The following is a 70,734-nucleotide window of genomic DNA, read 5'->3' on the forward strand; positions in this document are numbered from 1 at the left end:
TTAAGACCCTCAAATTCCATACTAATTTTGATTTAATCCGCAAAATCATCGCCCTACCATCTAACTTGATTTTTTCAAAAAAAAAAAAAAAGTAAAAGTTAATCATTATATCAATAGATTAAAATCAGATTAAATATAATTGTCCTCTCCGTAACAACGTTAACATGTAAAACACCATCCTGAAGGAGGGAAAAAGAACCCTAATTTTTAGAAAAATTGTCTCCCTACAAGCTTCGCTTGCACAATATGTGACCAGTAATTGATTTTTTACCTGAACAATGTTTGTTTTGCTCCCCGCTTATTAATATAAAAACATATATATTAAATTATCTTTTTCATTCACTTGTCAAAATGATCAATTTTTAGATACATATAAGGATAATTTTGTCCTAACAAAAAAATATCAGGCTAAAAATACTAGTGGCCAACTAACTTTTTTCTTTTTTAAAAGATGATTAAAATGATTTTTCAATTTTTTTCTAAAATTTATGGTCTTGACCTATCTTTAACAAGAACAAGGTATATATAAAAGACAACTAACTTCTTATTTAAAAGCTCAAGGGGGCATGCAAGTCGCTGTGTTTTTTTTTTAGAAATATTTTTGTCCATTTATCATTTTACAAGGAGGCAAAATGTTATTAATTTAACCCTATCAAATTTATTTCAAATTAACAAACATAGAGTCAAAATAAGTCATTATGTTTTCCAATGTAATTAATAATACTCCAACTTAACAAATAGAGCAAAAACGCCTTACTAGCAACACGGAACTTCCAAGCCAATGAGGCTTTGCTCTAGTGATAAAACTAAGACCTTATAATTAGTGCTCGAGTTTTACGAATATGAATATACAATTTAGTTCTATAGTAATTTCTTTATTTGGTTTTTCTATCATTTCTTTATATAATATTGATTGATTTAAAAATAGAATAAATTACAATAAGCTTTCCTAAAATTTGTCTTAATTATAAATACCTTTTTGTTGTTTGACAAATTCACCACTAAATCAGCCTGGGAAAGCATTAGGGATCACAGACCTATTTTTATATTGTTTAAAAAGATTTGGTCTCCTCTGATCATTCCCAAATTTTCTATCTTCCTCTGGAGAATGATCAATTCATGGATTTCGGTGGATACCAAACTCCAAAAGAAAGGGATTTCATTAACCTCTAAATGTGTCTGTTGCTCTCATGAAAAATCTCTGGAACATTTTTTTTTTTTTTTAACAATGAGCACTCACTTGAAGCTTGGTACAATTTTGCTACCAAGTTCAATGTCACAATTCTTCCGACCTCCAACATCATCCCTTTCATACAAGCATGAAAATTGAGGGAAACAAAACACCTCCATATCAGAGATCTCATCCCAATGCGGAACATTTGGACAATTAGAAATAACACTAATCACAGGGGTGCTCCTTTTAAAACTTCCTCCATCATTTTCAAGACAATGAATTACCTTCAAAACATAACCAAGAGTAAACTTCGGAGGCATGAGCACATGAGAGGTGACCTGTTTGCTACAGACAGACTCCACCTCCCACTATTTTAGAATCCTCAAAATCAAAAAACACTTGCAGTTTTTGGAGTAAGCAAGATCCTGACTGGTTTAAGCTGAACACTGATGAAGATTCCAAAGGCAATCCAGGGGCAGGAGGATTATTGAGAGATCATATAGGCCGCCTACTTTTTGATTTTTTTTGGAATCCCTGGGACACACAACTAACATTTTGGTTGAGCTTCAGGCACTCCACAGAGGGCTTCAACTCTGTCTGGAAAAAGGTTTCACTAAAATATGGATAGAGGTCGATGCAAATCACATAATCCACCTTATCTCAAAACACCTCCAAGGATCTTGGTTCTCGTGCACAACATCATAATTACTTTTGCCTAGCTTGAAATTAAAATCTTACACATACATAAAGAGCGTAATCAAGCAGCAGATCACCTTGCCAATCAAGCCTGTGACAGTGCATAATTTGCTCTCCTTTCTATCTGCATGGTAAGATTACAGGTATTATCCGACTTGACTCTCATGGTTTTCCTAATATTAGAATTGTGTAGAGTTGTATCAACAGTTCCAGATACCCTCCATATCTAAAAATAGTAAATACTACTCTTGGCTTCGATGTTGAAAATTTTACCTCTTTTGGCAGCTTTTCATTCATTACACTGCTTATATTACTGCTTTATTGTGTTGAGGAGATGCTCTCCATTTTGATTATACGATGCCCTCTAGTGTGTGCCGATTTTGAGAGTTGTACTTCTTTGTCTCCATTTGGGTTGTTTATTTAGGAAACTATTTTGTAAGGGAGCAGTTTCCTTATTTAGGCTTTATTGCTTATCTATTGTAAGGGAGTACTATACCTTATTTATGTTTTTTATGAATATCGTTGTAAGAGAATATTACTTTTTATTTATGATTTTCTAAACGATATTAAGGAATTATTACTATCCACTACAAAAATTTGGCCTTTTTTTGTAATGTAATAAAGAAGGGATGAGCACCTAAAAAATTTCTCCCCCTCCGAAAGTGGTTTAAAAAAAGAAAGAAAGAAAGAAAACAGGATGGAATGGAACTTCAATTTCACTCAAAGGTATTGGGGTTAAGTGAATATGGAATTTTGATGGGAAGTGTGTAGAAAGCGAAAGATGTGTGTGGGTTTGGTGTTTGTGATGAGAAATGGAAGCTTCAAAAAGCGATGTGGGAACATATCAGAAGGGGCCCACAAGAAGGCACGGGATGTGATGTGAAGAAGTGCTTGAAAAAAGCTGATATTTCGTGACTTCTTTTTTCCTTTATTTTATGACTATTATTATAATGGCTTTTGGCTACTAAAGCCCTTTCCCCACTTTTTCTTCCCTCACAAAAGGACAATGCCAAACACGCCTTACCTAATCATTCATCCTTATTTTTATCTTAAAATAAAACAATTCCAATAGATAACAATTCAGTCACTGCATTCAGATTTCAAAACTAATTCATTACTATGTTATGCTTTAATTATTTCATATATTTTTATGGGTAATTTTGAAAATGCAGAGAGTCTCATATAAAATTAAATAGCCTTTTGTGTTATTTGAAGTTATGAATTATTATTAATTGAAATAACTTAATTATAATTATTCTTATTAAATATCAGTGTCTAATAAATACAATTATAATAATCATACATTCATCAATATATCATACAGATGATTTAAACAATACCTACTGTTATATTAGACAACACCTATTATATATGCAGTAAACCAATATTCTTGCTCAAGTTTTTCCTATGAATGTCCGCAACTCCAAGTCGCGGTCGTATCCGCAACTTCCTTTTCTTTAAAAAGAAAATAAATTTGTTGCTATTTTTTATAAATATATATTTAAATAATTTATTAATTATAATCAATAATAAATTTTAAATTATATTAATAATAAATACAATCAATTATTATAAATATTACAATAATTACATAAAAATGTTAAAAGTGTTCGTCCATCCCACAACTACACCGATATTATTTGGCTTTGATCAGGACGAATAGAGACACGAAAAGTTAGGGGTGTTCAAAATTCGATATTCCGACCAAAAATCGATCAAACTGAATTTTCGGTTCGTACTGATAACCAAATCAAAAATTCATTTTGATATTTTTTTTTTTTCAAAAATTTGGTTATTTCGGTCGGTACGATTATCCATGTTCAATTAATTGAACTGAATTATTGAATTTCTTTTTTTAATTAATTATATTAAAAATATATGATATATTATTATATTACATATAACATAATATAATATATATTATATACAACCTCACTAATATTAATATAATATATATTACATATTATTAAAAAAATCAATTGTTTTTGGTTTAAAGTCAAAAAAAATCAAAATAGGTTCGGTTATAACCAAACCAATTCTTTTCGGTTTGGTTTCAGTATTAAATTTTGATTTATCGAACTGAACGTTCCTACAAAAAGTAGTATGTAAACCAATTTAAATTTAGGACATCCCAATAATACTTCAAATTCCAACAATTTTATTTCATATAGAAATAACAACAAAACTTAGCAATTACATAATTGTAATTTTGTATAACACTTGGTTATTTTTATAAAACTAAGCAATTATAATAAAACTCAACATTTGGTTATTTTTGCTATGTTATTTTTTCTAATGTTGAAGTTGTTAGAATTTGTAATATTCTTGTAATGTCCCAAAATTTAAGTTGGTTTATAATACTCTTTTTCATGTCTCTACTCATCCTGATTGAAGCCAAACAACATGAGGTATTCCAAAAAATAAAAATGGCAAGTCGTGGAGCCATCCACAACTTTCCACAAATTGTTAACAAAAAAAATATATATTTTTTATTATTCTTTTTTGTGGTTTATTAAAACAAATAAGTCATTTCAAGACAATCTAATGAGTCAGCGTGGAGTCGTAGACTATAAATAATATTTATAATAATTGATTGTATTCTTTTAGTTAATATATTTTTAAATTTATTACTAATTGTAATATTAGTAAAAGTATTTAAATGTATAAATTACTCAATAATTATAATATTAATAAACTTAAAAAGAACAAAAAAAAAAAAATTGGAGTCGTGGACCTCATCCACGCATTCCGGCAACTTATAAAAGAAAAACAAATTCTCAAATTGTGCACAAGGTCCACAGCTTGCTATAAGTGTTATAACTTTTTAAAATATTATATTTTTGTTAAAAAAAAATATAATGTTAAAATAAATAAGTCTCCTCATGCATATAACGGAGTTTGAACGTCATGAAGCTCAAATTTCACCAGTTGAGTTAGACTAAATAGTCTCATTAATAAGACCTGTTTGGTATTAATTTTGAATGATTTATACTATTGGAATCACTAAAAAAAAAGATTATTTACTACACTAGAAATGATTGGTGCTATCAACATTTTGAATAATGTAATTTTTAATTTTTCGTCGAAATCCTAACAGAAGGGTGTCAGGTGTAAATGAAGAATTTTTCAAAGAAAGTGTAAGTATAATTTTTAAAAAAATTTCGAGAAAAAATATATTCTCGTATTTGCAAATGAGGTTTAAGTATCATTAACCCTTATAGTGTTAGTATTTTTCGTCGAAACCCTAATAAAAGGGTGTCAGGTGTAAAGAAAGAATTTTCAGATAATATCTAAATATAATTTTAAAACTCTTTTTAAAAAAAATATATATATATATAATTTTGTATTCTCAGAGAAATTTCAAATATAATTAACCCTATTATTAATGTTAAGTGGGGGAGGTCTTAGTATAAAAAATAAATGTGTACAACATATGTGGGTTGTGGTACAGTTGCTAGATTACGATTTCATTAGGTGTTCAAATTGGAATCCATAGATTGATGATTGGAAAGTTATGGTCACTTTAATGATGAGTAATTAAAGTAAGGGTACGTGCTTTATGATGTTCAAAAAAATTAGTGCTCTTTTTCCTTCCCCCTCTCTACAACTACAAACTTTACAAGCTTTTTTTATTTATTAATTACAATTGACTCAATCACTCACACCCCAATTCCATACTTAAATTAATTAGAGTTTAAAATCTAATTTTGGGATTCAATACATTATTAATTACATATTGGTTAGATTTAGTTTATTTGATATTATTAATTAGAGTATGATTTTTGTTAGATATTAATATTCGACAAGGATCATTGTAATTGATTTGTTTCGATTAATATTTTTTTTCTTTTTTGCTCTTATTTCAAAAAAAAAAATTAGTCCTCATTAGTATTAATTTATTTCCTTCTTTCATAAGGGACAACGTGGATTGGCTCAATTAGTAGGAATAATTTTTTTTTTTCAATCGAATAATTGTGAATTTGTTCTTTATGCTAATGTGAGGATTGTATTGGTGAATAATATGTAAAATGTCTATTGTAGGGATATGTAATTTTCAGTTAACTGACCGAAAATCAATCAAACTAAAAAAAAAATCGGCATTAAGTTTTAATTTTTTGTGCCTATTAACTGAATCGAATAAAATACCAAACTTTATATATATATATTATAATAATATAAATAGAATAAACAATAATATATAACAATCTAAATTTACAGGATTAAATATAAATTATTTCATAATTACGTCATAATTTTTCATATGAAAAACCAAAGATTGAGCAGAGTAATATTTTTTTAATTATTTGATAATATGTTTGTTAATACATAATAAAATAAATAAAAGTAGCAGAAATTGGTTGACACAAACTACTTTTTAGATAATTTCTTTTAATTTTTTTATTTTTTCATGCACATGTAATTACTTTTATCTTTTCCCCAAGTCATAGCACTCTAGGTTAATACACTTTTCACTTTTTGAACTATGCATAAAATGTATTTATATTTTTTATAAAACGTAGTAAAATGATCCCTCAGGACATACACAAATATTTTTATGATGAAAATGCCCTTATTATTTACACCGTAAAATATCTCTATCACAATTATATATTCTCCTAAATATAATCTGAATTATCATAAAATTTTTTATTTAAAATAAGCACTATCCAGAATTTATAAATTTTATACTGAGTATAGAATCTGTATTAACATCATAAATTTACAATTCTTATATTTTTTACACAATTGGTAAAAAATTTACATAATTTTTCCCTATATTGTTATATATCTTGAATTTTTTAAAAAATAAATTATAAATATAAATTTATAATATTACATCGAACATATATATACTGTAACATATACAAATCTATAATATAATTAATATATAATATAATATATTTTTTTACTATACCTAAAAATTATGACAAATATTGATTAATAATCGTAAAAATTTAAGGTTTTTCATTAGTTTTGTTTAATCATGATTAATAGTATTAATTTATTATTATTTTTAAGTCATGGCTATTTATATTGTTGGAATTTTTTTTTTTTTTTTAGTGATTGAATATAGGCATAGCATCTCAAATATTCAATTTTGATTACAAGAACTGTCTTTGATGGGAACTCATCTATATTATTATTAGAAAAAAAAAACAGAACAAAATTATCGTACTAATTTTTGAGTATTCATATTTAATCTTTAATTAATTTATTGCATTCAAAAAGAGAAAAATATTGGTTACAATAGTAATTTTAATGATTTTTAATAATCTCAAAATATTATTTTTTTAACCTCTTAATCCACTATTTTTCTTTCTCCTCCCATCACATCATTTTTCTGTTTATCTCATATCATGATTCTTTTTTATATTCTTATAAAAACTTGCGTCCAGAAATAAATTAATACCAAATATACAACAATGAGATATAATCAAGGGATAATTACACTCCCATTATCTAAGATTTAGTATAATTATATGTAGACTCTCTTAGTTTAAAAAATTATATCTACCACTTCTAAAGTTTAACTCCATATAATAAATAAATCCCTCCATTAAGTAATATTCAACGAATTTACTGATATTAACAAAAAAAATTAGAAAAAAAAATCTATACCTATCTCCCGTTAACATATTACTGATTCATTGTAGGTCAAATAAATATTTTTATGATCAAATTACTCTCGTACGTCTTCACGCGTTAATGCATGAGAGGTTGTATATTTTCACCGTTGTACGGGCCATTTGATCCAAAAAATTATATTTGATATACAATACATTAGTAGTAAGTCAATGGTAAATATCAATATTCATTTCACTTTTTTATTAATACCAACAAATATGGTAAATTTTGACTAGGATGAACTTATTTGTTAGATTGAATCAAACTTCAAGTGTATTATATGTAATTTCACAAATCATAAAAAATTTTCGTATAATTACATCAAACGAGAAAAGCGTAATTATCCTTATAATTAATTAAGATAATGAAATGTGGGGGTGGGGGATTGAATGGGGAATGATTGACCAGTAAACTTTTGTATCCCGAGGTAGAGAGAGGAAGGAAACAGAGAGATTGGAGGGATTGACCGTCCCTAAACATCCACCCTCACGTGCGATACTCATTCATTTATATTTCAAATTTCATACAATTAACAATCCCCTCTACTCTGCTATGCACTTCAATACACCTCGACACCTGTGCCAACCCCTTAATTAATTTCATTAATCGCCTCTGTGCCAATTTTTATTATTCTTGAAAATTTAAATGCTTTTTTTTTTTTTACGTCGTTTCTGGGGATTTTTTGGAAATTTATGAAATTTGTACTACAGATGTTAAATTATATTTTAAAATAATTGAATTATATTTCATATTATTTTCCGACGAGTTAAATATTGTTGTATGTATAAAATTATGTTTTCGTAGTATGTAATATGATCAGAGTATCATGTGGTTGTGTTGTATACGTTTTAGTTTTTATAAATTTTGCATTTATTCTGAAAAGACGTCTTGTTAGAGAAAGGAGATTTTTGAGCTTATAAATCACTTAAACTCCTCATTCGTAATCAATATAAAACGCTTGCTCACTCGTCATAGTAATTTTATATTTGGTTTTGACAATAGGGAAAAAATAGAAGCAAATAAGGGTAAGGTTTACAGATCAACATTTTGATACAATTATGTAATTATATTCAAGAATTTTTCAATTTAATAAAAAATAATATAATGATTCTGCATTTCACAGAAATAATTGCATTAAAAAAGAAAATGGTTGACGGTAAAACTTCGGATACGTAACTGAAAGTGAAACTAACCTCGTCAAAAGTTAGTTAACAATCATTAAATGCTTAGTCCTTAAACTAATCAAACAATGATAAAGTAATAAACCTTAGTGACAATTATAATAATAATTATTATTATAATTGTAAAGAAAAAATTAATCCCAATCAATCAATGACAAAGATGTAATCCTATCTTAATTGATTCCCAAATCCCCACCATTCACCATTATAAAACTCCCCCCACTTCCATCCTCTCTTTTCCACCACCATCCCCCCCATACCACCCCACCCCCCAAACCTATACTTACAGCCACCTGTATCTATACATCTCAGCTCTGCAAACACTGCAAAGGGCTACTGTTTCTTTCCCTTTACCTTAGTCTCTCTTTGTTGACTCTTTCCTCTACCCTGCAAACTGCATATTTAGACGTACTTTGCTTTTCCATCACAATCAACTGTGAAAAGACAAAAAACAAGAAATGCTGGAAACTGTTAAGTACCTTATCGGCACCACCGGGCCGAGCGGGTTCAGCTCCAAGTCCACAGCCGAGGAGGTCACGGCCGGCCTCTGCCCTGATCTCCGCTGCATCACCGCCATCATTACGGGCGCGACGTCGGGGATAGGGGCTGAGACAGCCAGGGTGCTGGCGAAACGCGGCGCCCGGCTCGTGTTGCCTGCTCGCAGCCTGAAGGCGGCGGAGGACACCAAGGCTCGTATTTTGTCGGAGTTTCCGGCGTCGGAGATCATCGTCATGAGCCTTGATCTCAGCTCTCTTGACTCTGTACGCAGATTTGCGGCTGAGTTTCAGTCTCTTAATTTACCTCTCAACCTTCTCATGTAAACCCCCTAAGCGTTTTTTTAAAAAAAAAACATATATATATAATTACTCTTTGATTTAATACTAAATATTAATTTATTTTATTAACTAAATTATTAATTTTCTGCAGAAACAATGCTGGGAAATTCTCGTACGATCATGGTGTTTCTGAGGATGGAGTCGAGATGACCTTTGCTACTAATTATTTAGGTAAATTTCCTTTTTTCTTCTTCTAGAATTAAAATCATATATATATATATATATATTATTATATACTTGTTATGTAACTGTTCACTAATCACATGATAAATGTACGTATTGTACTGTTGAATAAATTGATTCAGATTTCGAGCTAGAAATTTTAGTATTTGTACGTACATGTAATAAATTAATTTTTAAATTTTCTTTTGCGAATATATATCAGGTCACTTTTTGTTGACGAAGCTGTTGTTAAAGAAGATGATTGAGACGGCGGCGAAGACGGGCGTGCAAGGAAGAATAGTGAACGTGTCGTCGAGCATCCACAGCTGGTTCTCCGGCGACATCATTCGTTATCTTGCCTTAATCACCAAGAATAAGAGGTCGGTTCTCTTCTTCCCACTCCATTTCAATTACATCATTCGTACCATCTTCTAATTATTAGATTGTTATATAATGTTTTCATTTTGATGATTACATGTAGGGATAGTACATCTAATTATAAATAATATTCCAGCGATAAGAGTACAGTAATTTGATGAGTATCACAATAATTTTTTATTTTAAATTTTATTGTATTTTTATTTTTATTGAATATATATATATTCTATGTATAAAGATTATATTATTTAATTTATTTTAAAAAAAGTATTTTAAACATAATATAAATTGGAAATAGAGTTTGAAAATTAAACATCCAACCTGATTTTCGGATTTGAAGTTTCTACTCTAAATTAGTTAAATGATTTTTTTATTTTAAAATTTTAAACTGTTAGATACGAGAAGCATTTTATTAATATCTTCAGTGAAATATTCTTTTTATAAATGGGTGATGAAGAAATTTAAATTCAAAATATTTTATTTGATTTGGATCTAATATCATGTTGAAATAGTTCCATAATCTAAAAATTTAAGTTGCTAGTGAGAAAAATCAGTTCATATTATTATCATTTTAACAAAATTTTATTAATTTTTTTTATTTCATTTAATATATACACTTGACGTATAGAAAATGATGAATATGGCGACATCTATTTTATTTCTTAAGAAACCTTACACAAAGCATCACATAATAAATAAATATAATACAATAAAAAATTTAAAATTCGATGAGGAGGCGAAAGCATATAGTTAATGAAGAACACAGAATCCAAGGGTCAAAGAAACATTGAATAACAAGGGGTAGTGTATTGTGTTGTGCATCTTCATTCATTTTACGGATAATTACGCTTTTTTTTTTAAAAAAAAGTTTGAGATAATTATATATAATTTAAAATATTATATATGATATTTTTAATATTTATTTTTGTTTAATAAATAATTGTCATTTAAATTTCGTTAAATTTGATGATACTAACAAAAAATAAACTAGATAAAAATTTATATTTACCTTCAATTGATTTATTATTAATTTATTGCAGTTTAAATAATTTTTATATGACCAAATTATTCTTATATACCTTCATAAATTAATGTATGTGAGGATAATTTAATTGGGTAAAAAATTATTTGTTTACAATAAATCAGTAATAAGTCAATTAAGGGTGAATATCAAGTTTTATTCAGTTTTTTTGTAATTATCAAGAAATTTAGTAAATTTTAACTAAATAAAAATAAACTTAAAAAATACTAAATAATTTTGTAAATTATAAAAAAATTACATATGATTATCCATAAAAGTAGGGAAAAAGCAAGTGAAATAAATGAGGAGGATGAGAAAGGGAAACAATAAATGAGGATGTAAGAGGTTTGACTTTATAATGATGTAATTCGTGTGGGTGGACTCAGACTTTTGTTTTTGTTGTTGACAGTGAATACGATGGGACACGTGCATATGCCCTCTCCAAGCTCGCCAACGTTTTGCATACCAACGAACTCTCCCGCAGGCTCACGGCAAGTCTCTCTCTCTTTATTTTTATTATTTATTTATTATTATATTTAATTCCTAAAAAGTGATTTTTGTTGCTTTCCTAACCAATTTTTGGCCTGCCCAGAAAATAATTTAAGAATAAAATTTTATCTGAATTATTAATTTTGGTAATTAATTAATGTTGGGGGAGCAGGAAATGGAGGCAAATGTGACAGTCAACTGTGTTCATCCTGGAATTGTAAGAACCAGGCTGACTAGAGACCGCGAAGGCCTTATTACTGGTGATTATACTTTTTTTTTTATTTGTTTATTTTTTTCTAATTAAAATGGTAAAAAATATTATTTCAGTTTTTTCAAATTTTAAAATTATTTAAAATTTGTATGTAGATCTGGTGTTCTTTTTGGCATCCAAGCTCTTGAAGACTATTCCTCAGGTAATTCATAACATTTTTTTCTTTCACTTAAGAATACAGTTTATTTTGTGGTTCACTACATTTTAAAAATTGATCAAGTACCTCAATAATTCCCGATTAAATACATCAAAATAATTAATTACAACAAGTTTCCAGTAACAAAATTGTAAAAAATCTTTGCAACAGCGGAAACTCTCTGAGGTACGTTACATTGACACAATGTACTTATAATTAGACATAATTTAAAGGGGGCAAATGTAATTTATCCAAAATTGTAATGCCAAACTGTAATATAATTATAATTAATAGTCTAAAGATGTGATTGGTATGCAGGCAGCGGCGACGACTTGCTATGTGGCCACAAACCCAAGACTGGGGAACGTGAGTGGGAAATACTATTCGGATTGCAACGAAGCATCGACGTCGAAATTGGGATCCAGCTTAGCAGAAGCTGCGAGGTTATGGGCAGCCTCCGAGGCGATGGTCTCCGCAGATTCCTACCGTCCATTTCCCCCTCAATACTAGCAAGCTACGCCTACGGATCAAAGAGAGTAGAGAGAAGAAATCATACGTATACCTCATGTCATCGTGACCACTGTATAAATACTTAAGAGTAGTTTTGCAGTAATACCGTATAGTATGTGTATAATTAGATATAAGAGTATGTTATAATTAGTTTGTGAGTCTTAGATTTCTTTTATTTTTGTAAAATAATGTTGTTGGGAGTAATGAAATGTGATGAACGGTACTGATGTGGTTAAGTTAAAAAGATTATGTTATGTTGGAAATAAGTTTTCGACTCACTGGAAAAAAAAAAAACAATGAATATTGGCTACAATTTTAATAGCGATGGACTAAAAATTGTGATAAATAATTTTTATTGATCACGATTAAATAAAAATCAATACAATAACATAGATTTATCATTAAAAAAAAAAACTATTTTGTCATGGCTTTTAGTCATGACAAATATTTTAGGCACTCTTGCAGATGCCACGATAACAACCATTGTATAGCCATGTACATTAACTATTTGCTACAGCTATTTTGTTTTTAACCATGACAATTAGCCATAATTAAAGTGAATCAGAATAAGTAATCTCATGTCAACTATTCATACTAGCAACCCAAACACATGTTATGAATGCACATAATTAGATTGTTGTCATATTGGTTTAATTGGATCAAGAAAAAGAATGATAAAGTTAACAAGTCATCAAAATTAATAACATAAATTAATTTTGAATGAAAAAGAAAAAATCATTAATTTAAATTAATTACCAAAAAAAACAAGGTTATTTATGGAATAAAAAAGTATAATTAAGGGCATTTCAGGCGATTCATAATTTTCCAACCGTAATTGTTATTACAAGGATCCGCGCTTCATAAATAGTATAGAATAAGTAGCCTGTAAAACACTATAAAATTATTATTTTACCCTTGAGGGGCTCCAAACTCCAATAATAAATAACTTGGATTCTTTTAAATAATATAACGAAACTCTTTTTTTTTTTTTTGATCAATATTTATATATGATACTTTGAAAAAGAAGTCCTCCATGCATTGGGACCTTTTCAAACATCTCTCAAAATAATTAATAAAATAACTAAAAAGAAATTAGAAAGCCCAGGTAGTAGTAATACAAAGAATAATGCAGCTATTACTATCATTCTTGCCCACAAGATTCTCTTACTATTAATTTTCAGAAGAAGAAGAAAAAAAAATATATATATTTTTAATAATTAATTAATTAGGGAATCAATAACATGGTCTTAGTTGACTAGCATGTGGGAGTTCCATTTCTTGAGAGTATCTTTGCCTCTTGATCTAAAATGGGCCCTACTAACATGCATTATTAGGTCTAGAGAAAGTTGAGTTTCAAGGAAAATTAGAGGCTTTTTCTTTAAAAGAAAATGAATTTTCTATCCCAATATTTTTATTTTTTTTGCTCTATTTAATATATATATACATCATATATTTATATAGTTTTTTGACGTAATATTTATGTGGCCGTTTTAGAATCAAGAGCCAGACCAAGAAATAATAATCCAGAAAAAACGCAGAGACTGTAAATGTATTTATTAATGATAATAGGAATTGAATAAAAGATATAACAAAATTTAAAATAGAAATTTAATTCGATTTTTCTACAATTCTCCCTAAATGTTACTAAATAATCCTAGAAAACTAACATATATAATTGATATTATTGGTTTTTCATGTGCAAACCTCTATTTAGTTCATAATTTTCCCTTAAGGGCTGCATTCTATATTACTCTCTTTATGGTAATAATCTTTCTAATAAAAATTTATTTTTCCGTTAATAATAAGTTTCATGATTTTGGTAATGATAAATATTTTGTACAATTTACTAACGGTTAGAAGCGATAAGCTCCTGAAATAATTTATAAAATGTTTGAGAGCTTATAAGTTGCTGCAAAGTATTTGATAATTTTTTTAGGGGCTGGAATGATATTTTTAAAAGATACGTCATGGTATTAAAATTATGAATCCAAAACCAAGGTACTATAATTGCAATTTTAGTGAACTACGGTATCACTTTTGCCATGTCTTCAATTGTGTGGTACTAATCCAGAATATTTTAAAAGGTACGGTACCTGAATCGCAAAATAGCCTATATTATGGTATCATTTTTGTATTTATCCCCCAGTGAATCAGCACTTTGTAGAATGTATTCAAATAGTACACAGCAATTGTGGACATGTTTTCAAACTACAAACATGTCGAGTAAAAGCTGACTTTGGAAGAAGATATGTATGATCATACATGTCCTTTTCATGGGATAAATGTTTTTAATTATTTTTATTTTCATCATTTTTATTCCAAATATGTTTTCTATATGTTGCCCGTCAAAAAGTGAGCTTTGTAGAGAAAGTTGAAAGTTGTAGCAAAATGAAAAACGTAAAAAGCAAATAAAAGCTAAATTGGGTAGTGTTTGGAGAAAAATACCTTCTAAAATAAACTTAATTGATGAAAGACTATTTTGTCCCTATGTGTTAAAAATATGTTGATCTTTTGCTTATTATTTCACTTGTTGTTTGTCACTACTAATTATTTTTTCACAAAAAATTATAAATTTTATTTCGATTAGTATTCATATTTATGTTTTAAAAAAATATGTTTAATTTGATAATGGACCCACTAAGTAATATAATTGTTGATTCATACATAATAATTAAACTTGCATGGTTGTAAAAAATAATTATTTTATTAGTTAATCAAATAATAATGTGTGGACGAAATAATATCATTAGTAATATAGCACATAAAATATAAAAAACTTAAAATATTAAATATATGAAAGTGTAAACTTATTTACTGTTAAAATTTAAATTATTCGAAAACTCTGATATCAACTTTAAATATACAATTCTAAAAATAAATTAAAAATAATAAAATTGAATTAAGATTATTATATTATACGGGTAAATTAGTCAAAAATAAAGTTGAATTTATTTTTAAAAAAATAAACAAAGCAACTAAAAGCACCCCGCAAGGTGGTTCTAACTTTTGGTTTAAAAACGTTTTCCTTAACTGCTTTACAAGCGAAAGTTGACATTCCAAACACTTCAAAAATATTTTTATAAAATTAAAAATTAAAAAATACTTTTTTAAGCGGACGCAAACACAGCCTAAATCATTTGAAAGAAATGGCCAAGACCTATAATTACATATTCAAGTTTATGTTGATTGTGGCAATTATGGCTTTGATTCTTCTTTGATTAAAGTGTTGTAGTCCAGTGCCAAAAGAGTCATCAAATACAGGCTTCCACAGTTTTCCGGCGACAAAATTCGCCGGAAATTACAACGTGTTGCCAATAAATATATAATTGAAGAGTGCAAAGTGTAATTTTCATAACATAAAATTCGTTACGCAAATCCATTATATAATTCTATGGTGCAAAATGCCAATTACCCTTTTAAAAAAACAGTAAAGAATTGCCAACATATTTATAAAATCTTAATAATTTTTTCTTCAAATTAAGGGTAAATTACAATGACCTTTCCTGAAGTTTGATATAATTATAAATATATCTCGTCGTTTAAAAAATTATCAATACCACCCTAATTTTAACAGTCGTCTAACAATTAGCCAAATTCGTTAAGTTTCAGTTCATTTTTTATGGTGAACTGACCAAAATGCCCTTATGGATTAAGAAGTATAATTTTGTTTATTTTTTATTTTTTATGGACTAAGTGGATTTTTTTTTTTATCATTTTAAAAAAAATTTCCATCCAATCCATCCGATTTTATGCAAACTTTTAATTTAAAAAAATTAAAAATACAGTAAGGGCAAAATTGATAATTTTATACCTCTATCCACGAATTATATAATTTCATCAAATATCAGGAGGTATTTGTAATTTTTGAAACAACGAAAAGGTATTTATAATTATGCCAAATTTCAGTGGAGGTAATTGTAATTTACCCTCAAATTAATTATAAATTTATCAGTACAAACGTCTTATAACATCTCATGAACTTATTTTTAAAATAAGATCTAACATCTTATAAGCTCTAACATATTTTATAAAATGCACGAGTCTATAAATTCTTTTAAATAAATTTAACTAAACACCCTTTATAATAATTAATAACGTAAATATAATGACGAACCGATGACATCATACAATTGTTATCATTATATCTCTATTGTGGTTGAGTTATCACTACAAATATATCATTAATTATTTTCAATAATTTTATACTTTTATTAATAATTATACTGTAATAAAATCAAAATTATTACCACTTAATTAGTAAATGCGCTTAATAACTTGCATTTGTTTGATTTTCTGTAAATGCTTTTCCAGATTTTCTAATCACGAGCTTTCACCTTTAAATTTTAATGGGTCAGGGAAATAAAATATAAAGTAGAAAAATATTTTTTCTGGCTGAAAAAATCCAATAATTGATGGATTCAATAAATTAATAACGTTGATATCTTCCATTCTTAGGGTTTATTGCAATTTCCCCCTTATGATATCCCCTGTGAAAAAAATATGAATTTATATTTCTGTATGTTTTAAAATAGAACATATTACCTCAACGTTTAAGGTGTTAAATTGTTTCATTTAAAAAATATAGGAAAGTATTTTGCTATTTTTTTTATAGGGGATAATTTATTAATTTGCAATATCACGAGAGGTTATATGCATTTGCCCACCATTCTAATTTAAAAAAAAGGAGATAATTACACTCTCTTTCCCTGTGATTTAGTGTAATTACACGTAGACCTCTTGTTGCTTAAAAATTACATCTAGCACCCCTGAGGTTCCGTCCAACAAATAAGTCGTTTCGTTAGTCAAAATTCACATAATTTGCTGATATTAACTAAAAAATTAAAAAAGAACTATGTTTACCTCTTATTGACTTATTATTGATTTATTGCATGCCAAATAAATATTTTTATAATCAAATTACCCTCATACATTTTCACGCATTAATGTAAGCGATGAGGTATATTTCACTGTTATAAGGGTGGCTTAGTAAAAAAATATATATATATATATATATATGTGTGTGTGTGTGCGATCCACAATAAGTCAGTAATAAGTCAATTAAGGGTAAATATCATTTTCATTCAGTTTTCCATTAATAAACAAATTTGGTGAATTTTGACTTACAAAGAGATATATTTATTAGATGGAAGCAAAATTCAAGGATGTTAAATATAATTTTTCAAATCATACGGAGTCTACGTGTAATTATACCAAACTTTATAAGAGTGGAGTGCAATTATCCTTAAAAAAATATAAGAAAAGGAAAAGAAAAAGAACACAAACCTTTTTTTTTTTTTTTTTCCAGCAAAGGAGGAATTAAACTAATTTCCTCAATTTATATACGGATGCTCAAACTCATGATCTATCTTTCACAGGAACAAACACATGCACCCACTGATGTTGGGGCCGGGCTTCTTTTGGGGAATGGGAGTTGAGGAAATGGTGGGGGGCAAAATAGGGTGTTTTGGGCCAAGAACACGACAGGGACCTATCCCTTTGCAGGAAAACAACAAAGTATTTGGACAACACAATGTGGCTCATGTTTACATCTATATTTCCTTCTCTCTCTATCTCTCTCTCTCTCTCTTTCTTTTTTTTTTTTTTTTTTTAATATGGTAATTCATATTCGACATGAAAAATTGCCTCGGGCACTTTGCCCCATATCGCAAAATACATCATTTGGGAGTCGGGGGTGGGATTGGTGCGCCCCAATTTGCTCCGTGTGCCCATTTAGTCTGACCGTGTGCAAACTTATTACGTAGTCTTGATATTTTTACAAAGAACCAATTAACATTTAATTCCCAAATCCTCTTGATTTCAACAATGTCGCAGATAGCAGTTCTATCAATTTCCAGTCACATCTATATTTAAATACTTCACTTTAGAGTTGTTCCCACCATCATCTGCTTCCCACCTTACATAACATGAATATCTCCTTCAGTCCCTCTACATCTTCATTTCATTTTTAAAGCAAACCCTATCAAATTATTTTATAGAAATATTATTGCTATAGATATGGGGTTGAGGATTTGAAATCAATAATAATAAATTCACTCAATTTGTTTGGATAATTTTGTGTTATCGGGATTTTTCGATTCTCACATGAGCTCTATTTAATAACATTTCAAATTCTCTTGATACGGTGTCATTTGAAATTCTTCCTCACTGGAAGAAATATAATTTTTTAAACTATGATTAATTATTTTGGTTACAAGTAAAAAATCATGGTCGATAGTAATTAACCACGGCTGTGCAATGGCTATTAGTTGTTGCTTTTGCAAGTGAGTCCGAAACATTTCCTACTGCTAAAAGTTATGATAAATATTTTGGCCATAGGAAAAACCATGAAGAATGCTGATTAACAATAGTTATAACTAAAGTTTTCGCATTGATTTTGTCTAGGCGTGGTAGATAATATTGATTTACTATGATTTTTAAGCTGTGGTGATTTATAGTGTATGGAATAAACATTTGTTTTGTAGTGTCTCCAAATTCTTTTTTCAAATCCAAAATCATTCATCCAAATACAACATTAGGTTATATTTGAATCGATGGATAATTCTAAGTTGAAAGGAGTTTAAATCCTTGAATTCTAACTTCAATTGTGTTTTTATTAAATAATGATAGAATTCAAATTCTTTTGATACGAAAAAAAATTATTTCTCTAAATTATTCCCTCGTATTCAAACCCATCAATCCAATTATCCAAATATAGATTGAACGGAGAGCTATTTGATTTTTTTTTTTCAAATCCTTCGTTCAGATTCAAACCTATCCATTCAAATTTTGCTTTAGGGAAAATAGTAGCAGAGTTTGGCTTCCAATTCTTCTCATTTGCCTGATGAAACAATGAATTTTGCAACTTCTAGATTTAATTCAAAGTTTATCAGTTACATGCTGAAAAAAAAGAAAATTACAGTAAAACTTTTATAAATTAATAACTTGGGACAATGAAATTTTATTAATTTAGAGATATTAATTTATTGATAAATTAACATTTTATTAATTAAAAAAGAGACTTTTTAAATTCAGCAAATTTAATACATATGTATTAAAAATAAATGAATTCATATATGTTTCATTGATTAAATTCATGCATCAATCAATTCTTTGTAACTAATTAAATATATTCATGTATAATATCAATTTATTGTATACAATTAACTATTATATTCACAGACGCATGTATCAATTTATTGGAATTACTTAAAATAATTCATAACACCCAATTATGTCTTCTCATCTAAAAGTTATCGCAAAATCATCAATGAATGATCAAATGCGTAAAACATTACAGACTTCATATTTTAATAAATTACCCATAATATTTATAATTATAATATTTATGAATTATTAATTTAGAGTTTTAATGGGACCTAATATTTATAAAGGATTTTTGAAAAATTATTATCTTATTATCTTATCGAATTTGATGTTTTTTTACAAAGGCCCAAGTCGGGACTGAAAGATTTTATTATTTTAGAGAGTTTATTAATTTATAGAGGTTTTACTGTAATTATCTCCAAAAATAAATCCAAACATACCTACTATCTATAATATATACTTATTTATTTTTATTTTTCTCTTTTTATCTCCACAAAATACAACAAAATACTCAAAAAATGAATCCAAATATTATGTTTGTTTTTTTTTTCCTCCCCAATTTCCAAATCAGAATCCTAAAAGGCTAAAACCCTAACCCCAAAGCAACGACTGCAAGCCCCAATCCATCTACCACCGGTAACGAGGAAGGCTATTGCTGTTGTGTGGGGCAATCAAGAAGCTCGAACAGGTTTGCCATTACATCCCATAGTCTTGGTCTCACCGTCCGCTTGTGTGTGTGGGCGGCGCCTATGAGGAGAAAATGGTTCTTTAATTTTTGTGTCGTTGTTCTAATCTTTTTATTCTTGTTAATATTTTTGTTCTACAATCAGCACTAATTCATATTATTGAATTCTCCAAAAATCTCCAATTGCATTTCGAGCTATTCTGGAAAACCCTTTTGGGTGTTCCCAAGAATAAAAATAAAATCTACAATCAGCAGTTTTTTTTTTGGGTTTGGACATATATTTAAAGTTTATCATTGTTAAATCTTTGTTATTGGAGATAAGTAATTCTTGAATGATAGAATATTATTCTTATACACCAATTTGAATTCTCTGTGTCGGTTTGGTGCTTCAAGAAATGAAAATGGATATGAACTGATTTGGTATGTGAAGGGGAGACTGTTGGGGTGTACGGTGGGCTCGAACTAAACAATTTGCTGAGCTCGAACTCGAGCTCCAGATTAGTATAGATATAGATATTAGTATACATGTAGACATAGATTATAGATACAGATATATAAGCATAACTTTTTTCTATTAACTTTTTTTAAAATTTAAATGTTATGTTATGCATTATATGTGAATTCTATATAATATACTCTCATAAAACCCTACCCCATTTTTTCCACCTAAAACCCCCAGAACTGGAGCTCTCAACCAAACAAAAATGTCTTCTGCAATCTCCGAAACCCTCCCAAAATTCACTGCTGAAGCCCTAAAGCTCGCTGCAAAACAATCTGAACGCTGCCACATCGTACCCGTTCGTCTCCGCCATGCCATCAAGAAGTACCTCCAAGGTAAAATTTAGAGATAACATATTGACAAATTTGTAGATGCCATACTTCATGCCAATGTGATTCTGATTTTTTATTGAATCCTTAAAATTTTCAGTCAGCTTATTTTGAAGGAAAATGAGAATGGCAATTTTGTGTAAATCTAATTATGAAATGTAGAGTTTTATATGTTTATTTTATGAAGCTTTATGGCGTTTCTTGTGATACAAAGCTACCTTCGCCAGTATTTAAAATTCAAATTCTGTATTCTAAAAGGAAAATATGATGGAATTTAGATTCACTGCTTTTCCATGTGTTGAATTCTAAACACGAATTGCTGACCCAAAATTATGTATTGTAGAGCAAGAAGCTACACATATGAGGAGGAAAGTGTTGAGCTTGTCGCAGTCATTCAATGGAATTAAGGAAGTGAACTTGCTGCTGCCAAGCTCAACCTCAAAAGAGCTTGTGGAAGATCCACTCAAGGCCATGGAATGCTCACAGAGGTGGAAAGTAAAGACTGCTTATGGCGATGTTGGTCTTACATACCAAGAAGATCAAACAGTCGCCTATGTGGCTGCTCGTATGCCTGCAGTCTACTCTGCCCTATACCGTGTCCTCAATGAGGTATAAAAGTGAGTGTGCACGTGAGCTTGGGCATGGCTATGATTTGTCGCTATTTTTATAATTAATTCTTTTACATTTTTGCATTACTGGTTTCGTTCTTTTTCTTGCCTGAGAGAATAATATGCATTTTTTCCCAGAAAAGGATTGTGCAAATTTGCTTTATTTTCTGAAAGTTGTAAAATGCATTTTATTGCTTGAAATGTATTAACATTTGGAGGATTGGTGTTTGTGATATTACGATTTTTAACCTTTTTAACTGCATATGCATAATGATATTCGCTCTGTCCTAGCTAAAATGCTGCTGCATTTTACATAGCTATTCTATGTGTCTAGGTGCTTAATGCTTTGGAAAAATGTTTTTTCAATAAATCCTTTATTCTAGGCGAAATGGTATTATTTGGTGAAATATGTTTCTCAGAGAAAATTAACGTGACTTTTGCTCCTTATCAAATATGAGGGGGTACCCTAATCTTGAATGGTTGGAATACTATTATTCATAATTAAGGTGTGGAGATGTGAAAATGATCTTTGTTAGTTAAAATGTATTATTAGGTGAGAAGAAGAGTTCCAGACTTTACTCCAGCTAAAGTACTTGATTTTGGGGCAGGAACTGGTTCAGCATTGTGGTGAGCCTGTTTGTTTATTTTCTGGTTATTAGATAATTATTTTACTAGCGTATTGTTTTTATTTTTATTTTTTCTATATTTAACTTTTATTCAATCTGTTAGGGCAATGATGGAGGTGTGGCCTGGGTCTTTGGAGCGGATTAATTTGGTGGAGCCATCACAATCAATGCAACGAGCAGGGCAGAGCCTAGTTAAGGGTAGAACCATATGCACGTGATAATCTTGTTTTTTCAATCGCATTTGCAATTTTTGTAAATGAGCTGTACATATCCTGTGTATGTTGGTAGTACAGGGCCTACAGGCAAGTTTGAGATTATGCATAATGTGCAAACAATGTCAAATAAATAGGAAGTGCACCGAAGCAAACAATAATCTCTGTGTGAGCATGGACATTCGTGTGTGTGAGAGAGTTGAGTAAAAAAGTGATTATTTAGCTCACTTTGCGAATTGAGTTTTAATCATAGTAGTTAATGGTGCACCGTGGCGTGCGCTATGGCGCGAGGCGCGAGAAGCGCAGCCCTCGGGCCATTCGCGGCCTATGGGCGCCATTTAGGTGTTGCCCAGTGGCGCGCGCCTTTATGAAGACGGGCCTGGGCAGCCTGGGCCCATAAAAAAAACCCTAATAAATAAGGGAATTTCAGCATAAATGAATATTCTGCATGCATGCATGAGTATCCTGTTCATTCCCGCCTCTTCTTTTTTCGGTTCTCTTCTTCCTCTGCGACTGCATCTTCTTCTTCAATTCTTCTCTTCCATAGCAGTCTGCCGCTGCTGTTCACTGTTGAGTTGAGCCGCTGCTGCGTGACTGGACCTCTGGTTTTTTTTCCTCTTTGTTCTAGTGTTTAGAACTTTAGTCTATTACTGTTTTGATTTAATTATGTAATTGTTTGTAAACTTGTAGTCTATGATTATGTTATTTACTTCTTTAATTAAGTAGAATCAGATGATTAGATTTAGGCTTATTTGTTTTTTGATAGACTATTTAGGATTTATTTGAATCTTTAGGACTTTTGCTATCCTTCAATGGTTCAACATTAGTCGTGTTAATTATATGAAGTTTTGTTATGTTGAATTTGTTGTTTTATATGTCTTATTTAATTCCTTATACATTAATCTGGTCAAAATAGTACTAATTAATAGATATATAGATTGTTTCTTATATTTTGAGCCATCTTTCGAAAAAGCGCCCGCGATAGGAGCCCTTGGCTTAACCGTGCGCCACTGATTACTATGGTTTTAATTATCAAATACAGTTGGAACTTAATTTACCAGAAAGTTATGAGTACAAATTTCATATCCCATATCCCGGCACATTGTAGGAGATGATTGTAAGATTTAATTGCTTAAAGGATTCAGATCCTTATCAATGTTACTGTTAAGCCAAATCTTCTAGTTTGAACTTGAACTTTTGCTCACACCATGCTTGTGGCATTTGCCACTTCTGTAAGTTGCACTTCTTTTTTGGTTTATTTGATTTTGTATGCTGTTTTGCGTCATGAAAGTGGTGCCAAATTCTGCTCATACGCGTACGTCAAGTTGTAATATGCTTAAAGAATTTTGATCCTTTTCAAACTACAGTTAAATCAAATCTTCTAGTAAGAATGTGAATTTTGTTTATACAGTACCTATGGACTAAATTGATCTCTTTCGTGATCTATACCAATTTAGGCCCTTCAAGTTGTATTTATATTTGCAACTTATTATTTTAACAACATTTCATTTAACATGTTTATTTTTGTCAATGCCTTCATTTCATATTTAGTGTTGACTACTTAAAGAATTAGTGGATGCTAAAGTGGTCAAATATGTTCAAACAAAGTTGATTTATCACTCTTTTGCATTCACATTGGTGTCTTATACATTCTTTTGGCATTCTACTCTTATTTGGATGCATAATGCATCTATCTATTTATATGTATGCATAATGCATATGTATTTTCCATAGAGGTGCTGATTTTATATATTTAAATTTAAACATATGTATTTTCCATAGAGGTGCTCATTTTATATATTTAAATTTAAACAAAATATGCTACTATATCATCGAAATAATTCTGATTTGTATCTTGGGTAACATTTGCAGATTTAAGAAAATTGCCTCTAATTCAAAGCTATGATAGCATCCAATCATTGACTAAGGATATTAATAAGTCTGGCAGACGACACGATCTGGTTATTGCTGTAAGTATCATTCAATATTACTCTTATACATCTTTGCTCTTTTTGGTTTTGAAATGCTGATGGAATTGAGTAAATATGTTTTGCAAGTTTGACAGGGTTCTTTTGGATTATCATACTAAATATTATATGTTTTCAATGGTTTGATGTTAATGCTTTGTGCTATTTTGTGAAGTCCTACGTGCTTGGAGAAATACCCTCATTAAAGGACAGAATTACTCTCGTGCGCCAGCTTTGGGATCTTACAGCAGACATCTTGGTAAAAGTTGAATTGAACCCAATGGTTTAATGTCTTGTGCACATGTAATCTGATAGAGTCAGAATGGTGTTACTTAAAGTTGGGATGAAATTAATCGTGTAATGTGGATATCCTTTACACTCTTCCTTTATTTTAGATTTAACTATGCATCTTTATGGAACATGCCTTCAAGTGTGTCTTTCTCCCTAGTTGAATGTTAATTTGTTTTTACTACAATGACAACACAAAATGACAGATATTAGTAGAAACTAGCATTTCTATAGGTTGTTTGATTGCAGCAGTAGGTCATGGATGTCTTAGAAGCATAAGGCTGAAGTTGTTGTGACTGTTGGAAATTCAGAAATCAATCTGATCATAAGATGTCAGCAAGAGTCACTTATTTGTATGCAAACGATGGAAAAACTTTTTGGTGGCATAAAGATGAAAATTTAGGTTCATAAAGGAAAATATTCGGTTTGCACCATTAATATCAGCTGCCCTGTAACCTTGAGGGTGATGTATTTAAATGGGTAGTAAACAGTGACTTTTGGGCTGATGAGGGTTGAAATCAAGAAATTTGGAAGATCTTTGAGATATCTTTATCAATGGTTTAAGTGGAACGTGAAGAGGCTCTACTAGGTTGAAGTTGAATAAATACCTAAGAAGGGTGGTGTGGTGTTTCAATTATGAAGGAGCTTTTAACAATGGGGCAGGGATATTATTCACAAAAGTTAAGTAGTCTTTTACGACCGTATTGGTTAATGTTTTGTGTTGTTGGAAAGAATTTCACCTTGGGTTCTTGAGGATTCTGATTTTAAGTTTAGGAGATAGTTTCACTAATTACAAACTGTGATGTTACATGGGTAACTTAGGGCATCATAGCCGGTATCAACAGAATTGTCCAACAGAAAGTGCAACTGGGAGTATGACTGTGTAGTTAGTAGTTCACAAATAAGTGGAAAAATTATTGTTGTTTGAAGTAAAAAAAAGTGAGAGTTAGCACACGTCCAACTTCCAGAATCCGAAACTTGACACTTTGCCATATTTATTGGTGAAAAAGATATACTTGGTTGGAGTGTGCATCATGTGCAATAATTTAATTGAATCAAGAAATTGGAATGGGAGTGAGCCAGTGAGGTGTTGCCTGTGGGGTCCTAATTATTTGCCTTCTTGTGTTCCAAAGTCACACCTATTGTCAACACTTGGTAGTTGATACGTAGGAAAGGATAGGGGATTCATCTTTATCATCTTGCATCGTTATTCATGCACTTGGTGCTTGTCTGTGATGTCTCTGTATCTGTTTTTAACTTTTTAAAAAGATCGAGTACCATATTTCCAATTTGTTTTGCATTTGGACTACATTTTTATTAAAAAAGATATACAACATTAATATATCTTTGTGCCTACCTATTTTGTATTGTAAGCAAGGTGGATCATATCAAATCTTGTGATTCAGATAGGGAACTCTATGATGTTGATCGGCACTATTTTTAACCAATACTTGCCACTTCTTCAGGTGTTGTACTGGCATTGTTATATTTCCATTTCTTGCTGACATGAGTATTGATGATTGCATCAAATGTATGAAGTTCAAACTTGATTTGTATAAATGCTAGTGCATATTCCTTACTCAGACTGACGTTTCCTATTTTTTTACCCCAAAGAGTGTTATACTTGATATGATATATCTGTGTTTGGACATACTTCCTTTTTATCTGGTAAATAATAAATTACTATGTTACATCATAGATTGAAAGGGTTTAGAACACTTCATGAGCCAAGAGAGGTTTTTGCTAAACTTGAACTAATTAAGATTAATTGGAAACATGTCTAAGAGGACTACTTTGAGGGTAGTTGAACTTTTACTGCAGGATAGAAAATTTGCTAAATTGGGAAAGGGAAATGTTTTTCATGAATATTAAAATAGAAAGCATTTCTTTAAAATGGATGCACTAATTTCTTAGGATTCATAGATACGATTGTGAATTATAGATCGATCATAGGATTTAGCTTAGCAGACTTGCTCTATTTTATTAAATCCACATGGGAAAAATAATTGAATTTTCTGTTGGATCTTTTGTATAATATGTAAATCTATACATGTAGTGTTACCCAATAAATAACTAATCCAGAGCACTATTAAACACTCCAAGGCTTGGTAGTGATGGGATCAGTATCTAAATGCCATGTAAACCCGCAAAAAAGAAAAGAAAGATGTCTCTAGTTCAGTGGAACTAGGCACCACCTTCCTACTGATTTGATAAGATTCACCAAGCAGAACATAACCTCTAACTTGAGGTCGAGGAATAAATGACTCATCGCTCTCTCCTTTTTATAATTGATCGACCCTATTAGAAAGGGCAAGATTTTAATTTTGAAAAATCTTTGGCATTTCTCGAGAAGATCTGTATGATCTAGCTGAATATTATATGTTTTAAGTAGTTGTACACCAAAAGTATTCTTTTGTGTATATAAAGAGTTAACCATGAGAAGTTAATGCCTTATATATACGAGGGGTATAATTGACATTTCAGGACAAATAATATTAGAGGTTCTAATGTCCAGGAATTGCTTCCTTTTTCTTTGGACTATAGGGAGTTCTTAGTTCGTGGAACCTAGTTGCTCGTCTGTTGTTATGCAACTTAGGGTTCTGGCATAAACTGATTTCTTGCCATACTTGTATATGATAGAAGTTCTCTGGGATGACTGTCATAATAGTTTAGCATGATAGTTCCTATGCACAGATGTGAAGTTGGAAAAATTTTCTTTCCACTCTTCAATTTGCGTTTTCCTACTGTGGATCAGGTCTTGGTTGAGCCTGGAACACCACAAGGATCAAATATCATATCTCAAATGCGATCGCACATCTTATGGATGGAGAAGAGGGTAACGTCATTGTTCTGTTTTCTGGAGCCCTCTTTGTGTTGTTTATCCCTAAACTGAATGTGGGTTTCTATAATTTTCAGAGAACCCGCAAATTGCAGCATGCAGCCAATAAAGCCTCTAAGGATTTGATGACACTTAAAACCGGTGCATTTATAGTTGCTCCAGTAAGTGACGGATTTACTCTTTTATAAGCTACATTTTTTATTTGTACTTGCTTGGGCAATTGACTTGTATTTTCCTGGAGCTCAAAAGATTGCAAGTTCATAAAACATCCATGGTTTATTGCAGTGTCCCCATGATGGACCTTGTCCGTTGCACAATACAGACAAATACTGTCATTTTGTTCAACGTTTGGAGAGGACATCATCCCAACGGTTGTACAAGGTTTCTCCAAGAGCCCCACTTTTCTGTAGTACATACATTTGTTCATGCTCCCTGTGTTATCCAGTTTTGCATGCATAGCTTAGAGTGTGTGATATTAATTAATCAATCATTGAACACTTTTCTCTGAGATGTGCACTTTGTTATCCATGCATTGAATCCTGGAGTTTGCCTAGTTTCATGAAAAGTAGAAGATTGTCTGTCTTTGCATATGCGTAAGGAACTATTGAGAGACACTTGATATGGGGGAACAAGCAGGTATAAAATTGTCCTTGCCAAGTCCCTTCCTGAATTATCATGGAAAAAGTAATTTCTGGAAGCACCCATTTCTAGGATAACTTTATTACATGAGCTCTCTTATTGCTCTGTCCATGTTTTTGGACCATTCCGATGAGCAAGGAGAAGGTCCATTTACCAAACATATGCATCAATAAACCCAAGTGAGAAAGTGTCTGCTATCCTCTTTTTCCTTTCCACTGACGAGTCTATTGTTGCTACCACGACTATCTACCACCATCATGAACACTTTCACATCTCTGCCGCCATATACCAGTCGCTTGTACCTCCTCACACCGTCTGCAGCTACATACACAAACCAGCCTTGCTATAAACAAATTCCTGCTTCCGGTTCTTCGTTCCATGATTTATAAAATAAGCGTGTCTCAACTCGGAAACGGAAATGGAACATAAAAGGTAGCTGCCCTTCCATTGACTGAACATAGGAACTCAGTTGAGCCAAAAAATTGCTGGAATGACTATAAAGGGGAAAGAAGTTGTGATGTCATGGCTGTTGGAACCAAATAGCGAAAACTATGAATGGCAACAATCCAGATTGTAAAGGTCATTTCCAAAAAGTAAAATATTCCAGGTAAGAAAAGAATTCACAGCTCAATGTAAATGAAGATTCACCATTTGAATTGGAAGCTGGTAAAACAAGAAATTTCTCTGTAAAATGTGTTGGTATGTGTGGCGACAACCTGTGAGGTAAATTTTTGCATAAAATCTTCTAGGGTGCAATGCATCTATAAGTTCCAACACTGAGCACTTGTCTGTGATGTAAGAATGGGATAGTGGCCTATGACAGCGCCTTCATCATACTTGTGAACTGTGCTTCTATCCTCTTTCCTGAACCCTCCTGCCTATGCCAATGCTACTTCAAGCCTTTCGTGACACTAATGCAATTAACCGACTTTAGTCTATCTGCAGGCACTAATAGTATTTGCGGATCGAAAATGATTCGTACAGATAAATCACTTGCACAAATATGCAACCAGTCATAGATAAACACACATGAAGACGTCTATTTAAGTCATTCTTCCTACACTGTTGCTTTTTGAAGTTCCACGACTTCTAAATCTTGTTCGAGGATCTATGATTTTCTGATGAAATGTGCTTTGGGTGGTGTTAGTTATTTGCAACTTTTGGATAATATATAGTCAATTTGATTTGGTTAAGGAAATTATGTCTTTTTCATTGATAAACTTGGTCTGATTTCAGAATTTGAGATTGATTAAATGTTGTTTTAAATTACCTGTAAGTACCCCTGTGATCATTTTGTATTCATTCCGTCCAACTTTAATACCACATATTAAACATGGGGAAAATTTTTTAAGTTCGGGAACTGGAATTTTGCTGGTTCCTTCATTGCATCACTGCAAACAATTGGTAGTTTATGCCAATTCATTTCTTTCTTCTTCAGTTCCATTCCTTAGTCAATCATTTACACCTAAGTGATTTCCTGCATGCAAGTGCCATTGCAAAGGGTTAGATGAATTTGAGTTTTATTCTGGCTCAATGCATCTATGGTCTATGAATTTTGATCACTAGTGCCGTGGAGTATCCCTTTTGTAATAAGCCCGAGTACTGCTGCTCTGTTCTTTGCTCTTTTCAATTCTTCTCTCTCTTTTCTCCATCCTGAGCCTTCTTGTTGAGGAGAATGTTGGCATTTTTTGTAGCTCTTTGCATTTTAGTTTTTGTGGAAGCAAGGTGATTTCTCGAGCGCATTTTTGTCTGACCACATATACACTTGGAATATTTTCTTCTTTCAACCATACCAGAAGACGTATTCTTGCCTCTTTCCTTGTTCGTTTTCTTTGTAGCATCTATTATTTCTGTTATGCAAGAAACATATTTGTTTATTATTTTATTTTGGAATTGTGTGTTGAGAAATTGTTATAATGTGTCGGGTGTATATTTTCTGTAGCGATCCAAGGGTCCTTTACGTGGCTTTGAAGATGAAAAATTTTGTTATGTTGCTTTCAGAAGAGGAACAAGACCAAGGTTAGTCTACCAAGTGTTCTTTTTCCCCAAATCATTTTATGGAAAGAAATAAAACTATAGACATGATTCATGCCTTAAACAGATCACTAATGCTTGCCTTTATCAGCACCGTAACTCATAAGTGGTATGCAAAGAATACACAGTGTGCTTACATATATCTGTCAAGGCCAGAGAAGTGCTGTGCTGCAGATGGACTTAGACTTAATGCTTTGCTTATGCCTCATATAACACGGAATTTTTGTTCCATGGGGAAATTCCACTGAAATAAATGACTGGAGGATAGTTTATTTCTCTGTGTGCAGCTAGAATTCTATTGGATATGTTGAACAATTATTGCTTGCATTACAACTTAGTTTCCAAATCATATGCATACATAGTCTTTTCAGAAGAAAGGACATAATGATCCAATTTTATGCCACAGTTCTGGGCTGGAGAGGTGTGGCATGCCTACTCAGATTATAGATGTTTAGTTTCTGGGCTATCAAATAGTTTCTCCAGTGGAGATTCTGGTGCTTAGTGGGTAGTGGCTTTTTAAAGCTTCAAACGCATTTCAAGCGTATTATTACAGGAACAATTCTTGGCTTCCAGTTATAAGATCATTTGAACGATGCATCCTACATACTACATAGTTTCGAGATCATAGCAAAATGAGATGATCTTGAAACTAACTATTGACCCTTGAATGCCTTTTTCAGGATTAGAAGTGAAACCATTTTTAGACCAATGGTTTTCCAAATTGGCTTATTGTTCAACCATGCTCCTAATCCTGCATCTAATGGTTAGACAAACTTGGGAATGTTTCAATAACTGAAGCGTAACTATTATCTGACAGGTTGTGTTGATAGATTAGGCAAATTAGGCCACTGTTCGGGGAGACCCCAATTTTGCAGTATGCATTTTTGTCTTCTTAAGGTTGTTCAGTATTCCGCTGAATGTGGAAACCAAATGAGAATATGCAGGAACAAATCAAGTTTGGTTATGTCTTATATTGGGTTAATTACTAGTTCTAGTGTTCCTGAATTTTCCTTTCTACTTTGGAGGAATTTGTTCCTTTTCTAGTTTGAGGATTTACCTGGACAGAGATCTCTAGCTGAAAAACTAGTACTGTCTTTGAGCAGAGAACCTTGGCCACTTGATGGTATGAAGTTTGAAACATTGAAGCAGATGCATGCTAAAAGAGTACCAGAAGATTTAGAGGTCGAAGTTGGTGAGTGTTTCCATTTTAATTTTGTCCTGCAGAAACTATAATTATCCTGTATTATACTATAGTAGTTTCCTCCGTTGGTGAATCCCTATATTGTTAAAATTTGAATGAAATTGAGTTAATATCAAATTTGTCAGAAAGCCAATTTGGCAGTGAAGCAGCTCAGAATGATGATTACGAAAAGGATGATGAGAATACAGTTTCATATGATTCAGACTACTCAGAGACAGATGCAGCAGCAGGTGAGAGTGATGAGGATGAAGAAGAGGATGTTCCTCGAGCTGATCTCGGGAGTGGCTGGGGAAGAATTGTTTATATGCCGATCAGGAGGGGCAAACGAGTTGAGTTGGATGTTTGCCGAGCTACCAATAGTGAGGGAACAGAGGGCTCCTTCGACCGTGTCGTCATCACACAAAGTAAGAATCCGACATTGCATCATCAAGCCCGCCGGTCACTTTGGGGGGACCTGTGGCCACTTAGGAGTGAAAAATTTTCCAAGTTTTATATGTAAATTATATCCAGAAATTCTGTTTCTGAAGTAATCATTAGCAAAGTGATAACTTATCCCAACCTACATATATCCCAGAATTCCAAATTCCGTCCATGCATGCTGAGGCTTAACCTTAGTCGTAAGAAATTCTAACAAACTCCGGCAGAGCTCATTCTTTAGTCCGTGCAGTTCTAGAAATCAATGCATGCTGGCTGACATCATGATCTATAGCTGACTAGTAATCTAAGAAATACGCAGGGTAGGAAGTCTATGTTGGGATGGCAATGGTTCCAGTTGGAATCGACCTGACTTGGCTTGGACGGGTTTTGAAGCCTTAAAAAGGGTCTTGGGGGTTTCGCGCCTTAGTGGATTGGATTTGAACCGATCTGATTATTTTAATCTTTTGTTGTTTTATATATATTTATGTAAAATATATTTGTACATATACAAAAAATATGTTTAATGTAATTATACATACATAAAGTACATAAATTCAATAATTCTATAAATTAAAATAAAGATATAGATAGTTTATAAAATGTTTTAATGTTTTCATAAATAATATTTCTCAAAATTCTTAATATTTCAATGTGTAAAAATGCATATATAAATTTACAAAAAAGAATATTAACCTTTTAATATATTATTATCTCAATACTTATAAATTTATGATGATAGTAGTTTATTTTTAAAAAAACTATTTTTATAATTTTGAAAGATATTAATTGGGTCATCGGGTTCAATCCGGTGGCTAGATCCAAAATCTATGTTATAGATCTTATTCATCGTTTAATATTTTTATTATCTTCTCAAGATACTGCATCATCAATTGATTTCCTTCTTTAGGGAACTTATACTTAATTCATTATTTCAATTTTTTCATTACATAAAAGATAAGAAATAGATAAGTTATGCACATCATTGCACTAAAGTTTGAGTTTCTGTACTTCGAAAAGGAAACAATAGATATAGAAAAATTATTTTCTTTCTAATAAGTATTACACAAATAAAATTAAAATCACATCAAAAATTAAATACGATAAAAAATAATTTTAGCAGCATATTTTGAAAATGGAATTAGACTATTAATTTATAGAGCATATATATATAGTTGAAGGAAATTAAAATTTTATGAGCTATCATATGTGAAATGTTTCTAATCATCTAAAGATAATTTTTTTAGCAAATTTAAATTCTAATAAATATGACCTAACAACATAACTTATAATTTTAGCAACCTATTATGATTAAGCTTCGTTTTTCATGATTTTCACATACAGGAATATTGTTAATATGGATAACAATTGATATTTTGGATATATAGATGGTAAATTGCTATTTTGTTATTGTTTAAGTGTTGAAATATATATCAACTAAAGCTTGGTGAAATTATGACAATATATGCAATAAAGTTGAATAATTATCATACTTTAATAAGTACGTATCTCTTGTTTTTCAAGAACAATGTCATATTTTTTTCAATATTATTTTTGCCTCTCTAATGTACTTATGCTAGGATATTTTTGTTTTATGATGTCTTATATTTTCTATCCTAATACATCTTGTATACTGCATAAGTAATATTAAGGGTACATGAATTTAAATATTTAATAATTAAACTTGACTATTAATAAACTGTTAACTTTAGTTTTTACTATAAAATCAATTAAAATTGACGGGTTGACACACTAAAGCCAGTTAACAAATTAGATTCTAAGTAGGAAGGTCCTTACAAGATAACTGGGTTCTTTGGATGTGGAGCTTATGAGCTATAAGACCCTGAAAGGACGACCCTTGTCTTGGTAATGGAATGTCTATAATCTCAAACGATTCTACCCCAAAATAAGCCTTGCCCTTTGGCAAGCATTTCCTTATAAATAAGCCTCGCCCTTCGACAAGTAACCCCTCAGAGATAAGCCTTGCCCTCTAACAACCATCCCTTTTGAAACAAGACTTGTTTTCTAACAAACATCTTATAATAATTATCAGTAGTTGGTTTCATAGTTTTCATTCAATGTGCAACCCAACTATCTCGGTCGTATAATCGGTCTGTGGGCTTTATTGTGATGTAAAGCAGTAAAGCAGATTACATGTGAAGCTAACACAAACAAACTATGCTTTGAATATAACTTTTATTCAATAATTCAATATTACATAATGAAAAAAATTACTTAGAACATATTAAATTTAATTGATTTTCTGGTCACCTATTCTAATAAAAACCTTTAATGCACAAGGAGAGATTTGAAATCCATAAACCTATTGCATAAGAAGCAACTACTGCTATTTGATAGCCGACACCATTCCGTAACACACAAACCACATCGCCGCCAATCTCTCGCGAAAGAGAAACTGACTTTAAAACCCCCAACACAGAAGGAGAGATAAGCACCAACCAAATTCAAATGCATGAACAGGCATCATAACAACCACCATATATGTTTTTATAGCACAACAATTGCACTGTTCCTTAAAATACAATAAAATGTACTGCACTGAAATGACCCCGACATAACAGACCAAACAATCAAAACGACTGCATTTCAAATCATGAGAGCATAGAACGGCATCGATGTATATATGTGCACATGGGGAAATAGTAGTAGGTGAATTAAAATAAACTTTAGCAGAGAGACATTGGTATAAGGCGCTAGAGCTACCAAAACGACCATACTTCAAAATGGCAAGACATAAAACGTCGTCATTTCACGGGCATGCATGAAAATAATAATAATTAGAATAAAAAATACTATAGCGAACAACAAGGACTTAAGCAACCAAAAACATCGCACTTCAAACCAGCGAAGCTCAAAACTTCATCGTTTCATTTGCACCCCAAGAAAAAAAATTAAATCCTAGTAGTAAGAATGATGCTGTAGTGGAGGGCTATCTCCACAAGAGCCGAAGCAACTAAACAGCCGTGCTTCAAAATAGTGAGGCTTAAACGTCGTCGTTTCATGCAAATGCAAAAATAAAAATAAATATAAAAAGCAAAGGCATTAGACTAAAATTGGTACGGTTTAAAATCCGCCTTGATATTTATAGTTAGTATACTAGAGATTAATTGATTAAGCTAAAAAAAGAATGTGTTCAAACAAGAAGCTTTAAAAAATTTCAAAGTAATTCTATTCAATTAACAACGACAATCATTTTTCAATAAAATTTAAGAAGAAATATACAAAAATAGATTTAATAATTTATAAAATAAATGCCTATATAACACACCAATATATAAAATTTCATAATTTATAAAATGAATAAATTAAAAATTCAACTGTGTTAAACATTAATAATCAACTCTATTAAAAATATAAAAATTAATAAACTAATAAAAATTAAAATTAAAACAAAGCCCAAGGGCCGAAGCTAAAGTTGAATAGTGACTTCCACAAGGCTCATAACAGAGCCCCACCACCTATGTTCATTTTTATTTTTTTCTTTTTTAATTTGAACTGCTTTTGATTGGATTTTGGACGGTTTTCACCGGTCCATTCTTGGTTTGAACATTTTAATTTTTATGCTTTTACATAGACCAACCATAGGTTTGATTTTCGATCGAATCGGCCAATTCGGTCCGATCTTGAGAACATTGGGGAAGAGATTACTTGTGCCATTGTGCATTAATGTCGTCTTGTCTCGTAAAGTATTTTCAATCAAAATACGTATTTGTTTATGCCAAATTCTTAAAATTAAAATATATCTTAAACATGCACTTCCATCTCACGTAAAAACACAAATAAAAAATTATTTCCACGGCATCTAGACTGTTTTGTTTCATTTTTCCTCATTTAAATGAGATAAAATCACAAACAATCATGACTTTAAATATTCACATCCGACATTTTTTATAAATTCAATAAATTATAAAATGTAAAATTTACCATATGAATCCGAGGTATGGTAAGAAGGTTTGAAAGGGGACGTGGATGGGTCCTCCTCGTCAACGGTTCACATGATTGCTGCAGTTGCTCCACAGCTCTGGGAGCCAAAAGACAGGCGATTATGAAAGGAAAGGACTGTCTGTAGTGTACCCATATTCCCTCTCCAAAATTACTACAACAAGTCACGTGCCACAGATTTGCTGTTGATTCTCCTGCACTAAGTGGCACGCACGTCGCATGTGGCCTCTGTCCTAACACCTAAATCGGAGAAATCACAGCCGCAGAGTGTGTCAGCGTGAATCATTGATGAAGCGTGATGGGTAATTGACGATTCAGAAAGTCGTCTTTCTTTATCAATTTTGGGGTGTTGGTACCCAACACAGTAATTCTCACTACTAACACAGATTCTTTTTTACAATTGGTGATATATAGCAGGAGAGTTTATATTATATATATTTATATATGTTAATTATATAAATTATAAAATTATACTTTTTTTCAAAAAAAATTAAAATTACATTACACTCTCTCCGACGATTTACTGTTTTTATACATGATTCTCTTTTGTAAGAATTTGGGTAAAAAAATACTAAAATTATCAATATAAATTACATAAATGTTACCCTCGTTTATTATTTTTATGCTATAATTTTGTACTTATAAATAAAAAGAAATATATTACATTAACCTCACTCCATATATATTATATTACATTCATCTTTTTATAAATATAAAAATATAATAATAGTAAGAATAATGATGATGATGATAATAATTAAACAAAAAAAGAAAACAATTTGTAGGGTATAAGATATAAGTTTTTCTTTCTTTGGTTTTGGGCGTGTACGTACAATCTTATGACGTACTGTTTAAAAATTCCACGTGAAAGCTTACAGCCTCAGGACGCTGCATTTTGTTCTCATTTGATGACAGCATTTTCACGTTTTGGAAAAAGAGAAAGAGAAATTATTTTTGCAAAAATCTTTATCATCATCATCATAAATCTTTTGAAAAAGCAGAGCAATAATTTTCCACTCTATTTTCATCTTCCCAAATTTTCAAATTTCAAAATTACTACCCAAAAAAAAAAAGAGAATTTATTTATTAAATTACAAACAATTATGACTAAAAATGATAGTAAATGAATATTATTTATCACTGTCAAATAAATTAGTGTGAACATTATAATTTTGACCACAATTAATCAATATTTTCTATTTCTTAAGTTGTGGTTAATATATTTGCACGAGTTTTAATTATGGTTAATGTTTCGACCCACCTGCAAAAAATTTGACTAATAGTTGTTGCCTAACAGTAATTATTTAAGTAGAGAAAAATACAATTTTGGTCATGTCAATATAAAGAATAGTACTTGTGTACCACCCCTTTTTTCCTACGTTTCTCATGTTAGGTCACAAAAGTGACTGAGAGTATTTAAAAAAAAAAATCCAAATTGACTCAATCACCCGGAAGGTATGCTATAACTTTTGAATAATTTGGCTTTTTTTTGACAAGATTTGAATTAAGTGTGCTATTTCTTTTAATCATAGTCTTCAATTGCAATTTTTAGATCGGGTAGGACTGAAAGTGCACCCCTTCATAATTATTGGACCAAATCTATATATTTTTTAATTAGTATTCATCATAATTTTTAATTTTCAATCATTTTAATCACTTATATTAAAATAATCATTAGCATTCTCAGAGCATCCACCACAAAACGTGTTTCAGTGTTATCCAGTCACATCATGCAGTACTTTCCCATCAATCTAAATTCAAATATTTTCTCAGTTTCATATATATCAACTAGTGCATATATATTAAGAATAATTGTACTTCCCTCCCACGAGATTTGGTATAACTATGTATAAATTTTTTTATGGTTTGAAAAATTACATCTAACACCTCTAAGGTTTACTTTCGTCTAACAAATAAGTCTATCCGTTAATGAAAATTCACTAACTTTATTGTTACCAACAAAAGAATTGAATAAAAATTGATATTATTATTTTTGTCCAATATGTCTTTCTTGATTGCTGGTCTTCCAAATAGGCAATTTCCATCCATTTTCCATCTCTAATTTGGACATTCTTTTTTACTGCTGGCTCATTTTTCTCCTTAGCAAGGCACATGGTAAGGACATGATGATATTCTCCGGCCGCCATGATCTCGCCAGAAATGACTCCAGGGCACAATGTGCTTCAATGATATAATACAAATTTTGAGGGGGGCATCTGCAAAATAACCAAAATTTAAAGATTTTAAATTCCCTTAAAATATATTTATTTTTTTGTCCATTTCCAACCCACCCTTAACTCCAAACCCTAATTCTTCAATATTTTAAAGAATCATTTCTATTACACCTAGCTTACATGCATTAATATATAATAAATATTAATTCTTATTTTTCTAAAATACAACCCATTGAAATTATTATTATTATTTCTTTAAACTTATGGTTTTCTTTTTTGTTTTTCTTAATTTTATTGGGGGAAAATGTACCAAATTAAACCACGCACACGACTGACTTGTCTGGAGATGAGGGCCCTCACAAATACTTGTTTTTTCTGACCCCCAAACCAGTGGGAAACAGTATTTAATATTTTTGTTGTTTGGCACGTACTATTTTCTATTGTACTTTTCAATTTTTACCACAATTATTTTTTCATTTATTCTTCTTTAAATTTGCACCGTTGGCTTATTTCGGAAGAGACAAAAACCCTTTCAATTCCGAGTTTGACGGAACCAGCTAACGTGTTGCATGCTTTTGTCTCCTATGTCTGAAGTCACATTTGTTGTCACCTTTTCTCTTCCCCTCAAATTTAGTCTTAATCGCATATAGACATGTTCCGACATATATACATATATTCGTTTTTGTATTTAAAAGGTATAAATAGTTCTTGCATTTTTAAAAAATACCAACAATAAGGTTCGTAACTGAAAAAAATATAATTTTTTTTATTATAATTAGAAGAAAAAATTATAATAATTTCTAATTAATTAACCACAACTGTGAAACGACTATTAGCTATTATTTTTATAGGAGTGACAATAACTAAAATCATAGAAAATATTGATTAATCAAAGTTAAAACTTATATTTTCGCATTAATTTTATTTATTTGTGATGAATAGTATCTACTTATCATAATTCTTAACCTGTAGTAACTTATAATAGGAGGAATAAATCTATTTCTTCTAGTGAACGAGCTTTTTTATTGGGTTCAGGTCAACCCAACCTACTCAAGTCAGTGGTAAAATCTCATGATGCCCGCTAGGGTTGTATAAATTGCCAAGATCTGTAAATACCAAGTCTTAAACAATACCATGCATGTATGCTTTTATACTAGATGCTTTATTATATTTGCTTTATTTTTGGACCATTGGATCATATCTCTAACTTGATTGTCCGCGTACTTTGCTGACCCAATCCTAATATTTCTGACATCTGTATTGATTTTAGATTTATTTTATGGACGATGGCTCGACCTGGACCATATTGTATTGATCATAAATTATTCAAATTTTTGAGTGATGGATTATGACATGAAGTAGGCACAAGACAAGTTTATTAGCATGCTTCAATAATGAAAGAGAAAGACATGAAAGATTGACATCGTCTAGAAAGGTGACCTCCATCATTTAGCTTAGTGGTGAATGACATCAACTCGATATTTTCAAATGATAAAAATCTCCAAGACATGGGGGACAAGAAAGTAACCGTTTCATTTATTTATTTAGTGTTTTTTTAAATGAATTGATTATAATGATAAATTAATTATTAAAATTAAATAATTATAATTGATTTAGGGTCCTCTAATGAACATCGTGCTAAGACTTTACATCCATCTCACTTTCAAACTGCAGTCGACTCTAAACCCTCGTCATCCATTTTGGATCGCCAAGATCCAACTCCAATACTTCCAAAATCTTAATACGAATAGACTTACCTTTACCATCCTATTGTTTTTATGTATATGGTTAACATGAAATCGCATGATTAGAAAAAAAATTAAATAGTTGTTTTTCATGCATCAGGTACAACTTTTGTTGCTGAAATATTTTATACGACCTTATACATTCTATTCATATGACCTATGTTACCAGGCGTTCCCGATGTGGTTCTAACACGGTTTTGTCTTGTGGGTTTTCTTGCAGGAAGGTTTGAGGTGTATCTTATGCATTACGGTAACAGTATCTGTAGTAGACATATTACTTCTCCTAAAAATAGTAACAATAATAACTAATTAATAACTATTATTAAAATAAATAAATTATTATTATTACCAAAGTTAACCAACACCACATATAAATAAAATTTAAATCTACACAAATCCGAATCATATATAGGATCTCAATTTCGTCAATTAAATTAGGTCCTATCCTTAATTTAGATGGTATTTGCGGCGAGCATATAAATTTTTTAAAACATCTTCTAAGATACATGGGTACTTATAAAATGTTGAAAAAATATTAGGTAATTTATTTAAAAAATGAGCTTTAAGATCTAAAAATAAAATATGTAATTAGGAGGATGTAAGCTCCTTTAAAAAGAAGTGAGAAATTTTTAACTAATTTCTGAAATCTCACAAATTTTTTCAATTTTAATCATATTAATTACAAAATTATCATTACTAATATCTTAGAAGCTTCGTATTTCTTCAACGGCTTATATTTTTATAATAAAATCCAACATCTTATCAACTCTAAAAATATATTACATAAAACATTAGAACTTCCAAAGTAATTTAAATAAATTTAGCCAAAGGCTCTCGTAACGCAAGAAAGCTATTTTTCTCTTCACAATAATCTATTTTAATGTTTTTATTCCTATAATTCAAGAAAACCATTTTTTCTTAGTAAAACAAATAAGTGGGAGCATCAGTACCCAAACTTAGAATATTCTGTAACCAAAAAAATCCAAACACAAGAGTTCGTAATCTTCAGTTCATTATGAAAAGTATTGCTATATATATAAAAAATATTATATTTCTATTTAGGAATATTACATTGACACTTAATATTACGTCAATACACACACATTTTTTATCTTTTATAAAATTATAATTCTACCCGTAAAAGGTATAAGTGTAATATTTTTTAAAAGATATTTATCTAAGCTTCGTTTTTAGATAGAGAATGTAAATATCATTACAACTATAATTTTACGGAGTGTTGCTGTAATCTTACAAAAGACAACTTTTTTATTTTATTTTAACCTAATTTCAAAGATATTAATATAAATAAAGCTTATTACCTCGAACAAGCCTAAGAGAGAATAAAAAGTGAAGAATATGCATTGATTTATACCATAAATATTTTTATTATGTTTGAGGAAAGAGACGAATAAAAGGAGGGTTTGTTTTCAAGAAAAAGCGGAATGATGGAGAAAGAATGTCGTCATCCAATAAAGAAAACAAACTAAATTAAATCCCCGAAGCCACCCCATAATATGCCCACTGTCGTGTCTGCGTTCATATCCCCACATAACCCTCTAATTTAATATAGATTTTTAAATTTAAACAATATATCAATTCAATTAATATAATTAAAAATAATAATATAAATTATAATTTATATAAAACAAAATAATACTCACACATTTCATATTTAAATTTATTCACAAGACTTCAGTCATTTAATATTTTCCTAACAATAGAAAAAAGGGTAAAATTTTATATGAGTTCTTGGTTTAATAATTTAGATTGAAATTTAGGAGAATTTAGTATTAGTAGACAACAAACAAATTAATATTATAATTTAAGATTTTCACCATAGAAAATGGCACAAGAATTGGTATAACAATTGAATAATCTACTTGACGACCGTAACAACCTTATAAATAGGAATGACAATAACTATAATAATCCTTTTAAGAAGATTAATCATAATATATATGTCTTAGGAAGAACAATTATAATTTATTTTTAGGAAGAATAATTAACGTTTTTTAGGAAAAACAATTATAATATATTTCTCCCTATAAAAGTAGGTTTGTCAATGAGCAATAGTACTCAAACTCACACCCACTATAATGGTTATATTATCTATTGAAATAAATCTTTTGGGTATAGACAGTAATATGATAAATTGAGTAATTTATCAACAAATTATATGTTTCCTAAACATTTTTGCTATAAAATGATTGAGTGTGATATGGATAAATTATATGATTAGATTATATTCGCTATTATTAAACAATTTACTAGAAAAGAGTCTCGATTGAAAAGGACTATGCAACACGATCCGCACCTAGGAGTGACAATTAGATCCACACCCGATAGAACTCGCCTCGAACCTGCCCCATCTTTGGCAACACGATCCACACCTAGGAGTGGCAATTAGATCCATACCCGACAGAACTCGCCCCGAACTTGCCTCTAATGGGGCAAGTTCGGGTCCAAAATATATTAGCTGGGGTTGGTAACGGGTCTGGGGCGGGTCTCGAGTTCATAGAGACCCGCCTCGGATCCGACCAAATAATATATAATATATATTTTACTTTGGATTGATATGTTCTTGCCGTTGGTTGTGGAATGAGATAAATGGTAAGTAAATTTTAATTATATCTTTTATTTTACTTCATTTTGGTGGAATAAATATTAATAAAATATTATATTTTTTGTTGTTTATTGTTAGATACTTGTTCAACAGTTGGAAAAATTAAAAATTTGTCCCACAATTCTTGATGAGGAAGAAGATAAATGATGATGTTGTATTTGTTTTGATTTGTGAATTTATTTTGGACTTGAATATTTGAGGAACAAATTTATTTGTAACTGATATATTGAGTTTTTTTTTTTTTATATTTGTACAACAAATAAAAAATAAAAATATTTTCGGGTCCACCGAGTTAGATCCGTCCCGACGGGTTTTGTACTGGGATGGGGCGGGGTGCGGTGTAAAAAAAATCGGGTGGAGGCAGGTCCAAAGCCATCCTGAAGTTCGTGGGGTGGGTCTAATGCCGCCAAAATCCGCGCTGGACCCACCCTGTTGCCACCCCTATCCACGCCCTCCATCAATGCAACAATAAATGATCATTCTTTTAAACAATATGAAAACTCACTTAAGGAGAAAATGAAAGAGAATAAGAGAATGCTAAAAACGAAAATAACATTTTTTAACAGGATAAAAAAAAAAGATTTTACCCAATTTTAATCAAACACTATAAAAAAAATTGTGTTGTAATTAATTAGGTTTTACTAGATTTAACTCCTCATATTATTTATGTGGGCATATTGTATTTTGGCACTTTGCAGGCAAAATCATTAACAAAAATGATGTTTCCGCCAAGCTTCATCTCACCATTTTATTTTAGTTGCACATAACAAGAAATAGCAAACACAAAGTAGGATTGGGTGAGCTCCCTGTTCTTCTTTTCTTTTCTTTTTTCTTTACTTCCATCCAATATTTACCATGATTTATAGGAACCTCTACACTCTTGTCCCTTAAAATCATGTGCAAATCACAACTCTCAACCAATTTGTACAACTTATTAATAAAATTATAAATATTAAATTATCACATGTCCCATAATAACTTCACTTTTCTTCCACTTTTCACTTTTATTTTCAAATACTTCTAATTTTTACTACAATTAAACTTATATTTTATTACAACCTATTTCCATCACAAATATAAAAATCAACAAACACTCCAAAAACGTACCCTATACTTATCATAATTAACCAACATTTACAAGTCGTAAGTTTCTCAAAATTATATTATTATTAATTTGCTCCAAGAAAGGGATATTCCCCAAGGAAAAAAAGTTTTTGAGATGATTTAATTAATGTTCTGCCAATAATTACATTATTTTAAAATATTCAAAGCTAAAAATAATGTAATTATTGTGAAGTGATGGGGCAATTGGTATTTTCAAAATGCCCATCTTTCTTTATGAACTTGGGGTTGGTAGCTCACCACCTTTACATCCTCAGCAACATTAATTTATCAAGACAGACTTTTATTATTTCAATTTCATTTTACTAAAATTTCAATCAAATATCTTTCTTTGCTTTCCAGCTAGCTTTGAACATGTGAATGCCCAAAACATTTAATAGTTGCCCAATGAGGACTGTGTCTCGAGGCTGAGGTCCCAAAACTTATCCTTTATAACAGGGTTTGGATTTAAATTCTGACTCTCACAAACGTGACCATTTGTCTATATATTTAAATAAATGTCATAGTAAAAGAATTTGCACATTCATGGAAAATGTTAGATCAATCGGTGGTTGAAATTTAAATTGTTTATATTGATTTTGTTTGATAGTGGTAGATGTGTCTATAATTATGATTTTTCAGTCGTAGTAATTTATAATTAGGATCATTATATTGTTATTTTTCATATTTAGTGTAAGTATATGTAAACCTCCTATGTCGTTTGAAAACTTACACCTAGTATAATAGCCATTTGTTTCTGTCCGACAAAAAGTACACCTACTAGTAAAATTCACAAAATTTGTTAATATCGATAAAAAATACAATAAAACATTTACCCCTAATTGACGTACGATCTTATTGCTAGTCAAACAAGTTTTTTCTCTCTAAACTACTCTTACAAGAGTGAAGACGGTACCTACTTACATTCATTAGCATGTGAAGATACATAAAGGTAATTTGGTTAGAATAGATTTATTTGACATGCAATATATTAGTAATATGTCAATTGGGGATATATATGAAATTCCATTCAATTTTTTTTTGTTTTTTTTTTTTTGCTTATATCAGCAAATATTGTGAACTTGGCTAATGAATGTAGCTCACTACAAAAAAAAGCGACTCAATAGCTACAAAAAAATTTGATGCTGAAATCATTGTCGAGCTAATGAATAAGCAAAATTTTCGTTGCTAATCTACATTGTTTAATATATATCTTAGACAATTCGTTGCTAAACTCGTTAGCAAGTAAATTCTCCTTGCTAAATTCATTAGCAAGTAAATTTCTTGTATTAAATTATATGAATTAACAACGAGAATTCTACTCACTAATTAGCCTGAAGCTAATTTTTTCCGTTGCTACTAAGCCATCTTTTTTATAGTGTTTATTTATGGGACAGAAACAAACATCAAGATATTAGATATAATTTTTCAAACTTAAAAAAAAATATATAATTATTCCTTTACAATATAAAAAATACTTCAATTTCACACAATAAATGCAATAAAAATAATAAATTACAAAGTAGCATATGAATAAATAAATAAAAATCAGGTACATGATATCCGAATCCAAAAGCGAATCTTGACATAAAAGAGCAAAATTTCAATTTGTCCATGTCTGGGGGACCGCCTCATCACCAACACTGCTTTTATCCCAAACATGTGGGAGTCTGTACCATTAATTGGCACATGCAACCACAGAACTAGTATTTGTTGTTTGGTGGCTGCTGTTATTTTTGTACTATACTTCCTTTTTTTTTTTTAGTTACTTTCCACCGTTCAATTATTTAGAAGAGCCAAAAGATTTTGTGGAGAGAAAAAGCCTTTCAAATAATTTAAATATGGGTAGAATATATATAGAGAGATAAAATACGGGTAGGAAAATATTATCAAAAAATGAAATTTAAAAAAATACTGAATACAAGTAGAGAAGTAGTTTATACGTTTTAAATACATTGAACAAGGACAGAGGGGAGATTGTTCGTAATTTATTTTCAAAATTATACATAAATTTTTAATTCTTTCATGTATTCTCTTTTTTTTTTCTTTCAAAAAAGGGCGATGATGCCCTAGACGTTTATTATTATTTATATTGTAGCTAGAAAAGAAAAATAATTTCTCTTGTGTCTGCCTTAATTATAAAGGGCTTAATTAATGCAATTTACCCATATAATATTGTAAATGAACAGATTATCCTCTTATGATAAGAAAAATAAAAGTGTACCTCTCTGTATAAATGAAGCAATTTACCTCCCTATCTAAGGAGGTAAACTGCTATTTCTTTTTTCAAATGGGATAATTTGCTCAATTTAAAATATCAGAGTGGAATTGCTTGCTTTTTTTTTTTTTTTCTAGTTACAAGTTATTCTAAAAAGAAAGTATTTTTTTATATATTATGGGCTCTTAAATCAATGGAGACGATAAATATAATAATCGACTACATATTATAATTTATTTATTTTTACATTAATATAATATATAATTTTATTTTATAATTGCTTAAAAATAATCATATTCCTCACTGAAATCTTGTTGCATCGAGAATCACTTTGATTATATTTGATTGAACCAATCCCACGTTTTCCATGCTATTGGTCCTTTGATTGAGGGGCTGATTTTATCAATAATAAAAATCAATAAAAACTAAGAAAGATACTCAAATATTCAAATGTTAGCACAACAAAAAAAATAAAAAATTATATCGATACCTTCCTAAGATTAGACCTAATTATATAATATTTTATATTCTTTATAAAATTATAGGTATACTTTTGAGGGATGTTAGTGCAGTGTACTAGGGGGATGTTTGTGTAAATTTTTACTATTGGATAGGAGGTGTACTTATAATTATAATTACAATCTTAAGGGATATACTTATAATTTGCAAAATATATTGGGTCTTTGTGTAATAAAATCTAATTCATGGGGTATCAGCATAATTTACCCTAAAATAAGATACTTGCAACAACTTCCTTTGTTTATTCAAAAAAAAAATTAATTAACTATTTTTTTCCAAATTTCTTAAAAGAAAAAGTGGAGTAGAAAATAGAAACTTCAGGTACTCTTTGATCCAACGTCAAAGTATTAATCTATACTAATATGAAAGAGAAAGACCCTCTATTCTTACAAATGGTAGTAATTATACCGCCACATCAGTTTTTAAGTATGATAATTATAATTTTAATTAATTAAATAGTTTTAAAAGTAATAGGAATTATATTTTATTTTATTTTTACTAAAATGACTCTACGTCATTTTAACACCAGTATACTAATTCTTTTGTTGTATTGACAATGGCTTAAGTCGGTCTACTTTTCTTTCCTTCTTTTTTTTTTTTATTTGAAATATGATTTGCTGATTTATATATTTTAGTCATCTTTATAATATATTTTAAAATATAAAATATTATTTAAATGCACAAAGAGCTGGTGCGTCATGACTGCTAGTACAGTAAAATAGTGAGCATTAATTAATCTTCTTTAAATGAATATTTATTATATAAAAAAACATATTTAGCTAAATTGTTATATTCCTCTTATTTAACATATTTAACACTTAAATTGTTACGTATTTAACACTTAAAATCCAGCTCAAGCTCGAGCTTGATAGGAGCTCAAGGTCGAGGCGGCTCGACTCATCTGCCACCCCTAATTGATAGCAATTACACATCGATAGCTACTTTTTCATCTTCCTCTTCGTCAAACAATGTGCAACAAATTTTCAATCTATTAATTATTGAATAAGTACCTAATAACAAACAGATAAAATAATATTTTGTCAGTATTTATAGAGAAAAACAAAATAATTATATATTAAATTATTCTACTAGGACGAGTTCTCCTGGACGAATCCATTGCTAGCTCCGATTTTCATTCTTTGAACCCAAACCCGTCTTATTAGGGATGGGTCCGGAGAGATTCTGAATAAGGTGGGTCCGGAGTGAGTTTTCGTGGGCCAGATCCAATTAGCACCCGTAAGTGTAGTACAGATATAAGATCAATTTTTGTTTCTCACTTCAATCTATTTTTGGGAAATAATTAGTGATCCAATCAGTGAACAGTGATGGAGAGCTAACATACATCACTCCACACTCCACTCCCAGCTGATATTTGGTGCAGCCGTCGTCGATTTCCGGACACAGACACTAATAATGGAAAGTGTGAAGTCATAACCACTTTCCAATTATATAATACCACAATTGCAATAAAGTTCTGACTTCTCATCCAACTGACCTATTTAATAACCCGTTTCCATCTTTTCCTCCACCCCACCAATATTTCAATTTGCGTGTTTATCTTGTGCGTCATCACTTTGATTTTATTTCATCTTGTAAAAATAAATAAATATTTATTATAATTTTTTAAATAAAAAAGTATAAATACATTAATATTAACATACTAATTAAGTCGTTAGTTGGATATAATTATCAAACATTATTTTTCTTATTTTCTAGTAATGTGGAGATATTTCATACATCCCACTAGAGACCTTCATAATACAAAGGAAGACTTTGTGAGAGGATAAGATTGACAGAAGCCTAGAAAGGTACCTTGAAACAAAAAACGGTCCTGTGAAAAGATAAAGCTCATTTGACGGTCACTAGAGACCTCGAAGCATGAAAAATATAATGTCAGAAAAGTACTGCTAAGCCGTGGCACTTTTCATTCTGCATAATTTTGGTCCTCTGGACCACTTTCTGTCCTTATCAGCTAGATATGTGCGACCCATTGCTCTCCGTTGGATCAAAATCAAATCCTCTACCAACATATATAAATATGGCTCTCCACCTCCAGACATAAGTTTGGTCACTCTATCTCTCTTATATTCTAAAACACCATTTGAGATTCCTACTGACTTGATCGTTGGAGAACCATTGTTGGAGTCCCCTCTGGCCTGGCTCTAATGTATTTTTCTCTTGTAGATTGCCCTTTATTTTTTAGAGTATCGCCACACATCAGCTCCAGAGACCTTCGTTCTTCCCTGACGTATTAGCAGATACCTTGGATATTTGTGTGGTACAACACCTATAAATGAGTAAATTAATAAGAATCTCATGTCGTGCACTATAAAAAAAAGTAGAAGATTAGTGACCAAAAAAAATAATAATCAAGTGACAGTTTTAATACTAAGCACTAATTATATATATCTAGTGACACAAATATTTATTTTTCCATAGTAATAAATTTTATATTATTTGGTGAAAATAATTAGGAAGAAGTAGTGAAAAAATTGTATACAAAGTTGTCACTAAATGCAATTAATGACACATATATAGTGACGATCTAGTGACAACAAATAATAGTTGTCATTAAATTTGTATTGTCTAGAGAGTGACAATTTTATACATAATTTTTATAATTAATAATTATATAGTGATAAATATCAAAATCGTTGTCACTTAATATATATTTACTAGTGATAATTTTAAAATTGCCTTTTGATATTTTTGCACTTACTTTCTTGTAGCGGCGATTCTCTAATTAATTTAAATATCTAATCTATTATATATATATATATATATATATATATAATAGAAACTTAGGTGAGAGCTGAATCTGCGTCACATCTATTTAAGATTTGCCAGTTAAGAAGTATGGACTGTCTGCTGTCTTTGGTATATACACAGCAGAAACCATCGAAATTGAATTCCCAAAATTGCTTTAAATATAGTCAACTTGAGTATTTGCTATGCACTTTACTTGTTCCACCACCCCACCACTTCCTATCAATTAACAATTATTGAAATTTTATTATATTGTTATTATTAATTTTAAAGTACCATTTGTTATATTATTCGATATATTCAGGAATAATTAAATAATAGCTATATAAATATTAAATAAATTGGAATGCAATCAAGAAACAAATAAATTAGGGCAAATTATAGAGATAAATACATTTTTCTCCCTTTAGGTTTGATATGATTACATATAGACCCCCTATAGTTTGAAAAAAATATATCAGCATTCCTGAAATTTGCTTTTGTTAACAAATAAGTCCCTCTATTAGTTAAAATTTACTGAATTTGTTGATATTAATAAAAAAAATTGAAAAAAACAATCTATATTTACGCCCAATTGACTTATTATTAATTTATAGCAAATCAAATAATTTTTTTTTATGATCAAGTTATTCTCATACGTCTTTATACGTTAATGTATGTGAGGAGGTATATTTTCATCGTTATAAGTGTAGTTTAGTTCGAAAAAAATTATTTGACTTGCAATAAATCAATTTTAAATCAATCAAGGATAAATTATTCAGTTTTTTTTTTAATATCAACAAATTCAATGAATTTTGACTAATGGGGGGCTTATTTGTTAGACAAAAGTAAATTTTAAGGGTACTAAATGTAATATCTCAAACTACGGGGGGTCTACGTGTAATTAAATAAAATCTTAGGGGAGGAGAGTGTAATTATTTCTAAATTATATTAATACCCTCTAAAATTAAACATAATTACACAAACACCCCATGCCCTTTACAAAATTATAAGAACGTCTTTTAAAATTATAGTTGTAATTAAAAGTAAACCTCCCTGTTCAGCATTGGAATTTTACACAAACACCTTGGGTGAGTATATATAATTTTACAAAGAATATGATGTGTTTATGTAGTTAAATTAATTTTGTGGGTATCAGATATAATTTATTTAATAAATTATTATAAAAAAATTAGATAAATACCTATATTTTCGAAACTCAAACACAAAATCTCTTAATTACGAAGCATCAACTTTATCGTTTGAGCAAAACCAAGTGGGCCGAAGAGGAGAAGGACATGCGAAAAAGGGCAATTGACCCTTATATATGTAACCGTATATATTTTCTAGTATTTTGAACCTACATATGTCATATTAGGAGTCGAAGGCACGAAAAAATCGTGCTTTTCTAATTTAATCAACCACAAAACGTTACGTTTACACCACTATGAATATTTTCACATTTAAATAATAGTTAGTTGCTTTCCCATTCATTAACACTTCTCTAGGAGATATTTGCGACTTTGTCACTAATCTTTCTTTACGTGATTAAATGAGAGTTTTTAAAATTTGACCTCAAGTTTTTAGGTCTAACTAATTTAGAGTCGTTTATTATATTTTAATTAGTCTTTAATATTTTATTATATATATATATAAATATATAAATCTTGTAATAAATAAATTAATTAAAGAACACAAGGTGATAATATCGAGATCATCGCTGATTTATATATGTAATCGTATAATAAAAATTTTCATAAATCCAATGCATAAAGTTGGCAATATTGAAAATTAAGGGGGAATGAATTTTTATTTCAAATTCTGTAACATTTTTAATTGCAGTTAACATGTTCGTTATGTATGATTTTTTTTTTAAAAAATAACATTATTTTTGTACACTACTTTATCTCGTTAGCACTTGTAATCTTGTAACTTATTCCATTTACACATTTACTTTTTTTTATTTTTTTGACAAATTTAGTTCTAAACATCTCACACTTAATCATTTTTTGATAAATTTAATCTTATATTGGTAAATTTGGCCCCTTTCACACTGTAACAGATATTATTTTTGGTCCTATGATTGTAGGTCTTTAGGATCAAAATTACCAACACAAGACTACATTTGTCAAAAACTGACCAAATGTGAGATATTTAGGACTAAATTCGTTAAAAAATGACTAAATATAAAAATTGAGTAAGTTACAAGATAAAAAGTGTTAACAGCCTAAAAATATAGGACCCAGTATGTAATTTTGCCTGTATATATATATTCGAAATGTATTTGAATTCAACTTCTAATTCTATTATTTGGCTGGAGTAAATTTTTTAGGAATAATTATATTTACACCTCTTGATTTATTGCATGTTTACATAAATTATTTTTTTCTTTTTAAAATTACACATACACCCACCAAAATAGCATTATCACTTACACAAACCATTCCTTTTTAAAAAAATTACGCACACACAGACACACCCTAAAAATGTTAGCATCATTATACAAATTATTCCTATTTTTTTTGACTGTTTGGAGTAATTTTTATAATTATGCAAAAATTAAAAATAATTTATGTAAATAGACCATAGATAAGGGAGCGTAAATATAATTATCCCAAATTTTTTTATTATGAAATTATTTAATTTTCATTAGCTTGAGGAAGGAAGTCTATTTATTACTTTAGTCGTGGGAAAGGATTTCGATGGGACTTGAAAAGGTCTTAAATTAAGTACACACTTCAGTGCTATTAATGTATCATCACACCACATACTGTATATATTTAATAATTAAGACTTTTCTTAAAAATAAAATAAATATATGACATGGCGATTTCTCAACCATTACTCAATCACATAAATTATATATATATATATATATATATTTGTAGATAAATAAATATTCATGCTGAAATAATTAAATCTTTTTTAATAAAAAGAGTAATAAATTCGAGGCATCTGTATCCTAGAAAGAAGAGAAATAAAAAATAAATAAGAAATCTTATTGAAGTTCACAATTAGGATCGAATCTCTTAAATACATATAATTCATAATAAATTATTATTATTATGATTTCAACTGGATTTAGTTTCTAATTTGAAATTATAGATATTTTTTAATTAATCTTTTTATATTTAAATGTACTGAATCATATTTCATTAAAAAAGAAAAAAAAAAGGAACGAAATTACATCTCTACCCTTATAATTTGTTCATGATTGGCACTTGTGGGGATGAATATTACCATAAACCCTAATTTCTTCTTTTGGAATACAAAGAGGTTTAGTGTAAAAACTTGGACAGTGAAATCCCAATCTATTCCTTTTATAATTTTGAGTGAATGTGAAAATGAGTGAGGGACAGTGCAAAATTTGGAGGGACAAAGTGATTGTGACCCATTTCTTGATGGGTTTTCGTTACTTTTTTTTAATTATTATTTTAAATTTTTAAAAAATTTATTTATTATATTCAAGCAAGAATGCTAATAATTAATAAAAATAATTAAAAAATAAAATATGTAGAACAGAAAATTAATAAGTAGTTAGCACATTAACACAATAGAAGTACTCACAACGTTTTTTTATTTATTTATATTTTTCCATTTCTTACTTTTTTTTCATTTTGGAGGTCTAGAGAAGCTGCAGATACTCATCGTACACTTTCTCCAACATATTTACATCACTGGATATCGAGTCCGATTGGTGGAGCACCGGCAGAATATACCCGCCACCCAGAAAATCATCCTCCTCTCCGCCGCCGCACACCCCGTAGTTCGTGTCCTCCAGCTCAAACAGCGGCGGCCACTCAACCGGCACGTACGACACCACCTCAACCGCCTTCTCCGCCGCTTCTCCGCCGTCGCTGCTCGACGTTCCACTGGCCAGGCTGTCGTAGCTGCTGGTCCTTGAGAATACTGAGGAAACTCTTATGGGTTTCGGCAAATAGACTTTAGTCTTGGGAGGATTATTGACTTGTTCCTCGGAGCTCTTACTCGCCGGCGGCTCCTCCCCGCCACCACCACCACCCAACTTGCTTCCGTCTTGGTTGCTGATCTTCTCATTGTCGGCGGCCACAACAGCCTTCTTCTGCTTCCTCTGCTTCTTCCCGGCGGCGCCTCCTTCCGATTTCTTGACCTTGGGTGGCTTCGGCAAATCTTTGTGAGGTTTGGGGTTGATTCCGGCGCTCTTGAGTTTCTTGAGAAGGTGTGTGTTCCAGTAGTTCTTGATCTCATTGTCCGTTCGACCTGGCAATCTGCCCGCAATCAAGGACCAGCGATTCCCAAGAAGCCCGTGCAGCCGTACGATCAAATCCTCCTCATCCTCACTGATGTTCCCTCTCTTAATCCCCGGCCTGAGATAATTCATCCACCTCAGTCTGCAACTCTTCCCACATCTCAGCAGCCCTGTTTTCGCAAATAACCATTAGTTGAGGGACCAAAATTGCAATTACCAAAAAATAAACACACTCAAAAGACAGTTACTACAACTTACCAGCTTTCTTTGGGAGAGATCTCCATTGGCCTTCACCATGTTGCTGAATGTAATTGCTGAGCAAGGTGTCTTCTTTGGTCGACCAAGGCCCCCTCCTCAACCCCACCTTTGAGCAACAAGGCGATCTTCCCATTCTTAAAGATCCTTGCTTTCTCTCCCACACACCACACACACTACCACCCAAGAAACAGAGAGAGACAGAGAGAGAGAGAGAGATGGCACAGCAGCCACAGGGTTGGAGGTGCGTGGGTGGTGCTTTATAGGGCACGAGTACGATCACATTGAGGGGTAAAATAATGATGAAAAGACAAAAGAAAGTGTCATTATCAAATGCGACTGTGTTAAGAACGCAAAAAATATGGCAATTTGTGTGGGTATTTTTTAATACATTTTCCTATTTCATAAGCTTCCAAATTCGTGCCGGCTATTTTTCCAACGGACTACATCTCATTCTAAATTATCACTCAAAAAAAAAAAAAAAAGAAAAGAAAAGAAAAGAGAGAGAGAGAGATGATGATGTAATCCTAGTCTTCAACTATTTGCTGGATCGGATCTGGACCTTGAGCAGTCAAGGGTCAACGCTCACACTTCTGATGCTTTTTTTCTTTCTTTTTTTTCTTTTCCTCAATCATTTTATTTATTTAGTTTGACAAACGTTTCGGCGTTTGGCTAAGCTCATGGATGGTTTTAAAACTTATAAGATATAAAATGCCTGTTAGATGTTAGTAATAATAATTTTGTAATTTATAGGATAAATCATTATGTATTTTTATGAAACTTGTCATAATTATAAATATTTTTTTGTTATTTGAAAATAATTATGTTTGTAAATTATTAGTGAACGTTATCACGTACTGTAAAAAAAATTCACCATGATTTGTGTTGATTAAAGTATATGACTCTTCTAATTTTGAGTTAATGTTGTATGCGAGATTTGAGGATTCTACAATCGGAGGACACATAAAGTTTAAGTGTGTGGAAGAGCACAAGAATCCTAAGAGAATTCAATCAAGTTCCTGATAAACAAAAATTTCTGAAAGAGCAAATATTTTTAAGGGGAGAGTGAACGTTCTTGAATATTTTATATTTATCAGTATAGTAGTAATAGGAATTATGATTCAAATTAATTCTCATCACCATACAATACTCCTATATACGTATTTCAAGAATCGGTAAGAATTAAGATAATAGACGGAATGATTATTAACAAAGAAAGACCATAAAATAATGATAAAAAACATGTTAGATAATTAAGCAATATCATTTCCTTGTTGGCCAAAGGGATATTTATTTGCTTAAATCTTTGTACAAACGATTACGCTTAAAGGTTTAAAATACTTTTGTTATTTAGTTTGTAGCAAAAATTGTAGCATCACCTCAATTCAATTACTAGCTTGATGCCTATTGAGCTTTTTCTCATGCCTGATGAAAACCAAAGATGCAGAGTGATTGAGCAGCATTTGCAGTTCAAGCTAACAATCGGGCCCAACTTTCTTATAGCAAGTTGGGGAGCCCAAGCCAAGGCCATTTTTCGAGGCGCATAATTGAAATCCCTCAAAGCTAAAAAATTTAAGTTTTCTTAAGGCGCATACTACACCCTGGTGTCAAAAGTCAAACTTTTTTGAGGCGCATAATAGCCCTTGAAGTCAAAACTCAAAGCTCTCTTGAGGTGCATAATACAATCCAAAGTCAAAAGTCAAGCTTTCTTGAGGTGCATAATATGTCCGAAACGAAAATCAAAGCTTTCTTGAGGCGCATAGTATGCCCTGAAGTCAAAACTCAAAACCCCCTTGAAGTGTGTTCAAAATCAAAGCTCTTTTGAGGTGCACAACACTATCTGTGATCCAAAAATCAAGCTTTCTTGATACGCATAATACCTCTGAAGTCAAAATCAAAGCTTTCTTGAGGCGCATTATACGCCTTGGAGCCAAAAGTCAAAGCTCCCTTGAGGAACATAAAAAATCAAAGATTCCTTGAGTTGTATAATACCGCCCTGAAGCCAAAAATCAATGCTTCCTTGAGACCCATAATACATCTTGAAGCCAAAATCCAAAACTCCCTTGAGGTGCATCAAAAATCAAAACTTCCTTGAGGTACATAATATGCCTTGAAGCCGAAGATCAAAGTTTTCGTAAGGCCCATGAAACGCCCCAAAATTATAAATCGAGTTTTCTTAAGGCATATAATAGAATATCCTAAAATAAGGAATAAATAGAGCATACATCAATGAACATTAGAGTTCAAAGCTCAAAAAATAAAGTTAATACTGAAGCAACAAAAAAGTTCTTAATCATATAACGTTAAGTAACACTATCTTGATCCTCTATGGGTGGAGCTAAGCCTCATAACCAAATTAACATTAGATCTAGTCAACGATTGGGCTAACTCACTCCGAAATTGTTCTCATACTTAACTCCAAATTTTATCATCGACACTATAAGATAGAAAAGGACTGCAAAAGAACTCATGATCAAAGAATTCCAAAATATCCTAAGGATGTTCAGGAATTGGGGGGCTGTTGATGGAGGAAAAAACCAAATGAAAAATGGAAAGGTCGTCATTTTCGAAAGGAATATACTAGAGAAGGAAGAAAATCAATGGAAAAGGGAAAGGTTGACATTTTGAAAAAGGAGGGTGCTGAAAAAGGAAAGAAATCAATAAAAAGGGAAAGATTGATATTCCAAGAAAGGAAGATATTGAATAAAGCAAGAAACTAAAAAAAGAAGGAATGACTTACCAAATTAGTGTATTGTTGTATTAGTATACAATACCCCATTCATCATTGAGATGAAGGGAGAAGGAGAAAAAAAAACTTGTATAGAACTCTATTGTAATGATGTTGAATTGCACCCCAATCAATTACATTTAGATGATCTTATTTTTTGAAGCATCGATATACATATTGATTTTTCTTATGAGGTGTTTCCAAATTCACTAAGCTCGAGAATTTTCACCTTTAGTTAGTGACTGTTGAGGCCTGAGGAAATTTTGCATATAATTGGGATTCGAATATCGAAGTTTTCATTAAATAGATTGACTCCACATATGTGATACAATGAGGCCTTATAGTATTACGCCTATCATTCTGATTATGTTTATGAAAATATATATGTTTCTAAATAATTAATTTTATGTATGACATGTATATAATTTCACATAAAAAAATAATAATTTTGAATTTATTTCTTTGGAGGGGTTTATTTATGTTTTTATTTTGAACTTTCAGTAGAAAATACGAGGTTTTAATTTTATATAGATCTATAAAAAAATAATAATATATTTAGATTAGTTAATTAGATTGCATTTTATATAATACGAAAAAGAAGAGATTGTTTTTTTTATTATGGAGTATGGTATTAAATTAAATATATTTTCAATGAGAATATGTATACATAAATATATTTTTATTTTAATTATTATTTCAAAAATTAAAATTAAAAATAAAAACAAAAACAAGCAATTTTTTTTTTTAAAAAAATGTTTTCTTTTTGGTAAGAAGTTTTTTTTTTTTTAAATGTTTGTAGCCACGATTTTTAAGAGGCAAATTTTGTGTTTCTGGAGAAAGGGCCCACTCTGCTGTGCCATTCTTGTCAATAAGCGTCACTTTATAACACGTGACTTATCAATCATACCTCCATTTCCTGTCCCAGTTCAGACCACCTCCTCTCTCCTCCGTCCAAATCATTTAATTTTTTTTTTCTTTTTATTGACTTCTGTATCATCTCTACAATTTAATTTTGGGGATTAATTGCAATTCTTTTTGAGATTTAATTTAATTACATGTAGATCCTTTAAATTAAATTATATTTCAGTACAACAAAAAATAGTCGTGTCGCACACATCATTGTTTAAGTTTATTTGAATTATTATCAACATTCAAAATTGAGTTTGAAATTAGTTTGAGTATTGATCAAATCAAGTCCAAACAAATTTTAATTGAACCAAATATGAGTCGAGCTTGAATAATTTAATAATTTTTGTTAAATATATTTTATTATTTTACACTAAATGAATCAAACTCTGACGAGCTGGACAGTTTACCAAACAAAATTTACATATTGGATTCAAACAAGTTTTTACCATTTACCAATAGTTTGATTTACTTTTTAATCCTGTTTGAAAATGCCATTGAGTAGGTCAAATATGTGTTTGGAATGCCAAAATATTTTTTTGTACCATTTGGCTCATTGTTCAGTACTCTCTTTGGATTTTAGATTTTATCAAAATCATGTTTTGATAATAGCTAGAATTTGTAGCTTCTAAATCCATAGTAATTATATCTAATTTAATTTTTTATTATGTCCATTAAATATTTTTTAATTCTTTTATTAACCTAAAAAATGAGGTTAGTTTTGGAATTTAACGTGCATGGTCATTTTGGACCTAAATTAAAATATATTCTCCGCAATTTCAAGAATTTGTGCAAAAATTGTCAGTTTTGATATGCATAAGTTGTTTTATGATGAGTGCACTAAAAAATAATTATTACAAACCTGATTAAACGATTATGGTTAAATTTATTTTGACCCCCTGTGATATATAAAAAAATCAATAACTCCCTTATAAAATTTTTAATATAAAAAACCACCCTCATGTTACGAATAAAATAATCACACCGCCCCCTGGTCAATTTGAGCCTAATTTTTTAGAAACAATGACTAAAATACCCCTTCTAGTCAACTGGTCAAACTTTGCTTATTAATATATAATTATTTTAATTTATATTAAGTATAATTTAATACTATTAAAATACATTTATAATATATAATTATAATTTATAAAAACTATAAAATAAAAATTATAAACCCCACCCCCACCCGTCTTCTTCCCCCCGCCTGCAACCCCCCCCCCCACCCCTATCCCATCGCCTGCAACCCCATCGCCCTTCTGGGTGACGCTGGTCGCCCAAAAATGGAGGACGATGCGGTCGCCCTCCAGCGAGAGCGACCGCGTCACCGTCGAAAATATAGGGGACGGTCGTCGCTCTTGCTGCATTGGGTGATGGCCGTCGCCCAACGGTTAGGAGGGCCAGCGCCCTCCTCTTCAGCAGCGGCAGCGGCGAAGCCGCCGCAGTTGCAAATTTTTTTATATAACTTAATTTAAATAATATTATATAAATAATTAATAATTATTATACAAAATAATATTTTATTATTAATAAAAAGATATAATATTTAATTACATAATTATTCTAAAAACAATATTTTAAATAATCATTATAAAAATAATATTTATTATTAATAAATATATATAATATAATATATTAACTGTGAGAGAAGGGCAAAAATATAAAAAAAAAGGCATTTTCATAGAAAAATCGCAGTCAAAGTGCGTGTAACCCAAATTGTGTACGGAGGGGTTTTTTTAAACTTTATTTTATATTATGGGGGGTATTTGATACTTTAATTTTCATAGAGGGCTTTTTAAACATTTCTATTATCACGGGGGGTCTCTGGATTTTTTCCTAAACGATTATATCTATCGTACTAAATAGTATGAAATTCCTGAATTAGTTAGACTAAATCTGACAGGGATCAAATAGTAAAAGCACCGAAAGAACCAAATCATCCTCAATCAGTATGAAATTTCACAATAGAACAGGGATATGTGTCTTCTGTAAGCTCCTTCGATGACCCCCATTGTCAGCGGTGGATCCTTGATGCATCCAACGGTTACCCGATCAGCAAGTGTATTATATAGAGTATGACGCATGGATTTTTATAAATACGGTGCGGGCTCCATCAAAACAGAAAGGCAAGATGGATTAGAGAGTAGGGCAGGCATTATTGGAGTTATTATTCATCAATATTTTGATAGTTGATTTATAGAATTGGGACCGCAGAGAAAGTAGGAAATGAATATTAGCAGAAAATGAGTGAATCGTGGAAGAGGGGAACACACCAAAAACTACATTCCAAATACATCATATGCCTTAATTATTCACAACCTTTTCTACTGCACATCTAAATCTAATAATCCATATTAATTATTCAATCTTCTTCTCATTAAATTATTGGGATGCACCTCACTCTTCATTCATTGCCTCTACCTACAACAATCCCTCAGCCCCACCCATTTATTCATGCATACTCACATATTATTACATTTCATTTCATTTTTTTATTATATTTATTTAATAAATAGAAAAATTCAAAGTCGATATCAATTTTTATGATTTGAATATAATATAAAATTTGCAAATACGTCTAGTATTCGGTAAGTTTATTTAATATTATATATAAGTATTTATCGTAGTCATGATAAATAGCTTTTTCTTGGTGGAAAATTATATTTCTGCATCGATTTTATATAACTGTGGCCAATAAAAATTATTTTTCATGGTTTTTAGTCCATAGCTATTGAAAATTTTATTCAATAATTATTTTTTCTAGTATACGGTTATTTTATTTTTAAGCATAGCAATTAGCTATGGTTAAATATTGTATTTTTTTGTAGTGTGACCTATGTATATAATAATTAAATATATCAGTGCCACCTATAATAAGATTGATTTTTTGCTATATTATAAATTACCATGAGCTAAAATCATGCTAATTTAATGCTATTAATCACGATGAAATAAAATCAATGTGAAAATTTAAATTTTTATCACGATTAATCAATATTTATTTTGATTTTTGGCTATAATGAAAATATTTACAATGATTTTAGCTAATGACTTATTAATATTTTGGTCTTAATTACAAAAATAATAAAATTGATAGTAGTAGTTGCGGAAATCGTAATTAATTTGTACCTGTCCTATATATATATATGTATGTATCGTACGTAGTACTTAACTGTAGAGAAATATTGTATTCCTTCTTGTGTGTATTTATGTATAATGTGAGTATCAGCATTGTCATGTGATGGATAAATTAAGAAAAAACATTAAAAGGCGAACTGGTTTTCTGCAATCAAGAGAGATCGGAAGAAAGCCACATATAACTATCTTGCAAATTACTCAATTGCCCATGACCAAAAAGACAACAACCACGTACCAACAATTAATTGGAGGACGTAGCCGACTTCCTGTATCAACAATCACAAACGTTAAGATATTAATAAAAGGTTAAAATGCGAGCAATTTACCTCCTCATATAAGGATGTACATTGCTTTATTTTAAAAATACAGGGAGGAGGGGCGTAACTTGTTACTAATTTTTCGTATGGGGTCAACTTGGTTATTTACAATATTATCGGTGGTTGTTTAATATGGTATCAGAGCCAAACGAAACAAAAGGTCTTGAATTTGAATCTCATTGCCACTTGTTTATGAAAGAAAGGTTTCACGTACAAGTGTTAAAATATTGATATTAAATAATTCACCTCTCTAACAACTTAAACTTTTATATAAGATAGTCGTTTAGCATCGTATTAGAGTCTGGCCATCCTGAGTTTGAATCTCATTGCCGCTCGTTCATAAAGGAAAGATTTGCACATTAAGGAGGCACGTTAAGATATTAATATTAAATAATTCTCACATCTAACAGTTTAATTTTTTAAAAATGAGGTGGTCATTGGACAATAAATATACCCCCTTTTGTATAAATACCCCGTATCATACTCGGAAAAGAGTTCTTTAGTTGAAAAATAAGAAAATATTTCCAATTGTTCAGATTCTCTTTAAGGGTTCATTTGAATTGATGAATTTGTGTTTAAAGAAAAATTATTTTTATTTGAAAATAATTTAAAATTTATTCATATTGAACAAAACATAGACCAAAATTAGAACCGAAGAATTTTAAATTTCTTTAAAAAATTTATTATTAAAAATTTCAAATCCCTCCATTCAATTGCAATTTAAGAGTGTGCTCAAACTGTATTGTACCTCGAACCAATTTTCTTCATGTATCATGTGATATGTCTATTGCACTAATTATTATGAGATATTACTTATTCTATTGCATGTATCATGTGATATTAGACGTTTGGCCTGCATGCGTTGACTTAGGTTACGGACTTTTATCAATTACGACAGTTATTTTAAATTATTGAGTTGTAATTTGGGTATGGTCGGTTTGACATTTTTATTCCGATACTAACAAACTTCGATGTAACAAGATTACGTGATTACTAAAAGAAGATGGTTCCAATAAATATAAAATTCAAATATGATTCCTTTCGACATCGGGTAGGTAAATAATTACCACCGAATGAGCGAAATTTAATTGATATAATTGGGATTTCGAGAATTAATCTTGAATTCTAGCCAGTGTTGTGTGGATCTTGACCTAGAAGTTCGTATAATTATTATGGTTACTTGTAGATTAATACTTGTTAGTAGTTAAAAATTGATTGATGATTATTATATTATAATTGTTAATTCATTATTATTCATAATATGTAATGTTTTTGTCATGTTTAATTTACTTATAGAAAATCTAAACGCTATCTCTTTTGATCAATTTACAGACTATAGACTTGAACAATATTTATGTGAAAGTTTAATTAGACTATGTCCCAAATTGAATTTAATAAACCCATGGGTAAAATAATTATAGAGGGTTCTTTAAAGTTCTGTTGACGTAATTATAAATACTTTGTCATTGTTTAAAAAATTATAAATACCCCTCAAATTATAAATTTATCCTAAACCAAAATGAGCGATGATGGGAGGTTTAATTGCAATTTTCACCCTATGTATATGGGTCGTTCGAAATTCTTGATTTCGTTCGAAATTTGAGTGTAGAGTGGTGACAGTATGAAAAGTGTGCTTAAAGCTCATGTGTGGAGGGTGGAAAGAGAGTAGAAACCTTGTGGACTTACTGAAATGAACTTGTTATTTTATTAACCTATCTGAACCTCTGTAACAACAGATTTTGAAAGAATCAGGATTGGTTATGGAAAGCTAATGTATTCCAAAATTTTTAGGATGTTTACTTTGTGAGGATAATGTTTATCCCTTGTTTGCCACGTCACATGGCCCTACACCAGTGGGAAGATATCCTACTAGATCAATAAGATAATAACCTAAATCATGGAAGTAGTTACATGTCATCTTTATCCAACTAGATATAGCTAGCATGTGCCCCCCTACTAGTGTGCTTTATAGTAATCTATTATTTGATATGTACAATAAAATTGACGTGTCAGATGAGATGAATAGACTCTCGACTTGCTAGAATTGGGGTAATATGTTATTTGATGTGTACAATAAAACTGACGTGTCAGATGAGATGAATGGACTCTCGACTTGCTAGAATTGGGATTGAATTGGCTAAATGACAAATATTTTTACCATGGTCTTAGCACATGGAAACAACTTTAGCTTGGTAGTAAATCTATATTTTTGCATCGATTTTTATTTAGCCGTTGTCAATCAAAATTATTTACCACGATTTTTAGTCCATATCTATTAAAATTATAGCTAATAGTCATTTTTTTTTCTAGTGACATTTATTACAATTTATAATTTGTTCTTTTCATAAACTTTTTTATTCTTATCATCTCACACCAATATTCTTTTTATATGCTCGTGGAAATCGCGTGCGATGATAATCAGTATACATAAAAATGTATAATAAATGCTTAAAATTCCTTAAAATTTGGACCCTAGATCTTTAAAAGAATTTAAAATCTAATTATGGTGGTGGAGCAGCTGCTTAGATCCTAGAGTTCTTTGTGTTAAATGGATGATCCAACGGTTGACAAAAATATAATGAATGAGGATATAATGAATAATTCATTAAGAAAATATATTAAAATCCAACTAAGTTAGGAAAGTGCAAAATTGTATTTTATATTCTATAAATCACAGGGTTTTTCAACTAAAAAATTAATATAGAAAGTTTTTTGTAGATAAATCATAATATATGAGGTTTTATACAACTATTTAAAAAAATAAATAAATAAATAAATTGATGCATACGCACTTGATCAAATCAAGTCGATGCGTTCCTTACATATAGTTACCATTTGATTAATAGGTAATTTAAAAAAAAATTAATCAAATTAATATTATAACATTTACAAAGATAATTTAAAGAACATAATTAAATATTTGTTTCTGAAATCAGTTTTTTTTTTTTTTTCAATAATTAAAACTTCCAGATTCTGGAAAAATGATGATGATGGGATGCACATAGAGGCCCCTGACCAGTCATCTTCCATTATTTATTTCAAGGGAAAAATCATTTTGATTTTGATGTGCTTTCTCAGACAGAATAGAGCCCTCAACACCTAACTCAACTATTGTCATTGCTCCTTACACGTCCTCTCCTCCATCCATCATATTTTTAGACTAGTTGTGTATAAATTTTTATTTCAGAGTAGTATTGCGACGATCGTAGAATTTTATATATAATTTTTTGATTTTTATTGATAATTATAAAAAAAATAAATTTAATTATAAATAAATTATATGTTGAAATTGAAATATAATAAAATTTGAATGTGGCAATTTAAAATTTATTATATAATATTTTAAAGCAAATTATATTAATAAGAAATTAGATAAGATTTAATAATAATTATGAAAAAAGTAAAAAAATAAAGAAAAAGTGGGGATAACAGCACGTGGCCACTTCCCGACATGACTGCCTCACACCATTCTATTAATATATAAACATATATGTATATGTATGTTGTACTTGTACAACACTATCACACACATTTCACATGTTTTACACACACACACACATTTGCCGAGTGGGAAAACAGGTATGAAAATTTTAGATTTTAATTTATATTTATTTATATGATTATATTATTCAATGAGTTCATTTACAAAGTATTGTTTGTATTGACCAAGTATTGTTTAATTAAAATTTTTTATGAGTTTTATTATTTAAATTAATGTTGAATTAAATATTTCATTTGCTTTAAAAATATTATAGTGATATAATTAGATTATTCAAATTATTAGATTTAATCATTATTGTAATTGATTTACTCAATTTCATCGAATTTATTAACGAAATGCATAATTATATATATATGTATATTAGTGTTTACTTAAATACTATAGTAGCAAGGAAATTGATAGAAAATTAATGAAAATATTAGAAAATTTTATTTAAAGAAATAATGGGATATTATATTTGAGAAATATTATGGTTATATAAAGTGTGAGATTTTATAATAATTTAAGTTAGAAATATTATTAAGAACGAAAGTTATAAAGATATAAGGGATTTGATTAAATGAATTCTTAATGAGCTAGTTGATAAATTAAATATATACCTAAAGTTTAGTTATTTAAAAGAAAATAGAATGAAGGTTTGAACTTTGATATAAATGAAATATTAAAAGATTGGCGAACATGTATGAATATCATTTTATATCTTATTAGCATTTATGACATTTTCAATATATTGATTATACGTATAATACTTTATTATAGGACGTGACGACAAAATAGAGGATTGATCAGCTCCTTGTGTTAATTGAATCGTTTTGAAATTTGATGTAAGTATAGTTAATTGGATATATATATATATATATATATATATCTACTTGTCTATATGTGAACTTGAGCAGAAATCATCGTGTGTTTAACTGGATTACATGGTTGTCATGTTAAATAGTGGTTATATATTATATCTAAGGTACAGTGTGATGCATAAGGTGAATAACTGTGATGTACTTTGATTTTATTGTTGAATAAAGATGAATGATGAAGATGTTGTAAATGATTGTGACATGAATCTATTTGATGATTGACTGGATCAAATTGTGGAGTTGTCATTGTGCAGATGGACGGAGTTTTGAACAAAGTTGAATTATGAAATTGATAAAATGTGAATGAATTATTGAGATGAAAAGATAGCTTACCTAACCTGGGTCATATTCAATGGTTTACGATGATGTAACGTGATGTGATTGATGACGAGTTGTGCGCTGTCATGATGATGTGATATATGACATGAGAAAAAAAGAATATATAGCTAGGTACTATGGCATGAAGGGTACTGGAGTAGTATGGGTAGCGGGGAATATCCTGTATTGATAACTACACATTGGGGTGGTGAGGGGGTGCCAAGTTCGGTGTGATATCCTGTGTTGGGATTGCTACACACTTGGACAGTGTGGATATATCACATATGATGGGTACTCTATGCTGATGATTGTATGATATTGATTGAAATGATGAGAGCCGGCAAAACCATTGAATATGATTCAGTTAGGCTACGGGGGCCAAAGGAAATAATTAATAATTAAGAGAATCAAAGCTTAAATGATATGTGAGTCATGTTGTGGATGGTATTTGATTCTGATATTAATTTCCCATGAATATTGGTATTATTACTTCATGATTTCATGAAATTATGTGACAAGTATCCATTGATTGGTATTGTTGAAATTGCAACTTGGTGATTTAAAATTTTTCTTTTTTTTCTTTATTTGACTCCACTGTAAAATTATTGGAATCTATATTTGTAAACCAAATATCCTTGGATTCCCCGTTCTCCTTATTAAACTGCTCCAATTTCTTGGCTTGATGTAAGAAACAAATGTATAGAAAGAGTTGAAACAAATAAGGGTGGATTGGTGAGCAACACTCAAAAGCAAACTCTGTTTTAATTTTCTGACACCCAAGTGAGACTTGATAATGCATGCACAAGTAAAAACTTAGTGTTGGTAACATAAGCTCTTCCTCTTTTGTAGTTTTGAATAAATACTCTAGCCATAAAGTTCCAAAGGGAATGGTCCATCACATCTAAAAACTGTATACCAACATCATGTCAAAACAAGTTCTTCTCATAACCACAATCACGGTTAAGGCCAGAGGAAAAACATTATTAAATTTATTATATAAAATACCATTCGCCACACGTGAAACAGACTTTAATTAATTATTAAAGAAGAAGTAATGATTCACGATGGCCCATGTGCAGAAACCACTCTATCATTGAAGAATCTGATTTAACATTTCATGTCATCTCCACCGAGTCGTCGGGACCAATCCATAACTGAAGAGACAATATTGGTACATACATTGATTCTGAGTAAGATGCAGTATGCCAAACCAAGAGACAGTGTGTGAACCATAAACCTTAATCACATACATTCAGACAAAAGCATGTATACATGAACGACGAATCAAAGTTTCAATACAGTGAAGCAGTGTTTCTGGGGTCAAAAAATGTACCAGAAATGTAAGTTAAAGTTGAAACATATGCTGCACTTCATGTGGAAGAGCTTTTGCCTGTAAGAAATTTGCAATCATAAAAGTGCTTTCTTTAAGCCTAATATGTGGCCCAACATACACCTAATTATGAGTATACATTAGGAAACATGGGGAGGCCTGCGCTTGTGTGTGTGTATGTGTGTGTATACAATTCCTATTTATTTATTTTATGTATAAATAGTTCCTTGATATAAAAAGTCATGTACATGTATGTAAAGCCCAAAAAATTTTGTAGGGCAACTTAGTTTACAAAGTGATCTTGGGCTTGTCTTGTACTCGGGGTGTAGTGGCATAGGCCGAACCCAAGAACAATTTTTAAGGTGTTTTTTTTTTTTGGTTGGGGTGGGGGAGGGGGGGGGGGGAGGACAAGAATTTGTAAATTGAGTTACAAAAATATTATATTTTAAATTTTATATATTAATTAATTAAATATAAAGTACTGAAAAAATATAAGAAAGTTATGAAATTTATTGGAAAAATTAGAGAAGAAAAAGAAATGTTAAAGTTCTTTGTAGAAAAAGGGATGTGGAAGTTGAGAATAGAGGAAATGGAAAGTTGAGGAGAGGAAAAAAAATAGAGGCTAATAAAATAATTAAAATAAATTGACATATCTTAGCTGAAAATATCGAAAGGGTGCTTTTCAATTATATAAATGTATAGATACTAGTAATCAGAACGGTGCCTAGATTCGTGCACAAGCTTAAATATTTATTAAACTTATTTAATTGAATAAAAATAAGGGTTATTTACATTTAGCTCCTTCTAAAAGTACGAAATTACACTTTTTTCCAAATTAAATTTTAAAATTACACTTATACCCCCTTCAGAAATTCATTATTTACACATGATCATTTTTTGGTAGAATTTAAACGAAAAATATTGATATTAGCAAAATAAATTGCATAAATTTTTTATTTTACTCTTATTTGATATTTTCATTTAATCATTTGTATTTCTAAAAAGAAAAATATAATAATGTTAATCTCACTCTATATATATATATGTATATATATTATTTTCTTGGATAGTTTGTATATTGACTGGGTTGATCTTGATGCTTTTCTCAATAACCATAGAGCCTAAGAAGCATGTACTCTGCACTGCAAAATCACACTTTGGTCGAGTTTAATTGCATGTGGCACTTTCTCAATATCTTGAATGTTTCGGCAAGGTTAGTGATGTACTGGTCAATTTGCATGCTTATCACCAGTATGTCGTCAACGTAAACCTCCATATTATGTCTGAGCTGCTCTTGAAACATGTGAGATCTATCAGCCGCTGATAGGTAGGACATGTAATTTTCTTTTAGCCACGTATAACAATATAACAATATTTTGATTTGATGTGAAGCTTATTCATTTCTGGTTATTGGGGTTAAGCATGATTTGATGATAGACCTGTGATGCATCCATTAAACCTACAATTCATGACAAGGGTGAAATCCACCTACTAGTCTATACGGGGTAGAGGGTATAAATCTTTACGACAAATCTTCTTAACATCCCCAAAATCTACATGCATTTACTATTTGCTACCTAGCTATGGGATGAGCACGATATTGGATAACCTGATAGGAAATTGAATCTCCTTGTTGTGCCTTGCAACAAAGAGCTTATTTACCTCCTCTTGGATGACCTTATTCTTTTTAGGACCGAAATAGTTTTTCTTCTATTTGACAGGAGGGAAAGATGGATCTAGGTTTAGGTTATGCACCACGACATTGAGGTTAATTCCTACTAAATTGCGAGTTGTCTATGCAAAAACTCCCACATAATGGTGCAAGAAAATGGTTAATTGTCCTACTAATTCAGGGCTCAACTAGGAACCAATCCTAATGGTTTTCTCTGGCTCAATTGGTACCAAGTGGATGTTCAATCGCTCGTCAGTGGCTGTATTCAAGCGAGAACCTAGTTTCCTTGCTCATCATACTGTATTAGCTTCTTACCCTTCTTCTTTCTAGGTTAAGGGAAATCTATCTCCACGTCCTTCTTGCCACATTCTTTCAAAGACTCTATGTAGCATTTTCGTGCTATGACTGGTTTCTTGTAACTTCCCCAACTCTTGTATCGGCAGGAAACTTTAGTTTTATGTGGTGGGTGGAGACTACATCTCGCAAGGCGTTCAGGACAAGTCCCTTAATTTTACATTGTATTCTGAAAGCATGTCCACTATGGAAGCAGATCATCTTGGTTTCCTATTGGTCTTCCTTCCTAAGGATAAAATGAGCAAAATCTATCATAGATGATAGACCACTTCTCCTGCAAAGTCATATTGTGAGGTGTCTACTGGCTCCCAACAAGGTATCATAGAGTTCCATCTACCGCTAACCTTCATAAAATAGAATATTTGTAGAGTTTCTAGAATCTACAAAAATGCGTTGGACAATGTAATTGGTTTAAGTGGCATAAATAACAAGAGCATCGTTATGGGGTAAGTGAACTCCCTATGTATCAGCATTTCTATAGTGGACCGTGGGTTCTTCTACTGGCATCTTGTAAAAAAATTTCACCAATGTTCTAATAGCGAGAGTGTGCTCATTCAACTCTTCTGGAGACCCCATCAGTAGGTCATCTTGCTATCATGTGGATTACCCCTTTGGTAGGTATATTTTTCGGGCTCTGCTTCTCAGCAAGAGCTTTCTTCTTTTGGTGTTCCCCTATGGAAGGATTACCAGGTCATTCATCACTTCCATAGGAATTTCGTTAATGGGAGCGTTCTTCTCTCCTCTTGCAACGCTGATCTTTATTGACATAGTCCTTTAAGTATCTAGCTTGAATGAGCCTTTCTATCTTCTGCCTCAATGGCGATACCTATTGGTATTCTACTTGAACTCTCTATGTATATGCAGAAATATTTAGATTTGGAAGTTTTGTGGTCCTTTGTCAACACCTTTGGGCCACTGCAAAGTAGGGTGCTTGTCCACGACCATCAGCATCCATGTTGGGCTAGTAATGAGCAGGTTGAAATGCTCGTCTTGCGGTCGAACGGATTGAACCGTTCCAGAGGTTCTCTTATCGTGGATACCTCGCTTCTTCACCACTCGAGCATTTTCTAGCTTCATGTATTTCTCTGCTCTCGCTAACAGGTCTTGAAAGTTGGCAAAATGCTTCTTGGAGAACAATTTAAGTAGAGGTCTGACTCAAAGTCCTAGAGTAATAGCACTAATGAGCACCTCCTGGTGGGTAGCTGGGACTTCAAAGATACCATTGTTGAAACGTTGGATATATGCTCTCATAAGCTCAATTTCCTTTTGTTTTACCTCAAAATGGTTGATTGCTTATTTTCTGTATTTCTTACTGCTAGTGAATTGGTATAGAAAAAGAGTTGATCGAATCACTCATGAGCAAAGTCAGTTAGTGTAGTAAGAAAAACGCGACATTTAATACCATCTATATATGTGTGCAGCAGGACTGCATTTTCTAACTTACATAGGTGCTCAAAACGGTCAACAATATTATTGTAAGCAGGCAAGTGCGGAGGCTTCTCGATCACGATGTCAGTGCTGAATGGAATACCTTACTCCAGGAGGGGGACTTTCTTCCTTACCTCTTGGTGGGTCTCCACCACTTCCATCTTGAGAGAACACCAGATCTTTGGAGGATCCTAGTTGGTCTTCATTGTAGGATGGATCAATGAGGATAAGTTCATCGTGTTGTACCACAGTTGGGATCGGTTCTTCAGTTCCTTACTCTTCTTAATTACTAAGCTAGCAAAGGGATCCCGAAAGGTTAAGTTGATGGTATCAACGATGAACTGCTGGAGTTGTTCACAGAAGAGCGAGTCGGTAACAAGTGGGTTTTCTGATCAAGAACTTCGTTTTAGAGGTGGAATAGAGAAAGAAGTGTTTCTATCAAAAGAGTCGTTGTCATCTCCATTGTTTGAGTTAGCCATTATTCATGTCTTTAGCTCAAGTGTTCCGATTGACAGCACCAATGATGAGTACCAAGGTCTAGCCACACCACAATTATCGAAAAACTTGAAGTAATATTAGAATAATAGAGTATCAATCATTGTGAGATGATGAAATACTAAAATAAAGTAATAATGAGTGCGTGTAGTGCAAAAGTATGCTAAGAACTTACTAAAAATAAAAACAGAATAGTA

The 70,734-nt window shown here is 30.7% G+C and overlaps 3 protein-coding genes across 3 annotated transcripts; 2 read left to right on the forward strand and 1 right to left on the reverse strand.

Annotated features, from left to right (window-relative positions):
- Nucleotides 1–8,912: 8,912 nt before the first annotated feature.
- LOC105156030 (NAD(P)-binding Rossmann-fold superfamily protein) lies at nucleotides 8,913–12,706 on the forward strand. The gene is made up of 7 exons (XM_011072057.3): nucleotides 8,913–9,493; nucleotides 9,604–9,683; nucleotides 9,898–10,054; nucleotides 11,483–11,564; nucleotides 11,735–11,822; nucleotides 11,929–11,975; nucleotides 12,288–12,706. The coding sequence occupies exons 1-7, from the start codon at nucleotides 9,135–9,137 to the stop codon at nucleotides 12,477–12,479; spliced, it is 1,005 nt and encodes a 334-aa protein (XP_011070359.1). The 5' UTR covers nucleotides 8,913–9,134; the 3' UTR covers nucleotides 12,480–12,706.
- A 7,406-nt stretch (nucleotides 12,707–20,112) lies between these two features.
- LOC105156031 (copper ion binding / methyltransferase) lies at nucleotides 20,113–32,102 on the forward strand. The gene is made up of 13 exons (XM_011072058.3): nucleotides 20,113–20,271; nucleotides 20,948–21,102; nucleotides 21,440–21,705; nucleotides 22,258–22,331; nucleotides 22,434–22,528; nucleotides 24,415–24,512; nucleotides 24,685–24,768; nucleotides 27,553–27,633; nucleotides 27,714–27,797; nucleotides 27,922–28,017; nucleotides 30,218–30,294; nucleotides 31,413–31,501; nucleotides 31,636–32,102. Exons 2-13 carry the CDS (start codon nucleotides 20,973–20,975, stop codon nucleotides 32,007–32,009), a joined length of 1,548 nt encoding a protein of 515 aa, XP_011070360.1. The 5' UTR covers nucleotides 20,113–20,271; nucleotides 20,948–20,972; the 3' UTR covers nucleotides 32,010–32,102.
- A 20,470-nt stretch (nucleotides 32,103–52,572) lies between these two features.
- LOC105156033 (uncharacterized) lies at nucleotides 52,573–53,740 on the reverse strand. The gene is made up of 2 exons (XM_011072060.3): nucleotides 53,499–53,740; nucleotides 52,573–53,410 (listed from the first exon to the last, which is right to left on the reverse strand). The coding sequence occupies exons 1-2, from the start codon at nucleotides 53,629–53,631 to the stop codon at nucleotides 52,638–52,640; spliced, it is 906 nt and encodes a 301-aa protein (XP_011070362.1). The 5' UTR covers nucleotides 53,632–53,740; the 3' UTR covers nucleotides 52,573–52,637.
- Nucleotides 53,741–70,734: the final 16,994 nt, after the last annotated feature.

This window comes from Sesamum indicum, linkage group LG2 (assembly GCF_026168435.1).
Source record: "Sesamum indicum cultivar Baizhima isolate 11 linkage group LG2, ASM2616843v1, whole genome shotgun sequence".
In the NCBI taxonomy this organism is placed as follows: domain Eukaryota; kingdom Viridiplantae; phylum Streptophyta; class Magnoliopsida; order Lamiales; family Pedaliaceae; genus Sesamum; species Sesamum indicum.

Excerpts from the sequence above, each read along its gene's own strand:
- LOC105156030 (XM_011072057.3), top strand. The coding sequence starts at position 9,135 with ATGCTGGAAACTGTTAAGTACCTTATCGGCACCACCGGGCCGAGCGGG. Across the intron at positions 9,494-9,603 it reads TTACCTCTCAACCTTCTCAT|AAACAATGCTGGGAAATTCT; the intron begins GTAAACCCCCTA and ends AATTTTCTGCAG. Across the intron at positions 9,684-9,897 it reads CTTTGCTACTAATTATTTAG|GTCACTTTTTGTTGACGAAG; the intron begins GTAAATTTCCTT and ends AATATATATCAG.
- LOC105156031 (XM_011072058.3), top strand. The coding sequence starts at position 20,973 with ATGTCTTCTGCAATCTCCGAAACCCTCCCAAAATTCACTGCTGAAGCC. Across the intron at positions 24,513-24,684 it reads GACACGATCTGGTTATTGCT|TCCTACGTGCTTGGAGAAAT; the intron begins GTAAGTATCATT and ends TATTTTGTGAAG. Across the intron at positions 27,798-27,921 it reads GTGCATTTATAGTTGCTCCA|TGTCCCCATGATGGACCTTG; the intron begins GTAAGTGACGGA and ends GGTTTATTGCAG.
- LOC105156033 (XM_011072060.3), bottom strand. The coding sequence starts at position 53,631 with ATGGGAAGATCGCCTTGTTGCTCAAAGGTGGGGTTGAGGAGGGGGCCT. Across the intron at positions 53,411-53,498 it reads ATCTCTCCCAAAGAAAGCTG|GGCTGCTGAGATGTGGGAAG; the intron begins GTAAGTTGTAGT and ends TTGCGAAAACAG.